A 72,089-nucleotide genomic window follows, 5' to 3' on the forward strand; every position below is an offset into this window, starting at 1 on the left:
GATAGAGGTTTTCAGCTTCAATATAACACCACAATTATTCAAGCTGTTCACTAAAGTTAATTGCAGCCATCTCTCTGCTCCAGAGTAACACCAAAAAGACTCTAATGACTACTTCATTAAAAGAAAAGTCCTAGTCTAAACAACTTATAAAGAGTATTCCTCTCATTTCAGGCACTTGGAAGAAATTCATTTGTATAATTTAATCTACAGAGTGAAAACAAATTGCATTCAACTGAGAGTGCCCATTGATTACTGAAAAAAAGATCATTATCAGCTTCCTTTTCAGCTGTACTCCTTCAATCTGAAGAACATGTCATTAGGAAAAGAGACCAAGACTCCAGCTGTCACTCGTACCCGCTCCTCCACCCAACCATGTGTCAATTGGAGACTCTGTGTGCGTGGGATGGAGTGGAGTGGGGTGGGGGGTGGGGGCGTGGTGGGAATGGTGGAGTCATGGAGGTGTTGCAGTAACCTTCTGTGGTTGCCTTTCCAGCTATACTTAACCCCCCCCCCCCTCAATTGGAGGCCATGAAGTGGCCATAAGGACTGCATGCAGCCTGGCATTGTTTTTTCTTTGGCCAATGGGAGGTCACTGTACGGGCCTTGAGGGAAAGGAACGGAATGGGGAATGTCTCCTTCATGGGCCCCTTTCTGATCAGAGGGTCCACCTATTGTTGCCCCCCACCGCCCCCCCCCCCCCCCACCACCCCCTCCCCCCAACCCCCACCCCCCACAGCCTTTCACCTTCCAGGTGTCTGTTCCCTCTTGGTTTGTGCAATCTGAACCTCACCTGACCACCAACTTTTCACCCCAGTGCCTCCTGTCCTGCCCCCATTAAATAACCCCCCATCTCCAATTTACCTACCACCTGGCTCTGGAGTCTTCTCCTTCAGGAACTGGATGCAACTCCAGCTGTGGCCAGCACTCCGAGTGGAGCTGCTGGGATCAGAGCTACCACCCATTCAGATTGACTGGCAGCTCTCAGAGGTGGTACTTCTTCACCAGATAAGGATGGAAGGTCAGTCTGCAACCAACTAACACCCCATCGGAACATTAAATGGCTGCAGGGAAACCTGTCAGAGAAGATGCTGATTTCAACATGACTTATTCAGTGGGACAGTATATAAATCCAGTCGCCTGTAAAAACCTGCCCAATAACTGCAGTTATTGCCCAGAAATGACGGTGAGTTGGAATTTCGGACAGAGTAACAAATGTGACAGAACAACCAGAAGGAATATAATACTGGACACTGCGATATGGTTAACCTTGTCTTCCACTGCATTGCCTCATCATTTATTATTTGCAGCCCATCCACTAATAGACTGAACTAATCTTTTTAGGCATAACCCCATAATGGAAAGGTTATGAAATCAAGGTGTTATCCTTTAATATTCATCATTCACCCATTTTAAAGTTGCAACCTCAGTAAAATCTATTGCATGGAAATTAAATTGTCTGATATTATCATACAAACACTTAACATATTTGCATTAAATCTCTTTTTTCGCCTATTCAACAGAGGTATTAACCTTTAAATTAAAAAAAATGAGGGCTTTGTTAAAATACCAGGCAAAGAAATTCTTACCAGCATTAGCACTATCGCAATTAGTAAAGATAGAACTCTGCGGAGAGAGACTTTTAACAAAGCTGCCATTTCATTAAAATGCTGACCTTTCTCTTAATTGGTGCGCTCGTTTTCAGTTCTATAATCCAGGCTAAACCGTGCAGATGAAATAAGAAGAGCTGGGAATTTGGAACTGTGATTAGTCCCACTTGCATATTGTATACATACTTTCCTTGTACTTACTTGAAAGTCTAAGTTAAAGACAAATCTAACCTTTGCCCGAACCTCCTAGTGTATTGCAAAATTAGCTGCAGTTGTTGTAGACAAACATATACCTCTGTCCTTTATAGTGCTGGCTATATTGAGAAAGCTTAACTGAAAGTGATTGTGTCCAACGTGATTCTTTTTTTAGTATATTTGATCTGTTTTACTCCAGGTTGGATTTGCAAGCTGTTGTCAACATCAAGAAAATTGTCTTCTGAGAAATTGGTCCTACTATAGGTCATTGCCAATTTTATTTTTGTAATGTCCTAACTATGTTGGGGGTTGTGGATTTTAAAAAGAAAAAGATGTGATTTGCACACACACATTCAAAATAACTACAGCAAGGTTTATTGAGGAGCTGCTGCATGTACAGAGTAGAAAATTAAACTAAGCAGGAGACTGTGAAACATCCCAATGACATCGCCATAAAATCATGTGACTGGCTCTTAAAGCAATCACGCAACCACTTAAATATATAACAATGTCCCCATAGTTTGAGAGTGTTCCATGCACTAGATGATTTGAACATTGAACTATATACTGATATTGTCAATCTGACTAATTTGGAAATGATTTCATTACAGACACTCACACCTCTCTGCTTTCTGTCATTGCAAGAGAAGGTAGCTCATAACTTGGCAAGAAGCAGAGGCCCAGCTGAGGACAGGAATGGCATCTTGACGCCACTGGCAATGCCTGTCCAACTACTCCACTGGAAGGAGGTTTTGGCTCAGGAATCTGTTAATGTCAGCAGCGACCTATTGCAAGATTCTGAGCCTCCTGAGGCACTGGTGCTCAGACATGTCAGAGATGATCCACTGGTTGTAGATACTTATTGAAGGACTCACATCCTTCCAGCTGGATATCTATCCCCTCTGCCCTGTTAAGGGACACGTGGTTGAGGAAAAAGTGCAGCTGGTGCTGCTGCCGACATTGCTCCTACTGTATCTAAAGCAACTGCCGGTCATGTGGCCTCAGTTACATTTGCTCCTTAAGTGTGACAGATATGGGAGTCACAGGAATACAAAGAATATGCATCAGATATGCTCTTTATTGTGACTTGAACTGGAACACAACACAAGTGCAGAAGCACATTTACATATCTTACTCTGTCAGTCTACACCCACAATTTTCGGGTATTTAAGAGGTCACTTTACTTCCTTCAATGACCCTCCATTTACAGATTCTTAAAGTGATACCACAAAAGCTTTTGCTTTTATTCCTCGTCAGAGATACAAGTAGAACTGCATAAGCCACTCCCACATAGTGTTGAAAGCTGAGCGCAGGGAAGTGTAGCTGACAATGAGAAAAGTGTCAGACCGGTGAAATGCCTTCCTCAAATTTGGCAATTGATTTTGAAGCAGTGAAAGCACACTCTGAAAGAAGAAGTGTTTTTAACCGCAGCCTCTCTATGATCATTGTCGTAGTTTGTCTTTATGTGAGTATGTCCACAGTCTGTATACACCATTGGAAAGGCTTAGTTGGCCAAGCAAGGCATACTAAGAGTTCTCCAGAAGTGCAAACTACTGCAAGCTTTGAATAAAGAACTCACAATATGGTATCCCAGTCCTATTTACATAGAAACTAAAAGCAGGCCATCGGCCCTTCGAGCCTGCTCCACCATTCATTATTTTCATGGCTGATCATCAAACTCAATGTCCTTTTCCCTCCTCTTCCCCCCATATCCCTTGATCCCTTTAGCCCCAAGCCCCATATCTAATTTCTTCTTGAAATCAGACAATGTTTTGGCCTCAACTATTTTCTGTGATAGTGAGTTCCAAACATACACCACCTCACTGGGTGAAGAAATTTCTCCTCACCTCGGTTCTAAAAGGTTTACCACTTATCCTCAAACTATGACCCTAGTTCTGGACTCCCCCACAATTGGAAATATTGGGGGCGATTCTCCCATTGCGACCCGCAACTTTTCTGACAGCTTGGGTTGGGAGGTGCGCGTCGTCGGCCTTTTTCCGGGATTTGCACATGCGCCGGGAACGCATGCGCATCTCCCAGAGCCGGAGGACAGTCGGAGTCCAGACCACGCTGGAAACCAGCAGGAAGACAGGTAAGTGATTTGAATCTTTTTTTAATGTAGTTTAAAAATATGTTTTGCATGCAATTATCAGGAACTTGCCGGACCCGATTGAATCTCCCACCCCGCCAGGAGTACTTCATTCCAGCGGGGTTTCGAGTAGCTCCCCACATTCGGGGAACTGGCGGGAGATCCCGCCGGAATGAAGGGGGGGGGGCAATCGGGGCCCCCCAGGGGGTCAGGTGGCAGGGGGCTGGTGCCCCCTGGGCATGGGTGCCCTGGCACTGTTAGCCTGTGCCCCCTAGCACTGCCCAAGGGGCAAAGTGCCCATGCCCAGGAGGCACATTGGCACTGCCCACTGAGCATCATGCAGTGCCAAGGGGGTGGGGCCTATTGTGAGCGGGGCCTAGGGGTGATCAGTAGGGGTGCAGGGGGTCCCGCTGCCACTCTGCATTGGGATCAGTCTGGGCTACAGCCAGTGATCAGGGCGGGCTGGGGGGGAGTCTACCGGGGTGAGGAGGGTGGGGGGATCACCACTCCTGGGGGGGGTGGGCTGGGCATCGGCACGCTCCGTTATGGGGAGGGGTCAGGGCTGGCCCGGGAATTGTTGTGGGGGCCACGAGCTGGCCAGCAAACGGGGACACTGACAGATAGGGACCACTGCACATGCCAGAGTTTCAGAACTGTCGAACTCCGGTGTGAATAAGCTCCCCCACCCCCGGGTTTTTAATATTATTCACAATTGTGACCTCTGCATTGCACAGAGTTCGGAGATTCGAGTGTGAAGTTGAACTGAGAAAACAGTCGTGATCTAGAACACGTTTCCCACCAATTCAGTACTTTTGGTAGAATCGCCCCATTATTTCTGAACCTACCCTGTCTCACCCTGTTAAAATTTTGTAAGTTTCTATGAGACCCCATCTCACTCTTCTAAACTCCAATTAATAGAATCGTAACCAACTTAGTCTCTCCTCATATGATGGACCTACCTGAGTGATTGGTGAGTTTGTGTTTGCAGGATATAAAGATACACATCAGGCATATAAAAGCAAATTACTGCAGGTGCTGGAAATCTGAAATAAAAGCAGAAAATGCGAGGTAAACTCAGCAGGTCCAGCAGCAACTGTGGAGAGAGAAGCAGAGTTAAGGTTCTGAGTCCATATGACCCTTCTACAGAGTGAAGAGGGGTAGAAATGTGATGAAACATATAGTTGGAGAGAGAGGTGAAGGGGGGGAGGTGGAGGAGGTGAGACAGAATGGAAGGTCTGGGATAAGTCAGAGCAAAGGAGAGATTAACAAATGTGTCATGGACAACAGCCATGACTGGTGCTCTTCAGTGTAACTGATCAAAGCCTTCCCTGCTTGTAGTTTCACTGAAGAAGTATTTCCCATTGTGTATTTGGCTCTGTAAGCTTGATACGTTTCTGACAGGTCAGCAACCAGGTTGCAGGGCTGGGGAATCCAGGAATCAGAGCAATTTACTGATTAGCGACCTCTTATTTACCGACCTGACTGATCCAGAGGCGTACCCTACTCACTTCCAACATTGCCCCAGGGAAAGTTGGAAGAGGGCAGGGTAACATTGGGATGCTGACCCAGTGGCAATTTCTGAGGCATTCCCACCTTGTTTGCCCTGAATCCCCCTCCAACAAACTGGGAAAATTCTGCCCAAAGCTTCCAATTGTGTCAACGTAAAAATTGCAATTGAGGCCTCACGGTTGTGTAAAACCTGGAGTTGCCTATTTTTCCAGTCTCCTGCCCAAAATAGATGGATTCTGCTTGCTTATTTACAAGGCTATCTGAAATCACAGAATTGTTACGGCGGAGAAGGAGGCCATTCGGCCCATCGCGTTTGCACCAGCTCTTCGAATGAGTATTATGACTTAGTGCCATTCTCCTGCTTTATCCCCGTACCCTTACACATTCCTCAATTGAATCTGCCTCCACCACACTTCTGGGAAGTACAATCCAGACCCAGATCACTGGTTGTGAGAAAAAGTTTTATTTCTCTGTGTGACAGGCAGGCCTTTGAACATTCGAGGCAAGTGCCCCACCCACCCCCTCAATCCTCAATTTTCAAATGGTGACCATCAGTTCCTCAGCGAGTAAAAAGACAGGTCAGCTCCAGGGACGAAACATCCTGTCCCCATTGCACTGGGTTCCGATGAAAACGCGTCTGCTTGCTAAATGAAAATTGATTGATGTTGCTGAAGTTCACTGTTGCAGCAGGGAATGAGCCAGATGATTAAAAGTTCAGGGCCATGGTAATCCTGACAGCCATGCGATCCGTGTGATGGAAGCTTGCTGGAGGTCAGGCTCCAGATTGTATAAGTTTGTCACAGTCTAGTGAAAAGGAACAGTTTTGATCTGACATTCATAGGTAGATGTGCCTCTACTGCTCGATGTGACTTTGATGCTGAAGATAGCTAAGGGCAGACTATCTCTGAAGACTTGCCTTGCAACCCTCCTTTTACAACCTTCCCCCATTTCCATGGGAGAAATCCTTAATCACCTCAATGTCCATTTTATAAAGTAGAATCACAGCAGCAAACAGCTTTCAACCCAGACCAGAGTGAAATATTAGAAAAAAATTATAAGCATACACTGACAAGCACTGAAAATGTTTACGTGTTGCACAGTTGATTCCTGTTCATAACTATTTGAGTGATCAAATAGGGGGAGGTGATGGCCGAGTGGTATTATTGCTGGACTTTTAATCCAGAAACTCAGCTAATGTCTGGGGACCCCGGTTCGAGTCCCACCATGGCAGACGGTGAAATTTGAATTCAGAAAAAAATATCTGGAATTAAGAATCTACTGATCACCATGAAACCATTGTCGATTGTCGGAAAAACCCATCTGGTTCACTAATGTCCTTTAGGGAAGAAAATCTGCTGTCCTTACCTGGACTGGACTACATGTGACTCCAGAGCCACAACAATGTGGTTGACTCTTAACTGCTCTTGGGCAACTAGGGATGGCCAATAAATGCCAGCCAGCCAATGATGCTCATGTCTCACAAATGAGTAAAAATAAATTAAGCTTTCCCAAATCTATGAAAATGTCCGACCATAATTGTAATCGTTAATGGGTTTTAAAATAATGAATGACAAGGATTAATGCAATAAGGTAAATTTCTTTGTGGTTGCTGCCAGTGTCATTTGAATGCAACAGGTTTTTCATAAAAGATTGTAAAGTAGCATTTATTTTTTCTTTTCTGCTGGGTACTCACTTTTCCAAACTTGGTTAATTCATAGAATCATAGAATCCTACAGTGCAGAAAGACGCCATTCGGCCCATCGAGTCTGCACCAACCACAATTCCACCCAGTCCCTATCCCCACATATTTAATCCACTAATCCCTCTAACCTATGCATCCCGGGACACTAAGCGGCAATTTAGAATGGCCAATCAACCTAGCCCGCACATCTTTGGACTGTGGGAGGAAACCGGAGCACCCGAAGGAAACCCACGCAGACACAGGGAGAATGTGCAAATTCCACACAGACAGTGACCCAAGTTGGGATTTGAACCCAGGTCCCTGGAGCTGTGAAGCAGCAGTGCTAACCACTGTGCTACCGTGCCGCCCATCATTCATGTGCTTCCTGCAACGAAGCCAGGAGTATGGCCAAATGCACCTGCCACTGATCTCCTGGGCTACCTGCAACCACATCAGTTCCCTTCCTTCTTTTCCTGGGAAGAATATCACTCTTAGACAGCTCACTGAAGGCAATGCATAGTGAGACCAAGATGCAAGTCTCGACCATCCTGAAGACAAGCTGGGAGTTCACCATTTCTTTCTTGAAAGTTCCAGCTTCTAATTCCATCTTTAGATTGGTCTATTAAATGCTTCAGTTGGATTTGCATCTTGTTTGTCTGCACCAACACTCGCTGCCACTTACTCAATCCAGAACCAGAAGGAATATAGTTGGGTGGCTGCATTAAGATGCCATAAATTGATGCACTGAAAGGTTTTCTGAGTCTCCCACCTGGTATCATTCTCCCCTGCTCTGAATGCAGTTAACATCAGGTCTATGGGTGGAATTATCCACCTCGCTCCACCCCGATACACCCTGACAGTGGAGGGGGTGATGGTGGGGGGGGTAACCTAAATCTGGGTGAGATAGTGTTGTGCCAATTGAGGTTCATAAATAGCCAATTAATAGTCACAGAATGACCACGTTCCACTGCTGCTGGTATTTTACCAGTGACGTTCGGGGGTGGTGGGGAGTGGAAGGAAGAGGGAAGCCCACGCCACATGGCAGCACCGAGAGGGTTTATTACCAGCTTGCGGTGAGGGTGTGGGCAAGGTACCTCATGTTTGCACTATGCTCAACAGTGAACCCCCGAAGGTACTTGCCATCCCACCTCAGCTGTTTCTTCGTCCACTCTCCGGAGTCCGATCCCCCACCCCGCTCACCGCTCATGATGGTGTTGTTGGGGCCAGAGATTTACAGAGAGAAGTCCTGTCCTCAGCTAATTAACACACTAACGACAGCAAATTGACTCTGGGGGCTTTTGGGCCAAGAGGAGCTTTTAAGCTGAATGGGGCAACCACCTCCATGTAAAATTCAGACCTATGTCTTTAAGGAGGTGGTTCAGTATATGTTTACCACTCTTGGATGAAGATTAGGTCAAGGCTCTTCCCCTTAGTTGAAGGTTCAGTCATGAGGGAACACAATTTCAAGCTGAGGGGCAGAGGACTTAGTGGGGATGTGAGGAAAAATGTTTTTACTCAGAGGGTGGTGACAGTCTGGAATGCACTACCTGGAAGGGTGGAGGAGGTGGATTGCCTCATACCCATTAAAACGTACCTGGATAAGCGCTTGGCACATTGTAACTTTCAAGGCTACAGGTCAAATGCTGGTAAATGGGATTAGGTAGGTAGGTCAGGTATTTCCCACCTAACCTTAGGTGTCGATGCAGACTCGATGGGCTGAAGGTCCTCTGTGATTCTGTGATTAAGACATTGCCATTTTAGACCACTCAACAGAGAATAAAAGAGCTGTTTAGATTACGCCCACGTATAAAAATAGATTGCAAAAGAAGCAAAGCATTTTCAATCACAGTTTTCAAGTGTATGGGAGAATTGAAAGTCTGGAATGTCAAGGTGCTTATCTCTTTCTGTAAAGTTTAAAGGAAAGCAGAAAGACCTGCTTGAATTTACACTTCATAAACTGGTGCCTGTACTAATTTTCTAAAGCATTAAGGTCGCTCGAATTTACAGTCATGTCAATGATGAAAAGTGCATTGGGTACATTCCAGTGATGGATGGAAGCCATACTGATGAATGCGATAGATTACATTGCTTTGTTTAATCAGAGTTGGGATGCACACTTCACCCACATTATAAACACACGAATCTTGGGTGACTAGGGCAAGGTGCATCGTGAAGATGAGACCATTTATCCTTTATTAGTTGAGTGCTGTAGCTTGGATTCGGTGTGAGCTTTATCTCAGTTGGGGGCAGAGGGTTGCTTTGCTGAAGGGTGGGAAGCAATTGTACAGGATAGGGATGAGGGAGGATTGCAGAAACCTAACCATGACAACTGCAGTAGTTGTCTAGCCCAAGGGCAAAGAGGTAGACCTGAGTGTTTCTTGTAATAGCTGGCTATTGTCACACACTTATCCAAAGCTATCATTGCTTAACTGATTTTCATTCTAATTGAAGGCAAAACACACATGACCACATATTCCAAAGTTGAATGAGACCCTGAAGGATAGATTTTACAAGTTGTTGCGCATTACCAACAAGTTTTCCTGATCCAATTGTTCTTGCTTATCACACCTGACAATTCATATCCACAGTAAGAAGTCTCACAACACCAGGTTAAAGTCCAACAGGTTTATTTGGTAGCAAATACCATAAGCTTTCGGAGCGCTGCCCCTTCGTCAGATGGAGTGGAGCTGTGAGTCAAGATGTATCATGTAATGGTGGAGCACCCTGGCGTGTACCTGCATGTGCAACAGTTCTAAAAAAATACCGTAACAGAGCTTGATCCCCTATGTTTGATTTTACATTGTGTGATTTAGAGCCACGTACAAAGGCACATGCAATCTCATATTAATATGCATAAGCAAGTGGTTGTAATGAAACTGGATCCATTGGTTGTAATCTTCCAAAATCACCTAGATTCTGGTGATCAGTTTTACACCCATTTTTCCACCTCCCCTGATCGTCCCGCATTGTTTTGCCGGCTAAATTGGCTCCACATCCAGAAAGGGTGTGAAGCCAATTTAAATATTAATGACATGCTCTGCATGCTTTACATGTCATTAATGAGTCCCAGATATTATCTTACTTTTACCACGTCGTCGCCCAAGATTCTCCCCGGTGAGAATCACGTACGGTCCCCACCAATGGGTCGAGACATGATGGCCTTGCTGGGGAGAGATGGAGGCCATTGAAGCCCCCGGGTGTTCAGGGGCAGGGCAGGGCAGTGCCAGGGTGCCTGGCAGTGTTTGCCTGGCACCCTGGTAGTATCTGCCTGGCATCCTTGCAGTGCAGACTTGGCACCCTGGCAGTGTCCACCTGGCACCCTGCCACTGTCCACCAGACACCATAACTATGCCAGCGGTAGTGCCAAGACGCGGAGCCAGAGTGGGGGCAGAGTCAGAGTGGGGTGGAGACAAGGTGGGGGCTCTGCAGGGAAGGAACTCGGCCAGGATGGGAGAGAATGGGAACTCTGCCAATCGTCCTACACTGACTCACAGCTGTGCACTGTGCACAAGGGAGAGCTCAATGACAGATTGGGTGGCAGCCTGGGCTTCATTATAGGGTGTCTCCACCTTGGTCTCAGGCTCTGCTGTCATCAGTCATGACATTAGCAAGTGGATCTTGCCCCCATGATAATCCCGGCAGCCTCGGGTGGTCCTCGAAGACCCTGGGGATATTTGAGCGTCCCAGGATGAAGCTGTCATGCTATCATACTCGATGCACCTCGGAGTCAGTGCATGAACTGTGACTTGTAGCCTGACAGGGAGTCAGATGTTAGCCTCCTCCCCCACCCTCAGGGTGTTCTTCCTGACTTCTCTCTCTGAATGACAGTTCCTGGCACGTTTCAGTCATGTGACTCCCTCCTGCCCAGATACAGGAACCTTGGCCATTGACAGCAACATGTGGCAGTGTGGCTGAGCTCTGTGGTGCTCATGTATACAACCAGGGTGGATCTGAGAAGGCCCTCATTGGGGAACGCTTGCAGCATGATTTCTGGGTGTAGCCACCTGGACATCTGGTGCAAACTAGCCTCCAGGAATGGCATGCCGTTCGGACAGAAGAAAGAACCTTCCTAATTTCCATGCAATTAGATATTATGGTGTTCATTGTAGGAAGCACTTCAGTGTTTATGCAGTGTGAAGAGCTGTGCTGACAAGCTCCATTGATTGAGGCAACAGCTGCCAGATCAGGGCGGCACGGTGGCACAGTGGTTAGCACTGTTGCCTCACAGCGCCACGGACCTGGGTTCAATTCCAGCCTTGGATCACGATCTGTGAGGAGTTTGCATGTTCTTCCCATGTCTGCATGGATTTCCTCCGGGTGCTCTGATTTCTTCCCACACTCCAAAGATGTGCGGGTTAGGTTGATTGGCCATGGTAAATTGCCCCTTAGTATCAGGGGGGTTAGCAGGGTAAATAAGTAGGGTTGTGGGTGGAATTGTGGCTGGTGCAGATGGGCCAAATGGCCTCCTTCTGTACTGTAGTGTTTCTGTTTCTAAGAGTTTGTAACTCTTAATGGGGCCTGGGATGGAATGTCAAAAATAAATCAGTCTTTCAAGCAGGGAAACCAGTGCAATATTAGTGGACTTTGCAGTTGGCATCGTAGGCAGTCCTCCAAGAGATTCTCAGCAGCCAGTGCGAATACAACCCACACGAGCCCCAACCCAGCTGTGGGTCCCGACCTGTGGACCTCCAACCCGTTAAACCCCCTCAAGCCCCTGCATTCTTGAAGGCCTCCCATCCTGCCCTGCATCATATCAGCGACTGACTTACCCTTTTGCACCCTGGAAGTTAATACTAAATGATACTCAGTCCTCGTTCGCCCTCACAATCCATGGAACCTGGACCACACTTCAAGGGACCAGTAGTGAATTGTGCCCATGTTGGGAGGGGGTGGAATATTCCAGGAGGAGGCATGATTATATGCCAAATTTGCTAATGAGATTGAAATCAAGTTAATCTCATGCTAATAAGCCTCACGCCCTTTTTTGAGCGATTTGCTGTTTGCATCAGCAGAAAGGGACCAGGAAGAATGCAACCATTTGGCCCCAGTCGCAAAACCAGTCTTTGGGCCCACGTGCAATGTTCCTGGATCTGCGCCAAGCGCAACACAGCCAGAAAATCACTGCTAGGACCCATAGTGTTGGGGGTCATATATTTGCATGGATAGAGGATTTGCTAATAAACAGGTTGCAGAAAGTTAGGTTAAATGGGTCATTATCAGGTTGGCAAACTGCAACTGAAGGAGTGTCATAGAGATCAGTTTCAGGTCTCAACTATTTACTATTTATATTAATGAGTTGGACCAAGGGACAGACTGGGAACCAGATTTGCTGATGATATAAATAAAAACACAGAAGCAAACTGTGTGGAAGATACAAAGAATCTGCAAAGAGATACGGATAAGTTAAGTAAGCGAGCAAACATTTGGCAGATGGCGCATAATGTGGGAAAATGTAAGATATCTATTTTGGCAAGAAGAATAGAAAAACAGAATGTTAATAAAATGCAAGGAGATTGTAGAATGCTGCAGGACAAAGGGATCTGGGTACCTTTGTACATGCATTACGTAAAGGTTAGCATGCTGGTGCAGTGAGTAATTAGGACGGCAAATGGAATGTTGGCCTTTATTGCAAGCAGGGTGGAATATAACAGTAGGGACACCATGCTGTAGCTGTCCAGGTCATTACTGAGACCATACCTGGACTACTATGTACAGCTTTAGTCTCCTTACTTAAGGAGAGACATAAATCTACTGAAAGTATTTCAGAGAAGGTTTACTGGCCTAATCGTTGGGGTGAAAGAGTTGTCTTATGAGGAATAGCTGAACAGATTGGGCCTACACTCAAACTGAGTTTAGAAGAATGAAAAGTGATCTTATTGACATAAAATAGGTTCTAAGGGAACTTGACAGGGTAAATGCTGAGAGAATGTTTCCTCTTGCGGAGGCATCTAAATCTAAGGGCCACTGTTTAAAAATAGGGGGGGGTCACCCATTTAAGGTGGAAATGAAAAGGAACTTCTTCTCAAAGGGTTGTTAGTCTTTGGAATTCTGTTCCACAGAGAGTCATTGAGGCTGGGTCATTGATTATATTCAAATTGCATTAGACAGATTTTTGGTCGACACGGGAGCTAAGGATTAAGAGGGACAGGCAAGAAAGTGAAATCAAGGCCACAATCAGATCAGCCCTGATCTTGACAAATGGTGGAGCAGGCTCAATGAGTTAAATGGCCTACTCCAGCACCTATTTCCTCTGATAACTCTTTGATATTCTATTTGCAACCATCTTCTGGGTCTCGGATGTATGTCTTATTGCTTCAATTCATTATTTTGTCATATTATTATCATTTCTGTCACTCAACCATATCTGGTCCTCTATCTAATCACAAGCTATTTATTCTTTCTCCCTCTTTCTCTTTCCCTGGCTCTACATATTAAAATTAATGTTGCTCCCTTTTTAAAAAAAAACACCTTGCTCTGAGTTGTAATTAGCACACAGATTGCTAATTAATGTTTCTAGTTGTGTTGCAAATTGTGTTGGATACTGTTCGATTTGTTTGTGGTTTATATTGTGATCCTGGCTGCCAACCTGCTTCCAAATGAGCTGACCTCCTGTGATAATAACAGGCCAGCTTCTTATAATATTAAAATGTGGCTGCAGCACACAGTGTGTAAGAAGCTAAGGTGTGGGGCGGCATGGTGGCACTGCTGCCTCACAGCAAAACAGAGAGTATCCTTCTGATAATATTTTTAATGCATCTTGAGTAAAGGGGCGGCTGGTGGCACAGTGATTAGCACTGCTGCCTCACAGCTCCAGGGACCTGGGTTCGATTCCCGGCTTTGGTCACTGTCTGTGTGAAGTTTGCACATTCTCCCTGTGTCTGCGTGGGTTTCCTCCGGGTGCTCCAGTTTCCTCCCACAGTCCAAAGATGTGCTGTTTAGGTTGGTTGGTCATGCTAAATTGCCCCTTAGTGTCCTGGGATGCCTAGGTTAGAGGGATTAGTGGGGTAAATACATGGGGTTATGGGGATAGGGGCTGGGTGGGATTGTTGTCACTGCAGACTCGATGGGCTGAATGGCCTCCTTCTGCACTGTAGGGTTTCTATGATTCTATGATTCTAAGCATTGCATAACATAACTTAGACCTTTCTGAAATTTGGGCCCGCAATCTGTATTATATACTGGGTGAGATTTTCCAGACCTTCCAGTCTCCCATGTACTGACTCCGTCTACACTTCCCTCAGAAAAACAGCTAGCATAATCGAGGATGCCACACATCCCGGATGCACTCTTTTCCACCTGCTTCCATCAGGAAAAAGATACAAATGTCTAAGATCACGTACCAATCGATTCAAGAACAGCTTCTTCCCTGCTGCCATCAGACTTTTGAATGGACCTACCATATATTTAACTGATCTTTCTCTGCACCCTAACTATGACTGTAACACTATATTCTGCACCCTCTCCTTTCCTTCTCCCTATGTACTCTATGAACAGTATGTTTTGTCTGTATAGTGCACAAGAAACAATACTTTCACTGTATACCAATACATGTGACAATAATAAATCAAATCAAAGGCGACCCCTCCTGCGGTGGGATAGGCGAGCCACGGAAAACACCCTGGACTTCTGTGTGACTGGAAGATCCCACCAGTGGCCAATGGTGAGCCACCTCTTCCACTGGAAAACACACCTCGAGGGGGACCAAAAAGACTCCGCCCACTGCTTCTGCACAAAGTCTAATGTTCCATCAGTGCTTCCAACTCACAATGGAACAAAGGTGGCAGGGCACATTAGGATATAGTGAGAAATTTTAGGCTCAGTGCCCAATACGAGAATGCCGACACTTCAGTGCAATGAATGGCTGTCAGTGCACTATCAGGCTCTGTGTGTTAATTATTCATCAGAGCTCTCCATCAATACAAGTTGCATACTACATTCTTAGCATATTCTCTGAGCCTTTTTAATTTTTTCTGAGACATGTCACCCAGCGTTCAGATAGTGTTGGCATAAACACAGATTTTACCATTTGTAAATTAACTGTTTGAAGTGCAAGAGATGTTTGAACTCAATCTAGCTGAACAAACAAAGCCCTCTGTGAATGGTGTTTTTGGGCTGGCGTGTTGTCAAATGCAGCTGGGACAGAAGCTTCAAAAGGAAATAGGATATGTAAACCAACAGTTTTCTCTATGAGAGAAAGCTACCACAAGCTCCAAATACAATTCAGGTTTTTCAGCAGGAGAAAAGGAGTTGTTTTCTAAGATTGAAAATGAAAACTAATCTTTTCACTCCACATCACAGGTTATTTGCGCATGCCTCTATTTTCATATCCTTCATAGAATTTTGCTAATATCTAAACCAATGTTAATACTAAACTGCAGGGCTATGCAGCAATTTGAAAATGCGCAGTGCAATAAACAGGTCACAAGCATCAAAGACAAATTAGAAGTATCATTGATCTCTACTTCTGTCATTTACATGTGAATGAACTGGTAATTTCAGTCTGCACTCAGGACATAGGTCCTGATCATAGTTTTCATGGGCTATTCTTGGGATGATCCTACAAAAGTCATTCGCTGAATGAATTGTGTCCAAGGCTACTGTGGAGATAAGGGAGGAGATTGCAGGAGTTCTGATCCAAATTTTTAATTCCTCTCTGGCTATGGGGGGGAGGTGCCAGAGACACCTGGAGAACAGCTAAAGTGGTTCTGCTATTTATGAAGCGTTGTAGAAATAGGCCAAGGAACTTCCAGCGAGACCAGTGAGTCTCACATCATTGCTAGGGAAACCAATGGAGAAAATTCTGAAGGAGGGCATCTATCTCCAGTTGGAGACACAGGGCTTGATTCAGGATAGTCAGCATGGCTTCATCAGAGGGAGGTCATGCCTTACAAATTTGATTTTTTTTTGAGGAGATATAGATAAGGGTAGTGCAGTTGATGTAGTTTATATGGATTTCAGCAAAGCCTTTGACAAAGTCCCACATGGCAGACTTATAAAGTAGGTAAATGCACATGGGATACAGGATAATTTGATAAAGTGGATTCAAAATTAGCTCAGTTGTAGGAGACAAAGGATGATGACAGAAGGCTGCTTTAGTGACTGGAAACCAATGTCCAGTGGTATACCACAAGGAACTGTGCTTGGTCCCCTATTATTCATCATTTATATAAATGACATAGATGACTATGTGAGGAGGTAGGATTAGTAAGTTTGTGAATGACGCAAAAAATGGTCAGGTAATTAGCAGTGAGGCTGAGTGTCTTAGGCTACAAGAAGATATAGATGGGATGCTCAGATGGGCAAATAAGTGGCAGATGGACTTTAACCCTGAAAAGCGTGATGTGATACGCTTTGGAAGGAATAATTTGACAACAAAGTATTCAATGCATGGCATGGGACTAGGAAGTTCTGTGGAACAAAGGGGCTCTGGCATGTTTGCCACAGATCTCTGAAAGCAGAAGGGCATGTTAGTAGGGTGGTGAAAAAGATATATGGGATATTTGCCGAGATCAATTGAGGCATGGATTACAAGAGCTGGGAGGTCATGTTGAAGTTGTACAGAACTTTGGTGAGACCACAGCTAGAGTACTGTGTGCAGTTCTGGTTGCCACATTATTGGAAAGATGTAATTGTACTGGAAGCGGTGCAAAGGAGATTCACCAGGATGTTGCCTGGGATGGAACATTTCATTTATGAAGAGACGTTGGATAAACTTGGGTTGTTTCCTTTGGAGTAGAGAAGATTGAGGGGCATCCTAACTGAGGTGAACAAGATTATGAGGGACATGGACAGAGTAGATAAGGAGCAGCTGTGCTCCTTAGTTGAAGGGTCAGTCACGAGGGGACATAGGTTCAAGGTCAGGGGCAGGAGATTTAGGGTGCATGTGAGGAAAAGCTTTTTTACCCAGAGAATAGTGACGGTCTGGAATATGCTGCCTGCGAGGGTAGTGGGGGCAGGTTGCTTCACATCTTTTGTAAATTACCTGGATGCGAACTTGGCATGTGATGACATTCAAGGCTATGGGCCAAGAGGTGGTAAATGGGATTAGGTGGGAGGTCAAAAGAGAAAATGTTGGAAAATCTCAGCAGGTCTGGCAGCATCTGTAAGGAGAGAAAAGATCTGATATTTTGAGTCCAGATGCTTTGACAAAGGGTCATCTGGACTCGCAACATCAGCTCTTTTCTCTCCTTACAGATGCTGCCAGACCTGCTGAGATTTTCCAGCATTTTCTCTTTTGGTTTCAGATTCCAGCATCCGCAATAATTTGCTTTTATTAGGTGGGAGGTCAGGTGTTTCTCATGTGCCCATGCATGCTCAATAGGTCATAGGGCCTATTCTGCACTGAATAATTCTATGATTTTATGAGCTGTCCACAATCCAGACCAGCTCAACAGAGTAATCTAATGATTGCAATTTTCTAATTGAGCTTAATGTGCACATAGATTGTCTTTTCATATTTTGTGAGAGAGCCTTATTTTAACTTGTGAGAATAGATAGCCTCATCACAAAACCATTTCGCTCATTGTTCAAATCCTACATGAATTCCAACCTATACTGGATTAGCCAATCTGAGACATATAAATATATGTCTTACACTCTCGCATATTCTTAAATGCACATTCAATAGACTCCTGATGCAAGTAAGGTATTTTGTAGCAACTGCCCTTCTTTTGTATTGCATTGTTATCCACTGATGGGAGCAATTTTGCACAGATTGCTACTCAGGGGTGGACTAGTTATCGCAAAATTTCCCAAAATGTACAGCCTGATTCAGCTGAATTTGGAATACTCGAAAGGGAATGCTTTCCAGTCCCACCCACCATGGGAACTATCGCGAGTGGGAAGTAAAGTTTGACAGACCATTTAAAGGCCCATTGACCTAGGGCAGGAATTTCCAGTTTTGGGGCTGACACGACCAGATAATCTCACACTAACTCTCGGAAACCAATCTTTCCTGTGGTCCTGAGGCATCTTCCATGTACTTTGTCTCACGGATTGTCACATGCTGCTGTTATCTGTGAGCCACCCCACCAACACCACTAGCCCCCCCTCCAACCACCACTCCCCCCAAACCCCCACACCCCTCCCCCCAGCTTACATGCCTAGACTCTCCAATCAGAGCTTTGGTGTCTGGCAGCATGGGGACACAGTAGTAAGTACTGTTGCCTCACAGCGCCAGTGATCTGGGTTCGATTCCCGGCTTGGGTCACTGGCTGCGTGGCGTCTGCACATTCTTCCCGTGTCTGCATGGGTTTCCTTCGGGTTCTTCGATTTCCTCCCACAGTCCAAAAGACATGCTGGTTAGGTGCATTGGCCATGCTAAATTCTCCCTCAGTGTACCCGAACAGGCGCCGGAGTGTGGCAACTAGGGGATTTTCACAGTAATTTCATTGCAGTGTTAATATAAGCTTACTTGTGACACTAATAAATAAACTTAAAACTTAAACTTGTGTACATTTCTCTCCAGCTATTTATAGATTTTCTGTTGGGTTTGAGTGTCCATCTCTTGCCCAATCGTCACAGTTTGACTCGGAATTCAATCCTGCACGGACACCATCACACTCCAAAGCCCTGCATGCCTCTGCTCTGTAATTAATTAAAATCAAATGGCATGTATCTAATAATATTTTTCAGTTGTGCCCGATGGGCACCGCGGGGACAGGAGTGAATTATTGACCCTTTTAATCACGTTTTGGATTAACGTGTTGAGCTTCATTTGTGATTTATTGTTTGTTTAATGCAATATCCCATTTATGGGACTTCCTGTTTACTTTGTCCCTCAGTTCATTTGATTCAGCTTAATTGGTTAATCATTTATGTTAAAGCAGGAGTATATGTCAGGTTGGGATAAGTGGATTCCACCAGTTGAAACTAGAGCATGTGCTGTGTAGCAGTCGAAAAGCTGAAGGGTTTGGAGATACCCATGGTCTGAGAAATCTAAGAAGAGGAAAGAGAAAGTAAGCAAGTCAAGGAGCGTTAACATGGAGATGCAGAGGCTGGGGTTCACATTAAACAGAGAAAAAGCAGTGTCAGAAATAACTCTTAACCCTGTTGAGTGAAGAAGGCTCAGTGATAAATGGATCCAACCAGACGGTGAATTCCAAAATAAAACACGAGTTTTTTTGTTCGTAGGGTGCACAGGATGCAGCATTGTGGATCTTTGCCTCCTGCTACCCCAGTGACTCAGCTGATTCTCTTCATATGTGATCTTAGTCCTTAACATGAACATCACCCATGTATCTTTAACTACATAATCAACCAACCATTATTGGGGCAAACCACAAAACCAAAGCGTAAATGTAAAATGGAGGGGAAGAGACAAAAATATATATGAAAAGCCATGAGCTTGCAAAATGAAAATGAAGAATACGTGGATGAATCCTGGAACAAAATTGATTCAAACCCCAAGTCAGCCATTCCATCATATGGTGATGCAGAACATGGGAAACAGCAACAGAAAGTCAAAGCCAAATGAAAACCAGTCCCTCTTAAGAGAAACATGTGATGGATTGGGCAACATTCACGGCCTTTTGTAGTTTCTTGTGTGAAAGACATGAGACATGAGTTTGCATGAATTTCAAAGAAATGCATTGGGAAGAGGAAGGACAAAGAAGACGCTAAAAAATTCATGCCTTCGCTGCACTTGGGTTGACAAAGTGCATTTGATTACAATCCAAAAAATGCAATAATTTAAGTGCCTGCACAATGGAGTGATTTAAACACTGGTTGAAGAGATTAAATTAGTGAAAATGCAAAAAAACATTCAGCAGATGAGGAAGATTTAATTTGATTTGATTTGATTTATTATTGTCACATGTATTAACATACAGTGAAAAGTATTGTTTCGTGCGAGCTATATAGACAAAGCATACCGTTCATAGAGAAGGAAACAAGAGAGTGCAGAATGTAGTTTTACAGTCATAGCTAGGGTGTAGAGAAGGATCAACTTAATGCAAGGGAAGTCCATTCAAAAGTCTGACAGCAGCAAGGAAGAAGCTTATTCTTGAGTCAGCTGGTACGTGACCTCAAACTTTTGTATATTTTTCCCGACAGAGGAAGGTAGAAAAGAGAATGTCCTGGCTGTGTGAGGTCCTTAATTATGCTGGCTGCTTTGCTGAGGTAGTGGGAAGTGTAGACAGAGTCAATGGATGGGAGGTTGGTTTGTGTGATGGATTGGGCTACATTCACGACATTTTGTAGTTTCTTGTGTGAAAAGTGAGGAAAGCAAGCTTTCTTTCTGAACCACTGAGCTCAATTATACTGAGAATTAGAAAATAGAAATCAGGGTGGCATGGTGGCGCAGTGGTTAGCACTGTTGCCTCACAGTGCCAACGACGCGGGTTCAATTCCAGCATGGGTGGCTGTCTGTGTTGAGTTTGCACATTCTCCCCATGTCTGCATGAGTTTCCTTGGTACTCTGGTTTCCTCCCGCAGTCCAAAGATGAGCAGGTTAGATGGATTGGTTATGCTAAATTGCCCCTTAGCGTCCCAAGATGATTGACCTGAGCCACCACAACATTTGGATCCACCTGTCCTGTACCAAAAGTCTAATGGACCTATTTCCCTTGTGAGGTGTGAAAGAAGTGAGTAATTAGGGCTCAGGGCAGAAGAAGATGCCTTGAACAACAATCCATGAGCCCGTTTTGTAGCTTAAATTACTGGTATAGAAAGAAAAAACCGACAGTCAGCCAAAGAAACCTTGACAAAAGGCAGAAGGGAATTACTTTATTTGAACAGGACAGAGTGAGCATGAAGATTGCCAGGGGAAGGAAAGGTTTCGCTACTCCTCTCTTGCAGCTTAACTCCCCACTGTGGAAGACCTAAAGAATGGGCCAGATCTTCCTACATCAGGAGGGCAATTCTCTGAACTTACATGATAATGCATGTTGGGATCCTAAAGAAATCAGTGAGTGGGATCAGACATTGGGGGAGTAGAGCGTTTAGATATTAGGGTTAAGAAGATAGGACATGGGGGGGTGTGTCAAACATTGGGGGCGTTGGACACTGGTTATGAGGATCGGGTCAGGTGGTGGGAGTCAGGCTGGGAGTCAGATAATGGGGTAATGCTGGGGGCCTGTTTGGGTGGTGGTGGGGGTCAGTTCTGATTGGGTAGGGAGTGCGGGTCGGATGGTGGGGTTGGAGTTGTGTTGAGAGGGTGGTGGTTGGGGCAGCAGGTTAGGGGTGCGGGTCATGGGGGTTGAGGGTCCAGGGCTGTGGTTGGGGCAGGGGGCTTGGGGGTATTGTCCAGCTGGGTGAGGAGAGCAGGTTGAGGGGGGCTGGGTAATCCTATGTGATTCAGTGGTCAGGGCGGGGTATACTGTGGGTTGGGGGTTGCTTTTTTTAGGGGTAGTGCAGATTCCCAAGTGTATCTTTGGGGTGTCCCCCCAAAGTCAGAAGCCAGGAAGCTATAGACCTATTGTGTTTGATACCTTTGTGTTAAAGGTCAATAGCACACCAGTTACCAGTTGTGATTGTATAACAGATTAGGAGAACAGAGAAGTCAAACAATGCAACTGCGTTCCTGAACAGAATGGTATCACTCAGTCTCAGACCTATTCTGACTTTGTGACCTTTCTATTAAGCCTCATTCTTTTCATACTCAGTATAGTTTATGAATAGCTGGAAGCAAATGTTTAGAGTAGTTGGAAGGTCAAGAAAGAGGGGATATAGATACATGATTAAATTGAACAAGGAGCAAACACATTTCTTTACACTGAGTTGTAAGGCTGTGGAACTCAGATTTCAGATTAACACCTGAGGCAGCAAGATCTGCAGTGACAAGTGACCCTCATGACTTTATCCAAGAGAAAGCTCAGCTCCCCACTCAAATGGGATGAAAGTCAAAAGTAACCTTCAGTTATTCAGAGCTTTGACCAAATCCAATCTGGAGTATTGTGTTCTGCATTGGACAGCAAACCCCAGGGGAAATATTATCCTTGGAGGCCATCTACCAAAGATTCACCAAAATGATGAGGGCTTAAAGGGATCAACTTTGAAAACACATATCATTAACTTTTGTCTCCACTCCTTCCTGTTCCCTAGCTACTGACTCCATCCCTCTCATTGGTAACAGCCTGAGATTAAGTCAGTCTGTTTGCAATCTTGGTGTTACATTAGATTCCGAGGTGAGCTTCCAACTTTATATTTGCTGCACCACCTATTTCTACCTTCATAACATTGCTCGACTTTCCCCAATCCAGTTCACACTGAAACCTTATCCATGCCATTGCTTCCTTTAGACTCATCTATTCTTACATCTCCCACATTCTACTCTCTCCTGGCCATGTCTTAATTCTCAGCAAATCCTGTTTCCTTCGCACCGCTAATCCACATGGCTCCCAATAAAGATTTGATTTTAAAATTCTCATCCTAGTTTTCATAGCCTTCTCCCTCCCGATCATAATGTCCTCTAACCCCTCAACCCTCCAAAATATCTGCGCTCTTCTAATTCTGGTCTTTTGTGCATTACAGGTTATATTTGCTCACCATTGTTGGCTGTACCTTCAGTTGCCTGGTGTCCCAAGCCTCCCAATACCTCACTGATTTGTTGGGCAGAATTCTCCCAATGGTGAGAAATCTGGAGTGATCCACGCCAGTCCGTCAGGCATGCTCCACATCACAATCGTCCCACACTCAGTCACTTTTTGAGAAAGTGTGAGTTACGTGCCGGTACTAGAGGGGCAGGGCCTAAACACACCTGTGATCCTGGCTGCAGAGACCTCGGGCGTCATTTCACAAGGGCACTGGGTGGCCCTCTCCCCCTCTCTCTCTCCACGGACCTCTGGACTCGCCCTCCGCATTGGCTGCATGTTACCCCACACCTGCCCCAACACAGGTCATTGGCATCAGGGCATCGAAGCCATCTCAATAGACTCCGCCTGCCTGACCCTGACGTGCCCCCCATCCTAATCCTAAAATGACTTCCCTGCCTGACCGCTGACATCGCCGCACTGTCCCAACTGCCCCCCCCACCCCCATCTTAGACCCCACAGGCCCCACCTCCACTCAGGCCCCACCCACATTAAGGACCCACCTCCTTGACACTGCCCCTGGCACACTGACAGTGCTAGGGTATCCAGTGGGCACTGCCAGGATGTTCAGTGGGCATGAACTGATGGGCACTGCCTGGCCATGCCCCCGACCACCCAAAGGCTTCAATGACCTCTGAGCACGGCCATCGCATCTGGCCTCCGCTAGTGGAGACCAGTCGTGATTCACGCCAGTGTGACATCCCGCTGGAGAGGTGCGAACATTCTGGGAGGGGGGACAATTGTGTGCCGAGTGCGTTAATGAGATTGAGATTCAGTCAATCTCATGCCAATCAACCTCACACCCAGGTCCAGTTTACGCCAATAGAAAGTGACCGGGACAATTGCAAACTATTTGGTGCTGGGTGCGGAAGCAATTTTTAGGCCCACATGCTATTTTCTGGGATCGACATGATCTGCCTCAGGAGTGGCGAGGCTGGAAAATCACCCCCATTATCTAACTTTCCTGCTCTGAGACATTAGGGGTAGGATTCTCCAGCCTTTCACACCAGTAGGATTCTCTTGTCCCGCTACGGTGAATGGAGATTTGGCTGAGCGCCAAATTCCACTTCTTCACTGGCAGTAGCGGCCTACCTCTTTAACCAGGCTTTTAGTCATCTGACCTAATGGGGCGAAGTTTACTGTCCCACCCGCCATGGGAATCGGAGCGGGCAAGGGGCGGACCATGGAATGGCCCATTGATTTCAGGCGGGATTTTCCAGTCTCGGGGCGAGTGCGACTAGAAACTCCCACCAATGTCTCCTTATAGTGGTTTGGTGTCATACTTTGTTGAATAAAGCTTCTGTGAAGCACCGTAGGATGTTTCATGACCTTAAACGTGCTGTTTAGATACAACGCTGCTGTTATACATCTTGGAGAATTGAAAGGTAATCTGACTGATAAAAATGATCAATGTTTTCCAGAGGGGGAAAGCATCCTTGCTCCTAGTGCATTGCAAAATTAAAACCAATTCTTTTAACTCTGACTCTTTCTCTGCAGATGCTACCTGACCTGTTAAATATTTCAGCTTGCTATTAGAAAAGCCTCAACTGTATTCCCTCGGCACCATGCAGCATATTATACCACCTGGGATCAGGAATCTGGGCAGCAATTAGCTCACCAGCATTCCACAAGAGTCAATCTGCAATAAATTCTTCCTTATCGCTACCAGCCCTTACTACGCTGCATCTGGTCACAGATGATAGCCACTTGCTGTCCAACTAATGGGATAGTGAGACAGTAATATTTGGATAAAGAAAATAGTTCTCTGTTCAATACTACTCTTCCCTGAGGTTTGAATAGTTTGTAGGAACCAAATTAACATTCCAAGCACAGGGCTCAGCAGGAAATCCACAATTTTTACCTGCGGGCAATCTACTAACAGCATAATAGTATGGATAATTTAACAAAATATCAATACAAGTTGCTTCTTTTCCATTAGTACAAGGAGCGAGGCCTCTGAAGCATCTGAAACCCGTACCGCCAAAGTGCAGCTCCAACCTTTCTTTCTTATGGTGCTACATATCTCCCTCAAAATACTTGACTCCACATCACACATATCTATAGTAACCGTTAGTCTGGCTGCGGTTAAGATTGTTTTTTATGGCAGGTGCATCCTTCTCCACAGATCTTTGGAGTGAATCATCAAGTACACCACCCACTAATGTACACAGAAACGCCAGACTTCAGTGAAGATTCAGTGCTAACTATCACAGTCACAGGATAATTAAGCAAAATCATTCCTCGGAGACAGCACAGATAGGCATTCTACAATTAGAGTTCTTGTTCACATTCACAATTGCAAATGAGGAGACTTAAAAAGTCACTTTGAAGCCTTTACAGCTTCATTGCACATTATAAAGATTAATGTGGCCTTCTCCGCCGTATAGCTTATTTTACTTTCCTTTTTTATTAGCAGTCTTTTTTTTAACTCCCAAGTAGACACCTTTATTCGCAGCACCAGAACTTAAGAGATTCTGTTGGCATTATTAATGCTTCAATGTTTAGCTGACAAAACTAACAGATTAATGCTCAACTTGCTCATGTGCGACTTCACTGTTGGCTCGATGAATGTAGGTATGAAACCTTCTGAGTTAACACCTCTGTTAAAATAGCAAGCAAGGGTTTAAGTGTTTGGCTGCTGAAATCACCAGCAGTAATCTTTTATGCTTAAGGTGTTTATTACCTCACTGCCCAGTTTTTATTTTGCCGGTAATACCACATAAAAGGAAAGATTGCATTCATATTGTGTTGCATCCAAAGGCACTTTACAGTCAATGTATTATCTTTGAAGCTCTGCTGTAGGAAAAAGTGTCAGTCAGTGTGCACCCAGTAGATCCGACAGGCAACAAATGAATGAATAACTGAATAATCCTTTTTTGGCTGGAGAATGAAGGCTGGCCAGGATCCTGGGAAGACACGTTGGCCTCCCTTTGAATTATGCCATTCGAACAAGACGGCCCTCAGTTTATCATCTCAGCACTGAAAATGCAAAGCTCTCTCAGTATTGCACTCAAGTGACTGTCTGGATCACATTTAGAAAAGATGCAAAAAACCTACAAGCATGATACCAGATCTGAGAGGTATTGACGATCAGGAAAGGTTGGGGCTCTTTTCTCTAGAAAGCAAAAGGCTGAGGATAACTTACTATAAATCTATTAAATGATTTTTTAAAAAATGTTTGACAGAGGAAATTGAGAGAGGATGCTTCCATTTGTGGGGAGTCCAAAACTAGTTGTCATAAATATGAGATAGACTCATTTGAAAACATGGAACCTGGTTTCTCTGACCCTTCCTTATATCTTAACTTAACTAGGACCTGTTTCTGTCCCCTGTCTTTGTCCCTGCCTGGAAGATTGCTGGCTGACTAAAAAAGCTGACTGTATCAGTTCTGCTGTTCACTGATCCCTGAACTGATCTGGTGACCTATCACAACACTCCAAGAGGATCCTGCCCTTGTTACTACGCATTAACAAATGCAGCAAGCAGCGGAACATCCTCTAAATTTGAATTTGAAAATTCACTTTTTTCTGTGCCCCTGTATGCTAAGTTAGCAATCTGTGAAAGTTGTAAAAATTAAGGTAGAGGATGTTCCGCTGCTTGCTGCATTTGTTAATGCGTAGTAACAAGGGCAGGATCCTCTTGGAGTGTTGTGATAGGTCACCAGATCAGTTCAGGGATCAGTGAACAGCAGAACTGATGCAGTCAGCTTTTTTAGTCAGCCAGCAATCTTCCAGGCAGGGACAAAGACAGGGGACAGAAACAGGTCCTAGTTAAGATATAAGGAAGGGTCAGAGAAACCAGGTTCCATGTTAGGGAAAGGGCTGGGCGGGGCAGACTTTAGTTAAAGGCATTGTTTTGGAGCAGTTGCATTCTACTTGGCATGATAAAAGAACTGAAATGGTGCTTATGAGGTAGTGTTTGCGTGTTCTAGGAAATCCAGGGGAATGAAATCTCAGAAGGTGCGATTGAAATCTTGTAAGATTGGCCATCATTATAACCATCTAAGTTGGAGAGACTTTGGAGAAAATTCCAAGATGAGATCTACTAAGTTGAAGATTGGAAACCCTCATGAGAAAGACAGAGCTTCAGTGAGATTTGTTGATTAACAGTGTGACTAATATCTGGGTAGGTTGTTGCAAAATCCATGGAATTCATTTTGTTACATCTGTCATTTATTTTGTTGTGTGGTGTGTTCGACCACACTTGCCTTGTTAATTCACGTGTACATCACGCTTGCCTTTATTGTTACATTATAAGATAAACATCATAAATTGTTTAATGGCAAAATATTGCAGATGCTGACATCTGAAGCAAAACCAAAAATTGCTGGAAAGTCTCATCAGGTCTGACCGCATTTGTGGAGAGAGAATAGAGCTAATGTTTTGAGTTTGAATGACCCTTCATCAGAGCTGTTTTTTAAGAACAGTGACTTGACCTTTGGTCGTGGGGTCATGGTCCGGGGGAGGCAGGAGAAATCACCTGAGAGTTGGCGCTCAGTATGTCAGACAACAACCACACCGCCCTTGTCGGTGGGTTTGATGACAAAGTCAGGGTTGGACTTGATAGTGCGAAGTGCAGCAAGTTCAGAAGGAGACAGGTTAGAGTGGGTGAGAGGAACAGTGACATTGAGATGGCCGATGTCATGCTGACAGTTCTCAATGAAAAAACCAAGAGCAGGTAAGACGGAGGGGTGCAGGTGGAGCGAGAATGCTGGAGATGGATGAAATGATCTGCTGAGCAGGGGAAGACTTCTGCCCAAAGAGGTGAGCACAGAGATGAAAGCGTGGGGAGAAGAGTTCAGCATCACTTCGAGCCCGGAATTCGTTTAGGTGAGGACATATGGGTGTGAAACTATAACTAGAAGCTGCAGTAGGCCATTTGGCCCTTTGAGCCTACTTGCCTTTCATTATGATCATGGCTGATCATCAAATTCAACATCCTGTTCCTTCCTTCCCCCATATCCCTTGATCCCTTTAACCCCAACTACAGAGGAATTTCCTGCTGTTGGCTACGGGAAGGTCATCGCAAGAGTCCTATCACCTTCTCCCTGTGGCTCAAGAGTTCCTCCCAGAGTCGCAACATAGATTCTGCTCGCAAAAGGTAAAGGACATGATCCTCACCACGTTGTAACTACAAGAGAAATGCAGGGAACACCATTAACCCTTGTACATGCCCTTCTATGACATCAGAAAGGTCTTAAACTTGGTCAATCATGAGGGGTTATGGAGAATCCTCCACCATTTTGGCTCCCCCCAAAAGTTTGCCACCATCCTCCAGGTGTTCGACAATGACATACAAGCCATGATCCTGAGAAATGGATCCACATCAGATCCAATTCACGCTTGGACTGAGGTCAAACAAAGCTGTGTTACCACACCAATGTTCATCTCAATCTTCCTTGCTGCGATTCCAGATTTCACCTTCAGCAAGCTGCCTGCTGAAGTGGAGCCAAACTACATAACAAATGGGAATCTGTTCAATCTCCACCATCTGCAAGCCGGATCCAAGGCCATGCCATTCTCTGTTATCTACAGTATATAGACTATGCTTGTGCCCATGCACACTCGGAGGCCGAGATCCAAACCATCATCTACACCTTAACCATACGAGAGCATGGACCTTATGCTTACAACTGAAAAACAAAGGTCCTCTGCACAGCACTACAGTCACCCCCACCACACCCCAATCACCACCAGCCCCACCCAGTTATCAAAATCCATGATGAGCCCTTAGACAATGTAGATCTCTTTCCTAATGCCTGATGTCAACAAGGGCAGGTATCGACCATAAGGTTCAACACTGCCTTCAGTGTACCAATGAAGACCAGGATCATAATCCCAGCACCAAGTTCATGGCCTACAGAGCAGTAGGCCCACCCACCTATAAAGCTCAGAGGCATGGACATCAGACACCTTAAAACCTTGGAGAAGTGCCACCAGTGCTGTCTCCACAAGATCCTGCAAATCTATTGGCAGGATAGGTGTACTAAGGTCAATATTCTCACTCAAGCCAACATCCCCAGCATCAAAGCATTGTGCACAATTGATCAGTTCTGCTGGGTGGACCACATTGTTCACAAACGTGACACAAGACTTCTGAAAGCAGTGCTCTACTTGGAACTTAAACACAGCAAGTGAGGGCTTCAAGGACACCTTCAAAGCTTTCTTGAAAAAAAATTCCCACTTACATCTGGGAATCTCTGGCCCAAATCCATCCCAAATGGAGAAAAAGCATCCAAGAAGGAGCTTCCTTGAAAAAAGATTCCCACTGATGTCTGGGAATCCCTTGCCCAAAACCATCTGAAGTGGAGAAAAAGCACCCAAGAAGGAGCTGATTCTCTCTTCCACCTTCTTCCATTGGGAAAAAGATAAAAAAGTCTGAAGTCACATACCAACCGACTCAAGAACAGCTTCTTCCCTGCTGCTGTCAGACTTTTGAATGGACTTACCTTGCATTAAGTTGAGCTTTCTCTACACCCTAGCTATGACTGTAACACTACATTCTGCACTCTCTCCTTTCCTTCTCTATGAACGGTATGCTTTGTCTGTATAGCACGCAAGAAATAATACTTTTCACTGGATGTTAATACATATGACAATAATAAATCAAATCAAATAATAAATCAAATCAAATCAAATCAAAATGAACACCTCGCTTTTCATTACCGAGAGCAAGTTTAAGCCAGATATCGACAGGGAAAGGAGTGTGTGGCAATCCTGAAACCCCACCCACCCATTCCTCCAGCCACTGTCTGCCCCATCTGTAACAGAGACTTTGGGTGGGATTTTATGGCCTCGCTCATCCTGAAACCGTAAAATCCCACCCAAGGTCAATGGACTTTTCCATGTTCCACCCCTCACCCGCTCTGATTCCTGTGGCGGGAGGACAGTAAAATTCCGGCCTAAAGGTCACACATTGGATTCCTCGGTCATCTGAGAACCCATTGTTAGTGTGGAAACAAGTCATCTTCGAGCCTGAGGGACTACCTAGAAGAAAAAGACTCAACTAAAATTGATGCATGGCACCGTCTAAAAATGTGCAGTTTTTGGATCACACTGATTTTTGGATAGCCAGACTTAAGACGCTACTGAGGTTGAGGTGAATGGGGTAGATGCCTTAAAGGGGAAGCTAGATAAGCATAAATAAAAAAGTAAAATTTGAGGAAGAAAATAATAGAAGGTTGTGCCATTAGATAAGATGAAGTGGGTTTGGGGTAGGTTTGCGTTGAGCAGAAACACTGGCACAGACCAGTTTGACCAAAGCACTGTTTCTAAGGTCTAAATTCAATGTTATTCCATATGCTGATATTTAACAGGTGGCTTGAAATCACAACCTTTTAACTCAATTATCAATAGAGCCACCAATTGAACCAAGCTGGCACTTTCCACTTTCTTTTCATTACAATTCTTTGATTGCCTGTTTTAATGTTGGGATTGTAATTGGAGATTTGCCCTCATTGGACAATTAATTCCTATTTACATTAACTCAGTTGTGCACATCACTCCCTTCCCACTCTACATTTTCAAGTCCAATCTATCATATTACTTCTGACACCCACTTCCCTTGCAAGCATATATATCAAATTCTTCCTATGTACCACTTCAAATGTCTATCAATCCATTTACCAGTTCCACTCACAGTGATACTTTATGCAATTTTATGCCTCTGTCTAATATTTGAATTTGGAGAAAAATGTGTGTGTTGGTATATACCTGGTGGTCATATTTTATTCATAAGCCTTGGTAAGAATGCTTGCAAGCCACTTGAAAATAGAAAGCAACAAATCCAACCCACTTGGTCCATATCAAACACACAAATACGTCACTCACACCCACGCACCTACACTCACAACGCATACACAAATGTAAACCACATGCATGCACAAAAACACCCATACACAAGCACGCAACACACCTAAATCAATGCACCAACACACAAACACAGCCAGACCAACACACACACACAAAATCACACCAGCACAGACACACATCACATATACACACACACATACACACTGACACACATATGTGCACGCACCAAATGCAAACACACATGCGCACCCAAACCCAGACTCACATCCACAGGCCTCTGAGCAGATCAACATCCACATATCCCCAGACAAGCATGGGTGGCACAGTGGGTAGCACTATTGCCTCACAGCACCATACTGTCTGTACAGAGTCTGTACATTCTCCCCGTGTCTCCGTGGGTTCCTTCGGGTGCTCCCACATTCTGAAAGACGTGCTGGTTAGATGCACTGGCCATGCTAAATTCTCCCTCAATGAACAAATGCTGGAGTGTGGCGACTAGGGGATTTTCACAGTAACTTCATTGCAGTGTTAATGTAAGCCTACTTGTGACAATAATAAATAAAGTTACATATGCACACAACCAAATACACAAAAACACACACATGCATGTGCACACATACACACTACCAGCAGAAGCTTGTCCATGTCTTGCCCCCCATGGAATGCTGGGACACTCCCAGTCCTGAGGCACTCCCAATCCTGCCTCAGCTGAGATCAACGCACCAAAGAGGTGTGGTGAACCATCGTTGGTTCCCACTGGATAGTACTGAGCCAGGGTCTGGCCAGTACTACAAGGATGTACATATGTTACTGTTGGGTTGTGCTACTTGTTGCTGTTGGGGTTAGGGTGGGGTTGTTACACCTTTGTACTGCAGTGTTGTGGTACATCCCAGTCGGGCTCCGCCTCCTGGGAGAGGTATAAAGGTCCCTGCTCTGGCTGGGACCCCTCAGTCTGGGATCGTGTATATAATTATTGGCTGCTTCATTACAGTAAATAAAAGCCTTTATTTCCCGAGCATCTAGCCTCGTGTTTGATAACGCGCATCAAGAGGTAAGGAGTGAAACCTTATGGCATTTCATGATGGCTCAGATACACACTTCCTATCCAGGAACCATGCATTCTCGAGCAATGTCATCCAGATCACAAGATGTCTATTGTTTATCACCCAGCTGTTGGTAGTACATATATTGCACAAACTGTTTTACTACATTATCGGCATTTTTTTCAAAAAGAATAATTTTCAAAGCTGCTATCATTTTAGAGAACAGGTTGTTGATGACCAAAAGTCCTGAGTAATTGCTCCAGCTCCAATGTAAAGATCATTTCACTGTGTAGTATCAGTGCTACAATTAGAGGATCTCCTTTCATCAATTTCCATTATACTACTTAAGATAGAAGTGTCTCAGACGTCAGGATTTTTCATGTAGATTCATGTCAGATATTATATGGATAATGATTCCATTGAAACATCGACACCATGGGAAGGATTTTATGGCCTCACTTGAGTGAGACCGGAAATTCCTGCCCAAGGTCAACGGACATTTCTGTTGTCAGCCCCTTGTCTGCTCCGATTCTGTGGCAGGCGAGGCGGTAGAATTCCAGTGCATTTCTTGGACGGCACAGTGGCACAGTGGTTAGCACTGCTGCCTCACAGCGCCAGGGATCTGGGTTCAATTCCGGCCTTGGGTCACTGTCTGTGCGGAGTCTGCACACTCTCCCCGTGTCTGTGTGCGTTTCCTCCGGGTGCTCCTGTTTCCTCCCACAGTCCAAAGATGTATGGGTTAGGTTGATTGGCCATTCTAAATTGACCCTCGTGTCAGGGGATTAGCAGGATAAATGTGTGGGGGTGCGGGAATAGGGCCTGGGTGGAATTGAGGTTGGTGCAGGCTCGATATGCTGAATGGCCTCCTTCTGCCCTGTAGGGATTCTATGATTCTATGAGTTAAATAGTCACCCACTGGACCCTCCACCTGCTATCAGTGTGGAAGCAAAAGCCAAGGTCCATTATACTCAGGTAACAGAACTTTCACACCACAGGTGGTTCTGAAATACCCTATCTATCATGTCTATCATCTCAAGTTGTGCAATTACTCAGTGCGCTGATATGTTTAGTCATATTCGGTCAGGGAATTTATGTGAAGTCCTTACAATAACTGCAAGAATAAAATTTGCTCATGGCCCACAGTTTAATATGCAAATAAAGTTATATTTTATTGTTTTTTTTTGTCTTTGGTTTATTGAATAGATACCCTGGGAAAGCATTGTTTAGGCTTGAGGCTTTTCAAAGAACGTGACTGGAGCAGATTTGTTTCTTCATGGATAGGCTGCTGACTGCATCCGACAGCACCTTTAGTTGGAATATTAAGAGGTTCAATCTCAACTCATCTGCCTGCAGTAAGATTTGATTTATTCATCTAGTTTTTTACAGGTTCTGAAGAATAGTAAAAGAATAGAAATGAACAATTTATTCCATAAAAATGTGAGTGCTCAGCTATGATTCTCAGCTATGTAAATGAACTGAAACTCTGCGGGCATCACCAGATTGATCTCGGTAACTCTGTGTGGCATACCCCGGGTAAAAGGTATCAAAAGAAACATCTGGTGTTGAACTCATTCATTACAACCATTCTGCCCACCATGCCTGTGCCAGCTATTTGAAAGGGCTAGCCAATCAATTCCACTCCCTTGCCATTTGCCCATTTTATGACTTTCCTTTCTCCCTTTCAAATATTTATCCAATTCCCTTTTGAAAGTTATGATTGCATTTGCTTTCATCAGCCTTTCAGGCACACTGTGTTATAAGCTTCATCTGCATCTCCCCATCTGTCTCTTTTGGTAAAAATGTATTGGAAAGTATTTGGAAAGAAAGTATTACTGGTTTAAGGGAGCAGTTTAAATGTATATGAATCCAGCCATTTTGTTCTTCTGTGCAGAAGAGATCCAACATAGTGAGGGTGAAGGAGCAGGAAACTAGATCAGAGCATGGTCCAAGGAGATCCCCAGCTCCTTTCTGTGCTACCACAAAACCTCATTTGAAAGAAGACATGTGAGATTTCCCCTGCTCATTCCCCCTCCTCACCCTCCCAAAGTTATTTTTGGATAAGTGACTAGCATGTTCTTGGACCCCTCTGGGAGTATACTGCACTGCTATCAGGCTAAAGGAAGTTACACAAATAGGGAGGGCAAGGAAATGGAGAGATCTGAACACAAAGTGGGGGGGCGGGGGGGGGGGCAGTGAGGGTTGGGGGAGCACAGTTCTTCCCAAAAAATTCTAAGTGCATGAAAACTGGAGTAACTCCCGCCGACTTTTTAAACTTGATTTTCAAAATGAATCACCCACACTCTGAGCACTGCAAAGTGCCCTAGCGGGATTCACTCTGAAAATCAGGGGGCGTGGCCTATTCCCACCGGAGAGGCCGGCAGCATAGTGCTGAGTGCGCCACTACGCATGTGCTGATCTGTCAGAGCAGAGATCGGCGCATGCGCAATGGCCCCGCACCTCCATCCTCCCGATTGCTGGCCAGTCCCACAACCCTGCATCGCTGCCACACTGACCTCCCCCCCACCCCCGACCCACTGATCACTGGCCTCTCCAGGCAAACCACGACTTCCACCCCCACTCCCCCGGCAGTCCCGACTCCCCCCCACTCCACAGCTCCGAGCACTCCCTACCTGGATGGCCAACCCCCTTCCCTTCCTCTGCCACTGATCCCAAATACAGAGTGGCAGCGGGTTCCCCATCCCCACTGATCGGCCCCCCCAAAAGGCTCCCCTAATGGCCCCTTCACCCTCTGGCACCACCCCCTTGGCACTGCCCAATGCCTGGTGGGAAGTGCCAAGGTGCCCCTTGAGTATTGTCAGTTTGCCCTTTGGGCAGTGCCAGGGGGCCAGGGGTCGACCGCCTGTTCTCCGTTTGTGGGGAGCTATTGTAAACCCTGCTGGGACCACACCTCACTGGGAATGGGGTGGGGGGGGGGGCGGGGTGTGGAGAGATGCTAGCAGGCCCAGACACTTCAGTCCCAGGTCTTGAAATTCAAATTTAAATATTCCACATTTATGGCAACTCCAAAAATCTTGGAGCCGGAGACGTGCTAGAGCAGCACAGTGGGCTGGAAGAATTGCCCCCCAAGGTTGAGAATGTTAAATTCATCAATCAAACAGTTAATCCATTGATTGTTGATCTGCGTGACTTGCAACTGATAAATTACAAAAAAATTACAGATGAATAATTTCTAAAACTGAACGATATTAAAATATGTTAAATTGTGAAATAAACTACGAGTACTTCAGTACCCCACAGAATAATCTGCTAAAATGTTCCTGAATGCACCAAGCTCTTGCACGATATTAGCATCAACAACTATTAAGAGAATAACTGAAGCAATTAAATTCAAGCCATAAGCTGTCTGTTCGTGATTGTTGGTAGCTTTTTACTATGTTAATATGTGAAAATCTGGGTTTGTATAAATTGGTTTGAATTAAACATAAAGACACTGCTAATTTTTTACTTGGTTCATCATTTCAGCTTTGTGAGCCTGTAGAACGCAATTTGTTTATTGCATTTTGGGGCAGCACGGTGGTTAGCACCACGGTGGCTGCCTCTCAGCGCCAGGGGCCCAGATTCGATTCCCAGCTTGGACCACATGTCTGTATGGAGTTTGCACATTCTCCTTGTGTCTGCGTGTGTACCTCCGGGTGCTCCACTTTCCTCCCACAGTCCAAAGATAGGTTGATTGGCTATGATAAATTGCCTCTTGGTGTCAGGGGAATTAGCAGGGTAAACACATAGGGGTTTACGGGGATAGAGCCTGGGTGGATTGTTGTTGGTGCAGGCTCGATGGACTGAATTGCCTCCTTCTGTACTGTAGGGATTCAATGATTTTAAAGAATCCATGAGAAAAGGTTGATAAGGCTGTGTGTGGTCCTCCAGTAAAGTCTGACTAGAAAGCTATGACTAATCAGTCCAGTCCCAATTTTAATGTTAAAAACTCTGACCCTGTTTTTAGATAAAACTTCAATGTTATTTCATTACTTATGGTTAAATACATAACATTTTAGGAAAGAGAATAGAGTTGGATGAAATACTGACATTTTTCTGCAGTACAGGCTTTGGAGAAGAAAGTAATTAAATTGAGGTAATTCATCATATCACCCTTAGGAAGTTGTAGTTACATCTTGACAAGCTTACAGAGGCACTATCCCTTAGAAATATGAATACATATATTTATCATGGTAAAGTTGGTGCTAAAAAGTGACAAAAAGAAGTAACATCCAAATTAGCATGAGCCACTCCATGATGAACATCCAGCCGAGAGAACTAGAGTAAATAAAGCTCTTAGAACAATTAATACCACAGTTGAACTATCCACTGCTATTTTAGCATTATCTTTGCTCTTATACCAATTAACATATATTTGTTGCGGCACAGTTGTTTTAACACCCTAATGGATGTCTGGGCTCTCAGTCAAGTGTCATTAGGCATTCTTGGCTGAGAACCCAGACATCCATTAGAGTATTAAAACAGCCCCAGGGAAAAGACTACCTGATTGATAGCTCCACCTTGCTGATCTCTCGTGTAAATAAACGATGTGAAATTGACAGATGATAAAGGAGTTTCAATTGCTTGCAGTTGCAGTTATTGATACTTTATAGGGTCTGGCTGATTGACACCTTTATTGGGCTGTTTTGAAAGCAAATTATATGAATTCATGGTTTTTTAAAGCTTTTTTAGCACATTCTATTTATATAATTGGATTAGTTGGATTTATACAGGGTGTATATTGGGTGAGTGGGCATGTAAGTGCATAACATTGCAAGGAACATATGAATGGCATGGGGTGAGAGAAGGGAAATAGTTTGGCATTAAGGGCATGAGGGGTCATTGGAGATGGGTAAAGGGCATGAGATTGAATGAGTGAGACATGGGCAGTGTAATGTGTGAGGGGCTATGGGGGCAAAGGATTGTGAAGGATGAGGGTCTTACTCTTTTTATTATAACTAATACATGAAAATGGTGATCAGTGTCTATTTCAGCTGAACAATCTTATTGAGGCAGTTCCCTCAGTATTGCACTGGGGTTCCAGCTTAGATTTAATGCTGGATTTTCATCCTTGAGGCTGTTCGTGGTAGTTGAGAAATTTCCTGTCTCAACGTGCCCACCTCAGGAGGAAATCACCCTCAAAGTTGGAATTTGCATTCGCAGCAGTGTGAGTGATTGCTGGAGTTGGCCCCAAGCACGGTAGCATAGTGGTTAGCACTGCTGCTTCACAGCTCCAGGGACCTGGGTTCGATTCCCGGCTTGGGTCACTGTCTGTGTGGAGTTTGCACATTCTCCTCATGTCTGCGTGGGTTTCCTCCGGGTGCTCCGGTTTCCTCCCACAGTCCAAAGATAACTGGACAAAGTCATAAAGCAGTGAGCGGGGGTGGGAGGGGGTTCACCTATCCAGCTTACCTTCGTACCTGGTTGTCCCTGTGGCTGCACCTGAACTCATTCTGCATAGAATCATAGAAACCCTACAGTACAGAAAGAGGCCATTCGGCCCATCGAGTCTGCACCGACCACAATCCTACTCAGGCCCTACCCCCATATCCCTACAGATTTACCCACTAATCCCTCTAACCTACGCATCCCAGGACTCTTAGGGGCAATTTTTAGCATGACCAATCAACCTAACCCGCACAACTTTGGACTGTGGGAGGAAACCGGAGCACCCGGAGGAAACCCACGCAGACGTGAGGAGAATGTGCAAACTCCACACAGACAGTGACCCAAGCCGGGAATTGAACCCAGGTCCCTGGAGCTGTGAAACAGCAGTTCTAACCACTATGCTACCATGCTTGGGGCCAACTCCAGCAATCACTCACACCGCTGCGAATGCAAATTCCAACATTGAGGGTGATTTCCTCCTGAGGTGGGCACGTTGAGACAGGAAATTTCTCAACTACCACGAACAGCCTCAAGGATGAAAATCCAGCATTAAATCTAAGCTGGAACCCCAGTGCAATACTGAGGGAACTGCCTCAATAAGATTGTTCAGCTGAAATAGACACTGATCACCATTTTCATGTATTAGTAACTTGTCTCCGCCAGGTGGGAGGGCTGAATCCACAGTGACTTCACTGTGGGTTTTTTTATTGAAATAGTCTGGACTGCAAACCCATTGAAATTAATGGGACATCCTTCTCAAAATAGGTCTGTATATCTAGCTTTAGAACTGTGATAAACTGAAAGGTGTTTTAAATGTTTATCTGTAAAACCAATACTTTACAGGTATAGTTGCTGAGGATCTTGACTTGCCTGCCAACCTTGTATATCAGAAGGTTGGGCATGCACAGTTCAAAGTTTTCAGGTGATAGGAAGTCATGGGCTATTCACACCTCACTATAATCAATCTATCATTGTGCCCAGGAGGCAACAGAATTACAGTGGTGCAGAAGAGTTATCACAGCATGCCGACCGTTCGGGATTAACATCAATTAATCTGCACTACGAGCTGTAAAAAATAGTTCAATAAACAGTGCCAATATTTTTGGTTCATCAGCGCAGCTTTCAGCTTTTGGAAATCCTGCCCCCTGGTAAAGGCGCTGGCCCCTCAATAGTTTCTGATGAATTTTTCCTCAATGGAAACGTTTCTCTAAACAAACCAGGCAGTGCACCAGCAATAGGCTGTGCAAAAATCAAAACATGAGCAAGGTGAGTTTGAAATGAACTAATTTGCGGAGCAAGGTGACCCAGTAATGTGGAAGAACACACTATTTTTTATTATTTTTGTATTGCTAGCAAATCTATGGTGCCAGTTCAATCATGTCTAATTTTAATCTGATCATAACTCTTAGACGCTGTTCACTTACTATGAATGGCTCAACAATTTGTCTCAAATCTAGTCACATTAAATTTATCATGATTGTACAACACAATTTCACCACATGTCTATATAAATGTTTGTTCAGTCTGTCTTTGGAGACATTGAAGAATTACAAGTGTGAAAGGCAAAGGTGTTCAATCCAGAAAAGCACGGAGATATTATTGTCACACTCTTACTATCACACAAATAAATATAAGGCAGCGAGGAATGAATACCCTCAAAAGTAAGATGTTCCAACTCTGTCCGAGTGCCATAATGCCACAGAACCCAAGCTTTTAACACCAAAAGCATGATAAAGGTTTGGATCCTGGGATAAAGCTGGATAGGATTCGAATGCTTGAGATGCAGCCATACCTTCCTTCACTTGCATTCCTCAAAATTCATCAGTCAATAGAATACTCAGTGGAATTTTAATGTTGAAAACCATGGTTGCTGCTCATAATACAGGCTGTGGGTGAACAAATGTGTCACAGTGCATGACTACCAGAGGTTAGAACCCATAGGTAATGCAGATACAGCAAACCAGAAAGTACCAAAATGTTAGTTTAAACAGTGGAAAGTTTTCCATTTAAATTGCAAATTTCTAAAAGGGAGTTCCAGCAGCATTTGCTTGAGATTGGATAGCAGAGCTGAAAGATAAAGGCGATTACTAATTTGAATACGGAAACAATTATTACACGATTGGTTACAATTATTAATGGGGCTTCTTGTTTATGATTTAATCACTGATTATGCTGCTTGCACCTACTAGCTTGCTTTAAGGCAGGGTCTGTAGATGTGTGGGTGTACGCACACCGAAACATCACTTAATTGTCCCTGCATTACTCCATGCATAAGGGTTGCTGGATCATGCATGAAGCCTGGGAAGGCTCAGAGCTTAACTGACAGTTTCCCAGCAGAAACCTTCAAGGTTTTTCTGTGCTCCTGGCAGTCACTGGGGTTAATTTCGTAAGAATTCTGCAGCGCTGCAATTGCCTCTGGCAGCATCCTACTGTGAGTCTATTCAAGATATGCAGAGAAACAACCAAGTATTGCCTTTTCTCAATTACAGCTGGCACTCTTGAAGTGTCTACCTGTCAGGCATCTTGGTACACTTTCAGATTTTACTTTGTAACATTGAAGTTAGTGCTAATTGGACAGGAATAGTGCAATCATTTCTAAGTTTTTTAAAAATAGATTCCTGTTGGCTGCTGCGCATCTTTCGGATGTGATGTTAAACCGAGATCCCATCTGTCCTTCCAGCAAGTGACTTGATGTTAAAATTTCAAAAAATCTAATTTAATTGGCTTTAATTCACTTTGAGACATCCTGAGGTGAAGAAAAGTACAAGCTAAATTCAAGGAGTGGAATTTTCCAAAATAATGGCTAAGTGTCAGGTTCTGACTGAAAACCAATGTGTTCCTTTCCGGGAGAAACAATCCAGTTTTCTCACCAGATCTTCTCACTCTTTTATCCTCACCAAGATAAAAGAGCGCGAGGAGAGCAGTGGAGACACAGGATAAAAGAGTATGAGGAGAGCGGCGGTTAGACAGGATAAAAGAACATGAACATTTTATAGTTAAAAGCTAAAAACCAATTGAAAATATTTTTTTTAATTAAAAACTAATTAAATACAATAGGGATGGAGGGCCAGGTGATGTGTTGTACCTGCATGATGTGGGAGCTGGTGCACCCCATTGTGGCTCCCAATGACCACGTCTACAGTAAGTGTTGGTTGCTCGAGGAAATGCGGCTCAGAGTTAATGAGCTGGAGTCTGAGCTTCAGACACTGTGGCACATCACGGAGGGGGAGAGATAGCTGGACGCTGTGTTTCAGGAGGCTGTCAAACCCTTTAGATTAACTAGCCTGAATTCAGCCAGTGGTCAAGGACAGGAGGGTGTGACTGTGAGTAAGGCAGGTAGAGGGATCCAAGGGATAGCATTGCAGGAGAGTCACCCTTTGTCCTTGCCCAACAGGTACAAGATTCCTGTGGATGAGAGAGGGGACCGTAGGTAGGATGAGCAAACTGATCACAGCACCATGCTTCAGGGAGTTATTGAAGTTGGGGGGGTGGGGGGGGGGGGGGGGGGTGGGGGTGGTGCGGGGATGGGGGGGGAGACAAATGTAGTTGTAATTGGTGATAGTATAGTCTCTGTAGCCAGCGTCAAAAGTCTTGAAGGCTGTGTTGCCTGCCCAGTGCCAGGGTTCTGGAATCTTCTCTGGGCTGGAGAGGAATTTGCGGTGCGAGAAGGAGGATCCAGTGATCGTTGCCCATGTAGGTACCAGTGACATAGTAGAATGAGGAAGGAGGTTCTCTGTATGCAGTTTCAGGAGTTAGGCACTAAATTAAAGAACACAGCTTCCAAGGTTATAATCTCTGGATTATTACCTGAGCTGCGTGCAAATTGGCAATAAAATTAGAGTGATGAATATATGGGTCAAAGACTGGTGTGGGAGAGCTGTGTATTGGTTCGTAAGACACTGGCTTCAGTACTGGGGAAAGTGGGGGCTATATCATTGGGACAGCCGACATCTGAACAATGCTGGGACTGGTGTTCTTACAGACTGAATAACTACAGAAGCAGAGAGGGCTTTGAACTAAAGAGTGGGGTGAGGGTTCAATTGCTTGGAAAATTAGGAAGTCAAAGTTGAAGGGAGGAGTGCAGGTTAGTGGTTAATCTGAATTCAACAGCAAACTACAGGTAGGAACAGATCATATGAACATTATGAACTTAATGAGTTAAATTATCACCTTCTTGGGCTATGGATATATCATTAATCATACCATAAATATATGAATATTGTTGAGAGTGTTATAATCAGGTTTCTTTTGACAACATTCTCTTGTGCAAGGACTCATACAAGAGCCTTAATTGAAGGGGGGAGGGTTCCAAGAACGGAAGATTTAAAATATCACTGGTAGATGAGGGAGCGGTAGCACAGGATACAAGGGGAAACTTGACTGTCATAATATGACAGGCTGGGGCAGGAAACGTAAACTAAAGTATGCAACACAGAGCAAATCCAGAGTTGTGAGCAATTGTAAAAAATCAAGTTTAAATGTTCTTTATCTGAATGTACAAAACATTTGCAACAAGATAAATGAATTGATAGCACAGATTGCAACATGTGAGTATGATGTACAAGATAATACAGAAACGTGGTTGGAAGGTGACCAGGATTGGGTGCTCAGCATTTCAAGGAGTGCAATGATCCAAAAGACCAGGCCAAAGGGGAAAATAGGTGAGGTAGCATTGTTAATCAAGGAAGGTTTCAGAGCAGTGCTGAATACTAAAATATAGGCAGTGGACAATGATATAGAATCAGTTTGGGTTGAAATCATGAAAAGCAGAGCAAGGAAGAGTAATCTATAGACCACCCAAAACTATAGATGCGGTGTATTAGCAAGACTCTTGTTACAATTTTTCAAAGAGGATGAGGAGGAAAGGGATTATTAAAGAAGCCAGAAGTGCCCGAAAGATATTTTAAATACAGACTCTAGCTGTGTGCAAGATCTCAATTCTCGGCCATCTCCCTCCAATATAGTTGCAAGGTCACACGACACCAGGTTATATTCCAACATGTTTATTTGAGTGTTTTCAAATAAACCTGTTGGACTATAACCTGATGTCGTGTGACCTCGCACCTTGTCCAACCCAATCCAACACCGGCATCTCCACATCATGTCCAACATAGTCAGTAGCAGGACTTCCACTGCTGCACTGGAATGTCCACTGGTGAATAACACTTGAGATAATAAGAAAATCAGTCGGTTACTTTTCCCCAGCATCTTGCTGCCATTTAAATGCAAGGGGGTGGGCAAAGCTGTATCCTGGCAAGGGTGGGTATCCAAGAGTATGCCTTCCTGTCCCATTTTCTGGCCAAATACCCCCTGATTTCAGCAAAGGATAAAACAATCCAAAATGTGAACTGTTGGTTGTACAAGTTGTTCACATCAGGTTAGAATTTTTTGAATACTCCCACAACACTTTCCACAATGTTGCCAATTATGCCTTAATTATATGCTGACAGTTATTGTGTAAATGTTTTACAGCGAATACATGCCACATATCCCACAGAAACATCATGCAGTTTGCACACATTAACGTCAGTGTTGTTTCATTAAGGGACTCTTTCATGAATGTTAATTAATTACAATGAGATAACGCTTTATTTTCAATGAGTTAAATTATCACCTTCTCAGGCTATGGATATATCATTAATCATACCATAAATATATGAATATTGTTGAGAGTGTTATAATCAGGTTTATTTTGACAACATTCTCTTGTGCAAGTATCCTGTTGTTGGTTTTTGTAAGTAGGCCCTCAGTGAAATATTAATGGTGGGTTAGTGTACACTTAAAGCTTTCAATTTCTGCAAACATTTTTATTTAATACCTTTTATTTTGTATTGTGGTTCACTTAGGGCCCTATTTTACCATTGCCTCACATGGTAAAGTCGGGTGAGAGGCCATTATCGCGATCCGCACCCGCATCCGCGCAGATTGCCACCGGGAATGGCGGCGATTCAATTTGCGCCCAAAATTTGCGCCCAAAATGCCTGCCCAACTTTATCAGCATTTCTCCCTTTACCACTGCATTCACCAATCCGGAACCGCGCTGTAATGGACCTGCTAAATAAAAGTCTGAAACGAGCACTCCAGCTTCTGAAGGGCGCGTTCAGTGTTTCCAATGGCTCTCTGACTCAGATCAGTGGTGGTGGTGGTGGGGGGGGGGGAAGGAGGGAGGCGGGTCAGATCATTCTCTGGTTGGGGGGAGGAGGGGAGTGAGGCCAGATCGTGGTCTGGTTGGGGGGGGAGGAGGGAGAGGCGGGTCAGATGTATCTCGGGGGGGGCCGGGGGGGGGGGGGGGGGCGAGAGGGCCGACTGTTGTCTGGTGGTGGGGTGGAGGGCTGATGATTGTATGGTGGGGGGGTGGTGAGGCCAGACCATTTTCTGTGGGGGGGGGAGTGAGTGAGGCCAGATCGTTGTGTGGGGGGGGGGGGGGGGAGGGGAGAGGGAGGTGGGTAAGATGTATCTCGGGGGGGGGGGGTAGATGGATCTCTGGTGGGGGGGGCAGGTGGATCTCTGGTGGGGGGAGGGTGGATGGATCTCTGGTGGGGGGGCAGATGGATCTCTGGTGGGGGGCAGGGGGGTCTGCTGCCACTCTGCGGGTGATCGGTGGGAGGGGGGCAGGGTTGGTGATCGGTCTGGGTAGTGGAGGGGTGGATAAGGGGGACAGTGATGTGTGTGGGTAGTGGGGGGGTGGATAAGGGGGACAGTAATGTGTGTGAGTAGTGGGGGGGTGGATAAGGGGGACAGTGATGTGTGTGGGTAGTGGGGGGGTGGATAAGGGGTTCAGTGATGTGTGTGGGTAGTGGGGGGGTGTGGATAAGGGGGACAGTGATGTGTGTGGGTAGTGGGGGGGCATAAGGGGGACAGTGATGTGTGTGGGTAGTGGGGGGGTGGATAAGGGGGACAGTGATGTGTGTGGGTAGTGGGGGGGTGGATAAGGGGGACAGTGATGTGTGTGTGCGCCATCGCTCCCGCTTTTCGCTCCCGGGCCGCTTTCTCCACTTTCAGCGGCTCGGGAGCGATCTGAAACGGGCGCGCTTTTTCAAATTTTTTTCAAACTGCGCATGCGCAGTTCAAAGCTCCGATCGTTTCGGCCGCACTAAGCCCCGCCCACAGCGCGAATGGGACTGGAGTTGGCTGAGAGTGTATGGGGGCGCCTGAAAGCAGATTTCTAAGTCGGATCTGCATTAAGTCCAGATTCGGCACTTAGAATGAAAATGGTAAAATCAGGCCCTTAGTCCGATTTACTCTGGTGAGATCTGACTACACTCCTCCAGGGACATCCACCTTGATGCCCACGGGTAGTGCATGTCCACCTGCTCTACTGGGAAAGAGGTCTTGTTCCAGGAAGCTGCAAATAGCAGCATCAATCTGCCATGAATACCTGAGCCTTTTGACGCGCTGCTGCTCAGACTTGTTGAGAAAGCTGATCTTCGGCCGTAAGATTCTGTGTTGAGAAGGAGGGGGTGGAGTGGGGGAGGATGGCGGTTGATGGGGTTATGTGTCTCACCTCCTTTGAGCTGTGGCCATACCAACTGGTGCTGCTGATGGTGTCAGTGTTGTTTCTCCTCTTGTTCCTCATTCAAGGTGTAGTGTTAGGATGTGTAAGCTGAGGAGTTCTACAATTATTAATGATATGTCCGTAGCTGAGGAAGGTAATAATTCACCTAGCTAAAAATTAAGTATTCCATTGCAATTAATCAACATTCATGTGTGAACTCTTCAATGAAACATCACTTGTAAGAGAAAGGAGAGACAGATACAGATGGCCATCGATTCTGCACCGTCCACAGTCCCACCCAGGCCCTATATTAACCCCACATTTTTACCCTACTAATCTCCCTGACACATATGTATAAGCTGTTCCTTTGCTGTAGCGAAGGCTAACAACAGAAAAGTGCAGCTTAAGTGCAAGACAGGCAAAGTGTCCTCCAAGAAGCAAGCAATCAGCTGTGAGCAGTGAAAGCATTCTCTCAATAGAAGCAATGTCAATAATCGTCTCCCAGTTGACCACGGCCGGAGTTCTTCAGTTTCACTGTTGAAAGCCTTCTTGGTCTGTCAGTTTCACTGAAGAAGTGTTCTCCATTGACCTTAGTGAGTACCAACCATTCCTCAGGAAATAGATGTGATGGATGTTAATGGCCCAACTGAATATTTTACTTACTTACTCAACTGCTTCAAGGAGGTTTCCCAATCACCTGTAGCACAGTGGCACAGTGGTTAGCACTGCTGCCTCACAGCGCCAGGGACCTGGCTTCAATTCCAGTCTTGGGTCACTGTCTGTGTGGAGTTTGCACTTTCCCCCCTGTGTCTACGTGGGTTTCCTCCGGGTGCTCCGGTCTCCTCCCACAGTCCAAAGGTGTACTGGGTTAGGTTGATTGGTCATGCTAAATTGACCCCAGTGTCAGGAAGATTAGTAGGATAAATATGTGGGGTTAATATAGGGCCTGGGTGGGACTGTGGTTGGTGCAGAATCGATGGCCAAATGGCCTCCTTCTGCAGTATAGGGATTCTATGATTCTATGAAATGCACCTGGGTACAAGCCAGAAATAATGGAATTATGTTGAGTTTTTGATCCAACGCCTCATAGAAGGAATTTAGCTCCCAGCATCCATCTGTATCTGCCTCTCCTTTCTCTTACAAGTGATGTTTCATTGAAGAGTTCACACATGAATGTTGATTAATTGCAATGGAATACTTAATTTTTAGCTAGGTGAATTATTACCTTCCTCAGCTACGGACATATCATTAATAATTGTAGAACTCCTCAGTGAATTTGTATTCATACATCTGTCTTCTAGTTATTCCTGATCACTCCATTTGACATGTTTATCTTGTTGAGATCATTAATTTCTCCTATCTACTTTCTCATCTTAGTAGTTAACAATTTAAAGTTCTTATCATTACTCAGTTCTATCCATCTTAGTTTTATTTTGTCTTTCCTTTTGCTCCATCCACCTTTCCTCTCGCTGATGCATTATTGTTTATCATCCCTAAATCCACATTCTTAGTAGACCTAACCTCACTTTGCACTAAAACTTCTGGGAGTTTGATCAACCTATGGAGGTGTAGTAAGTGTAACTGTGTAGCCATGCATGGTGTAATCCCCATTCCATAGCCTGGAAATGTGCTTATTTGCATGGCCCTTACGCAGCAGTTGGACATTGTTAGAGTGGCATCCAGCCAACAAACATCAGGCCTCTGGCTTTCATTTCTTAATTTTTGTATCCTTTCCTCTTCAGCTCTTAACTATTACATTCTTCTGTTCGATGTAAACGTACCAACTATACGCCAAAGATTGGTGAAATACTAACGTGGGATTTGTTTTGGATGAAGATAAGACAATATACAGATTATATTAAGTAAGAGGCTAAGTATAATACATCTGAATCCTACTCCACTGCAATAGGCTGAACACAAGTCATAGGACTAGTACATCACATCCTGTTGAATTGTTAGTGAATGATAGCTGTTGGAGAAATGCCTCTTTCAAGGTCTATATACGTTATATCACAACATCCCCCTTTTTCTAAGCTAATAGATTACCTTTAAAGAAGAAATCCTTCTACAAGACAGCAGAAGAAGATAACATTTGTGACTGAATAAGCCATTATACAAAGCAATAAATGTACAAGTCTCCGAAACATATTGGCAGTTTGTTATCCATTTAGACTTGTCAGTATGTCTCTCCCCGGAAGGCTGTCCCTTCAATGCCTCTATCTAAAATTAGCTTCTCTCTTCTGCATGTGTGTGAGAAATGGATGACGTGGAGAGGGGGGAAACAATATCAACTTGGATGGTGACTATGAAATATCAATAAGAGGGTGAGTGTAAATTATTAATGAGGGTGAGTGTGAGTTGTCAATGAGGCTCAGTGTGGGATGTCAATGAGGGTGAGTGTGAGGTGTACTTCCACCACCCTCTCAGGAAGTTTGTTCACTCTCTGGGTGAAAACAATTTTTCTCACATCACTTTTACTCCTTTTGCCAAATATTTGGAATCTGTGCCGTCTAGTTCATGATGTATTCCTGAACAGGAAATATTTGCCCTGCCCATACCCCTCAGGATCTTGAATATTTCTGTCAAATCTCCTGTCAGCCTTCTTGTCTACAAGAAAAACAGTCCCAACATCTCCACTTTATCCTCAGAGCTACAGTTCTTGTGAATCTCCACTGCACTTCAATGACTTAACGTCATTTTATTATTATAATTATCTTTTAAGTTACATAAAACCTCTGCCCATATCATCCAGTCAATGCAGGTAGTTCACAATCCTTTCAATGAAAATGACTATTTATTCCAGTCAATAACAATAACTTGCTTCAATATATCGCCTTTACTGTGGTAAATTGTTGCTTATCTCTTGCTCCCCCAATGCTTCCTGCTAAATTCTTGAAAGAGAGCACAATGAACCTATGAAGAAACTGACAGTCTATGTAGTTGGCCTGGTTTTGTTGCATACCTTCGAAAGAGAGCAAAACTTGTCCCTGATGGCAGAAACTTTAGCATACAAAAGGTAGCTGGAATACAAACTAATGCCAGTTATACTCATATTGGTCTCCTGAATTGCCTTTGGTCACCTAAAGGAGGAATGTTCCAGAACTATTTCCACTAAATTGGAATTTTTTTTAAAGCCTTTATTGTCCCTCTCAGGAGATTACAATAACAAGAACAGCTGGTATTTATATTGCTTCTCCAACATAGTCAAATATCCTGTAGTGCTCCACAAGAGCTTTATTAAAGACAACGCACAATATGAGATGTCAGAGCTGATGACCTGAAGCTTATTCAAAGAAGGTTTCACAAAGCTGAAGGGAGGAAAGAAGAGAAGAGAGCAGAGATTTAGGAAAATAATTCCTGGGCAGGGATGTTGGCACCTGAAAGCACACTACCTGTGGTGAGGCGATTAAAATCGGAGATGCTCAAGACAGCATGCTGGTGTTGTGGGGTGGGGTGAGGTGTTTTAATGTGTGCCATTTGGATGTTTGTCGAGGGCTACCTTAGTTTGCACGTGCAAAACTCTCTTACGGGAGGTAGGTTTTCAATTAATGGCTGAATCAACATTGTGTTTTGCAATTTAACATTGGATGCACAGGTTTCTCAGGCCCTCAAGCCAGAGAGTCTATAAGCCCACCAAATGTGTCAAGGGACAGGCCATCAGCATAATGAAGATACATTTCACATGTTGAGACAGATCTGGAAGCACCTTTCTCCAAGTTCCCAAAATGGTCTTTGTGTGTTTCACTCTGTAACATTGTACAGTGGAGAGGTTTGGACCAACAGGAAGAACAATTCAAGGAGTCCAGAGGATTTCAGATGATTCTGAAGAGGAAGATGAGGAGGAGGAGGAGAAAGGAGGGTAGGGTAGGAGAGGAGGAGGAAGAGGTGAAAGCTGCCTTGGACAATTAATGCACCAGCAGTGACACCCATTGCTGCCTGGAATGCCCAGGACTGCATTCTTCTGAGGTTCACTTAGATTCCCCCTGTGCCCATCTAATCATTTTTAAAATTTATTATTGTCACTACTAGGCTTGCATTAACACTGCAATGAAGTTACTGTGAAAATTCCCGAGTCGCCACACTCTGGCGCCTGTATGGGTACACTGAGGGAGAATTTTTTAGCATGGCCAATGCACCTAACCAAATTCAAAAGCCATTTTTGCTCATCCCATGACCCAATGCCTGCAACATAAAGCAATTGTGTAACCAAGAAGCAAACCTTTCACAGGCCCAACATTGCTAGGCCTCCTGGGAGGAACCTAATGCCCTTGTTTTGAAGAGTTCAGTGCTGGAGGGATGTAATCTGGTGAGAGTGGTGGCTGGGTTTCCTGCTTTCCATCTCAATTAAATCTGAGATGGCAAGGTCCAATGATAGATTTCATGTCTTGGTGCCAACTGATGTCCTTAAATTGGAAATTAATGCCCACTTCAGGGCCTCATCCTGCCACAGCTGGACACACAAACCCATGCTTAGTTGCTTGGGGGAAGGGGTTCTGCTTGTTCAAAGGTCCTTACCTGACGAAGGAGCAGCGCTCCAAAAGCTAGTGGATTTTGCTACCAAATAAACCTGTTGGACTTTAACCTGGTGTTATGAGACTTCTTACTGTGTTCAAAGGTACTCAGTGCCTTACCGAGGGATCAGGAAAGGGAGCCTGAGTAGAGTCACCCCCTGCCCTTTCTGTTGACCCCTTCTTCCTCCTTCCCCTTGACCCCTGTTGTGCATTGTGAAGTTGACACTAGGAAGCACGAAGAGTTAAAAACTAACAGAGCTTTATTTATAACGTGTGCTCACTACAGCTGCTTCTTCACTCTGGCAGTTTCCCAAGCAAGCGACCTGTGACGTCACTTCCGATGATGAATTGACAGTGCTTACTGCAGCTACTGAGACTCAGTATAAATACGTAACCTCCCCCATCACATAAAGACCCTCCCAAAAATCACTCACTGATGACCTGGAATCCAGTAACCATCCTGGACGCTGGCAGCAGACACCACCTCCCAGAGGCTCTGCTATTCAATTAGCCAATGGCCTCTGATTGGTTGGCAGTTCTAGGTGGGCAAGATCTCCTAATTGGGGTACTTAATCCCAGAGAAGATCCACCACTTTGTCCAGTTAATTGCCTGAGTGAATCTTATCTATAAATTTGACAGGCTTTCCCTGGAAGCGGCAACATGGATTTCCCAGCTTCCGGTGAGAACCCCACAGCCTTCATTAAACCCAGTCTCACGTCTTTGGATTCATCATCTTGCAGCAGCAAAGGAGATTTTCCAGCCAGAGGCTATTACTGGGCAAGGCAGGAAAGGGAAGCAAAATAATGACGTGGGTCATTAATAAAACAAAAACGTAACATTCTAACAATGTGTTTATATCCCTAAGGGGTAAAACGAAAAACAGTCACGAAGCTAAGAGATAACACAAAAAATATACTTATAAAAATAAAACAAAAGTATGAATCCTGGTGAACAAAAGAAATGCAAATAGCAACTGAATAGGATGAGCTACACAAAGGGAGTATGAAATGAAATTTGAAATGAATATCCAAAAAGAACACAAACCTTTTTATGTATATATTTGGGAAAGTAGGGTGGAGTGAAGAAATGTGGGTCCCTGGAAATGTGATGATGTTGATATTGTTATTGAACAAAGTCAATTTAGGACATGTTGGATAATTACTTTATGCCCGTATTTACAGTAGAAGAGGGAGGGAAGCATCCCAGACATCCCAAGGAAACTAATACTGAGTCAAGGATAGCGACCCACCAAAATTAGCATAAGCAAAATAACAGTAATTAAGAAAATAATGGTACTGATGGCCGACAAACTCCCAGGACAAGATAGTTTCCATCCAAGGAATTGAAACAAGTAGCTGAGAACATTGTATACTTCTTAACTATAAAGTTCCAAAGTTCTATCATATTTCTGCTAGACTTTATAACACTTTAAAAAAGAACTATTTCCTTTCATTCAAGGTAACTGTTTGGAGAGACGGATGGGGCCTCCTCAGGGATCTGCTTGGAGGCAAATGCCATGTGACCTGCTCATTATGCAGGCAGAAACTTCAATTGAAACTTATTCTAAGCAAAGTGCAAGCTTTTACAGGTGCACACAAAGGAAGGAGCAGCGAGCCTTCCTCCAGACTCAGGTTAGAGGCAGTCAGAGCGAGAGTTTAGAGGGAGAAGACTCACAGGAGGTGCAACTATGCCAGACAGAAGAAAAGGACTGCTTTTAGGGTAACCACCAAGCAGAGGGCTGATGAGGACAGAAGCCATGTTCAGGCAAACAACGATTGTGAAGAATTAAGGACCCATGAAATCATCAGAATTACCTTGCAATGGGAAATCCATTTGATTATGTTTATAGAAGAATTTATTTAAAAGGACAATGGAAGATTCACTCTAGTGAAGAAGAGAGATAAAATCCTATTAGAGCTGGGAGAAGCTTTGAAATTTAAACCCGGGTCTATAGAGAGTGCAGTACAATATGTAAACCCAATTGTGTTAAGTTACTCACGCATGCCTTTTCTGTAGTTTAGTGTATTAGTTGCCTACCAAGTAGTGTTTGATCTATGTTGATTTTAGTTCATTTGTTGCAATAAAAGTCTTAAAACATTAAGGCCTGGATTCTCCAATCTCGTCCATGGCTGGGATTCTCCAGTCCCGTTGCTGTGAACGTAGATTTGGCTGAATGCCAAATTCTCCATTCTTGCTTGCGATGGTAGCGGGATGTGTAAGAACAAAGAATTCCAGCCTGAATCTTTCAACCAAACATTTGAGTCCATCACTGGGAAATTCAGATTTAAAAAAAATTATCTGTCTCTATGGGGTTCATTATGCTATCATCATGAGAGCTCTTTCTTTAGATTGGAAAATTGTACATGTTAATATACTAGCAAAGAAAGATACAAGAAGGAAATCAGGGAATTCTAGCCTAGTTGGGAAATTATTAGTCTATAATTAGTGATAAGACAGCTGAACACTTTGAAAATATTTAGCTGATCAGAAAGAGTCAGAACGCATTTGTAAAGAATTGATCATGCCTAATAGATATAGCTGAATTTTTTGAAGAGGTGACAAAATTAATGGATAGAGAAATGTTTATGGACATTATTCGGATGGATTTCCAGAATGCATTTCACAAAATCCCTCCGAAGAAACTATTAACTGAAGTTGAAGCCTGTGGAAACAAAGGCAAATTAGTGACCTGGTTAGAATATTGATTAAGTGTCAAGTGACAAAAGTAGGGATAGTGGACAGGTATTCTAATTGTCAGGATGTGATAAATGATGTACCTCAAGGGTCTGTGCCAGGCCTCAACTATTCACTGTACTTATTATCAATGTTGATCACGAGGTCGAAAGCTACATATCCACGTTTTCCAAGGACACATGGTCAGGTGGCATTATAAACAGTGTAGATGAAAGCATAAAATTACAAAAGTGCATGAATAGATTGAGGAATAGGCAAAACGGTGGCAATTTGATTTCAATGTAGGCAGATTTGAGGTTACTCTACTTTGTCCCTAAAACAGATAGACCAGGGTAATTTCTTCAAGGTGAAAGGTTAGAAACATTGGAAGACTAAACAGTCATAGGGGTCCAGGTCTTAAAATCAATCATTAAAATGTCATGAACTAGTGCAGAAAATAATTTAAAAGCTTGTGGAATGCTGCACTTTATATCTAGAGGATTTAGATACAAGGGAGTAGAGTTATGTTACAGTTTTGCAGTGCACAGATTATACCACACCTGGAGTACTGCGAACAAGTTTGGCTACCACACCTTAGGATAGATATATTGGCCTTGGAGTGAGTATAACATAAGTTTACCAGAATGATATCTGGATTACAGGGGTTAAACTATGAGGAGAAACTATACAAACTAGAGTTGAATTTCTCAGAGTTTAGAAGATTAAAGGAAGACTTGATCAAAGTTGTCTGAGATATTAAGGGGAAATACATAGGCTAGCAAAATAAAAACTATTTCTGGTGCTTGGAAAATCTAGGATTATGGGCATTGTCTAAAAATAAGAGTAAGACCCTTCAGGAAGTAAATTACAAATCATTTCTACATACAAAGGATGCTAAAGTTTGGAACTCTATTCCATAAATGGCAAGTAATGCTGTTATTAATTTTAAAGCTGAAATTGAAATGTTTTTGTTATCCTGTGGTATTAAGGAATATATGGCAAAGGTGGGTATATGGAGTTAAATCACTGATCAGGCATGATCACATTAAATGGCGGAACAGGTTTGAGGGATTAAATGGCCAACTCATGTTCCTATGTAAACACTTTCATACTTACTGAGGTTTTGAGACTTTATAAGGCTCCGGTCAGACCACATTTGGAATATTGTGAGCAATTTTGGGCCCCGTATCTAAGGAAGGATGGCCCTAGAGGGGGTCCAGAGAAGGTTCACGAGAATGATCCCAGGAATGAAAAGATTGAAGTATGAGGAGCGTTTGAGGACTCTGGGTCGATACTCGATGGAGTTTAGAAGGATGAGGGGGGATCACATTGAAACTTATAGAATACTGAAAGGCCTGGATAAGTCATTGAGTAATTTAAGACAGAGATACATAGGTTTTTGATTGGTAAGGGGATCAAAGGTTATGGGGAAAAGGTGGGAGAATGGGTTTGAGAAACTTATCAGCCATGATTGAATGACAGAGATGACTCGATGGGCTGAATGGCCTAATTCTGCTCCTATATCTTCTGGTCCTATAGTCTAATGGTAACTACAAATTGTCCAGGGGCGGCATGGTGGCACAGTGGTGTGGCACGGTGGCATAGTGGGGTGGCACAGTGGCACAGTGGTTAGCACTGCTGCCTCACAGTGCCAGGGACCGGGTTCGATTCCCAGCTTGGGTCACTGTTTGTGCCGAGTCTGCACGCTCTCCTCGTGTCTACGTGGGTTTCCTCCGGGTACTCCAGTTTAAAAGTCTAAAAGTTTTCCACAGTCTAAAAGATGAGCTGTTTGTAGGTGCATTGGCCATGCTAAATTGACCCTCAGTGTACCCGAACAGGCGCCAGAGTGTGGCGACTTGAGGATTTTCACAGTAACTTCATTGCAGTGTAAATGTAAGCCTAATTGTGACATTAATAGATACCTTTTTCTGGCACTTCAATGTAATGCAATCACTATCAATTCAGTGGAGATAGATGAAGACAACTCAGATCTCTGTTCTGGCTATTGAGATGTTTTGGACCCACGTTCTCTGGGTCTATAAGCACCTCAACAAAGAGTGTGCTGCCTGCACCTATGCAGATTCGGCCATCAGGATGCACTATATGGGGGTAGTGACTGAGGTGGGCACAACAGGTGAGGATTGGAAATACTTTAAGCTGAGTCCTACTTGCATATTCTCTTTCACCATCATCCATCTCATGGCTTGGCTGCATTTTTCCTTAGCAATGTACTAGTGAACTGTTTACTGTAGCCCAGTGGGAAAATTAATGGCCATTCATCCTTTTAAGATGCCATTCACAGTGTGCAAGACATTGGTAAAGGCCTGCATGCTTTCAAGTGATCACCATGTAATAGGTACCATCCAAATTGTCGCTCATTCCTTGGACAACAAAGTCATTATAAAGGCCTGTAACATCATGCATGTTGTGGATTCCTCCAAGCTCTCTGGAAGCATGATTAGTATAGCTGGAATGTTTGTTATTATGTGGCACATTCTCTGGTGTTGTATCAGAAATATCCTTTTCATCATTGGTGCCTGACTAACAGCATCTGCTTCCAGCTGAGCAGAGCTTGGAGCATTCTGTTCCCTCAGATACATTTTCTCTCCACTGCTGTCCAAGTCTCCACCATCTGCTCTTGCTCAGTTGTGGGCCAAGATCCAAGAGTTCACACTGAGCCAAGGTTCCTGCCACCAACAACCCACTCGACCACGTACCATGAATATTGGGGGTGAGACCACCTTGCTTTGCTGGCTTACGCCACTGTCATTTAATGGCTATTGTGGTCTTAATTGGCTTGAGACGAGACTTCCACCCCATCTAGGGAGGAAGTCCTGCCTTTGTGAGCTGGTAGCTCCATAATCTCAGCATTACCACTGGGACAGGGCAGGGGAAGAGGGAGGTGCAGTGGGGCAAGACCTTAGGAGAGTCTTTGATGGGCCCACCAAAGCCCATAAAGGAGAAAGCCCACCCTCTTGCTCAGTGGGGTTGAGGGTGAGGAGGGTGAAGGGGAGTGGAAAGAAGCTTTTCTGAGCAGGGCAGTTGAAGTTGGAAGGTCAGGTGATGAACTCCAGGAATACATCCACCCATGGTTGGCAAGCCTACATCAAGGGACCATGTTCCTACTACTGACCATTTGTGCCATCTTAAATCACTCAATATTGGTTTTCCTGGCCAGGGTTGTTCGTCCTGTTGCGAGATAACAGTAGATTTGTCCTTATAGCTGCCAGCAGCACAACCTGAGGCTGGCCATAACCACTGACCTTCTAACTTCCATTGCAATACTTCTTTCCTTTTCCTACTTCCTACTGCTTCAAGTTGCATGTTAACTTTGATAATAAAGCTCTAAAGATGTAGTTATTTAGCTTTGGATGACAGTCAGTGGGGAGTTTGCTCATTCTCCCCATGTCTGCGTGGGTTTCCTCCGGTTGTTTCGGTTTCCTCCCACAGTCCAAAGATATGCAGGTTCGGTGGATTAGCCATGGTAAATTGTCTCTTAGTGTCCCAAGATGTGCAGATTAGGGGGATTGGCAGGGTAAATGCGTGGGGATAGGGTAGGGGTTGGGCTTGAGCAAGATGCTCTGTCGCAGAGTCGGTGCAGACTCAATGGACCGAATGGCCTCCTTCTGCACTGTAGGAATTCTATTCTATTTTATATGCCAATATTTTATGCTCAGTGGGTCAAAAATACAACTGCAGAGATTTTTTTGTTAACTGTCAACTTTGAGAAACTTACAGATCATGTACACTTAGTGACATTTTAGTCAATGTCTTGACACATGGCTGCATCAATTCCAGAAAATCATAACACAATGAACCTATTTTAGGAGTTCAAACCAAAATGTGGCAGTAGTTGTAAAATACAGCCCTCTCTAAGGAGCCATTAGTGAACATGCACATTATAATGTTAATCACTTCCCATTAAAGAAAACATTTATCTTAAATAATATTTAATCATGTATCCTGGGACTCTAAGGGAGACAAAATGCTACCACGTAGCCATGTTAATTTTCAACAAAAGGCCTGCTGGGTTTCAGGATAACCATATCTACATGCAGCCTAACTAATGGTATTTAAAGCAACCACCACAAAATGGTATGTTTTTATAAAAATATTACCAGAAAATAAAGCTGGGAACAGACTGTTGGCTTCACTCCCTCCTGATTGGCCTTCTGCCCCTCCCTGGGGCGGCACGGTAGCACAGTGGTTAGCACTGCTGCTTCACAGCTCCAGGGTCCCGGGTTCAATTCCCGGCTCAGGTCACTGTCTGTGTAGAGTTTGCACATTCTCCTCGTGTCTGCGTGGGTTTCCTCCGGGTGCTCCGGTTTCCTCCCACAGTCCAAAGATGTGCGGGTTAGGTTGATTGGCCAGGTTAAAAATTGCCCCTTAGAGTCCTGGGATGCGTAGGTTAGAGGGATTAGCGGGTAAAATATGTGGGGGTAGAGCCTGGGTGGGATTGTGGTCGGTGCAGACTCGATGGGCCGAATGGCCTCCTTCTGCACTGTAGGGTTTCTATGATTTCTATGATCCTCATTGTTCTCTTCTTCCAATTATTCCTCGCCTCCTCCTGATTTCCCCCTGTCCTCTCTCCTTCCTCATCAATTGGTGCCTGCAGGTCACTGGCAATATGTAGCTGAGGCCTGAGCCCCAGTGTATATATGTCTCTTCGCCTAGAATGTGTCAAGCCTGAAAATAGCTCTGGTAAAATTCAGTCCCCTCAACTATAGCTTGAAACACAGGCTATTGAACAATTTTACGTTTGTCTCCAATGGAATATCTGTTTTAGGAGAACAATTTCAAAGTTTAATTAAAGTAAGAATAACAGCATGTGAGGGGGCACTTATTGGAGGTGATGGGAGTCTTTCCTATTAGCTGGAGAGCCAGCAAAACCTCCACATCACCTCTGTTAAGAAATCTCCAGCAAATTAAGTGTTCCTCAGACACTTAACAAGCTAGCCTCAGGCCTTCCCTGGGATCAAGGACCTCAGGGTAGAAGTCCTGCCCACTGGGTGCTGTTATCCCATCTGAGACTGGCAGCTGTATTGAATATCAGCACCAGCTGGGAGGCAGTGGCTTCAGTTGGTTTGATACCCATCTGAACCTCAGATTATGGATGGACCCAGGCACACAGGTGAGTGATGGTAGGAAAGAGTTCATGGGGTGTGGGAGCAGGGGAACAAGAGAGTGGGGAAGGGGGATATTGCTGGGGTCAACAGAAAGGGCAGGGGATGGTTCTCGGCATGCCCCTACCTACACGTTCCCAATGCCAGGTCCCTCCATCAGGCACTTAGTGCCTTGGAACAAGCGTTCCCCCAATCAGTCCACAAGCAACACTGACCTGATTTGCTTGTCAAGCTCTCCCTACAGCGAGCCCCCTGCATGCTGCTGGTTTAGTACTAGCGGCAGCAGTGTGAGATCCTTAATTGTCCACTTATGGGTCTCAATTGGCAATGGAGAGGAGCGGGCATCCACACCACAGACTTGATTGAGGTGGACGCAGGAAGGCAGTGGGGTCCTCGTTCACTATCCTCCAGCTTGATTAAATATCCCCTGCCACTATACTCACCACAGGGGAGGCATTGCATTCAATACAATTTTCCATCCCACCCACTGTGAAAATCGTAGTGGGCGGGACAAAAATTTGGCGCTCCATTTAAAGGTCCGTTGACTTCGGGCGGGAACTTCCAATCTTGGATTGCATGTCGCTGAAAAATCCCACCCAATGCTCCTAACAGTTATAACAGTATTAATAAAGGAAGAAGGAAACTGATTGAAAATTTGTGTTTGTATGAGTGTTCTGACAAAATAGGAAATTTATGGCATAAAATAGATTCATTTAAAGAATTATGTTCATGTCTGGAAAAGTTTCACTAATAGTCTTGAAGTTTGACAAACTGTGGTTCACTATGAGGAAAATAAATCTTAAAGATACAAAATGCAACAGCAACCAGCAAAGATGGAGTTGAAGCAGTGTGTTCATCATGAGGTTTATTACATAAGTGTCTATTTTAGCACTCAGATCAGTCTTCCACTGACACCATGTCACATGAACCACAGGCTTCTTGCTCATTATTGCTTCAATGTGGCTCATTATCTAGAATTTTTCAAGTAAGAAATACCCTCATGTCCCAACTGGTTCCTCTCCTGAAGTTTCTGCTTGACCTAAAATTCTCTCAATTTCTCTCTGCCCTCTTCTCTTGTGGCCTGTCCCCAGGCCAAACATCAACTCACTCAATAGCCCACTCTCATTGTCAGGAAACATGTGAATCTTACTTCTGGATGATTATCCTTTGGTTTATAGATCATAGAATCCTACAGTGCAGAAGGAGACCATTCAGCCCATCGAGTCTGCACCAACCACATGCCCTATTCCTATAACCCCATACATTTACCCTAGCTAGTCCTCCTGACACTAAGTGGCAGATTTAGCATGCCAATTCACCTAACCCTCACATCTTTGGACTGTGAGAGGAAACCGGAGCACCTGGAGGAAACCCATGCAGACACGGGGAGAATGTCCAGACTCCGCACAGACCGTGACCCAAGCCGGGAATCAAACCCGGGCGCTGTGAGGCAGCAGTGCTAACCACTGTGCACCATGCCGCCCTTGCTTTATCCTGCCTTGCTTCAGGGGAACTGCCTCTGCCTCCTCACACTGGACCACAGCTGAGATTAAGAACATAGATTTTGGGGACAGCAAACTGAACTTGTGTCCCATTTGCAGCTCCAGATATTAATGACCGTGCTCAGGAGTTTGGAGATTTCCAGCATGGAAGAGATTTCACTATTTTGTCAATAAAATTATGTCTGGCTAAAACATGTTCCCAGGTGATTCTTAATCAACAGACTAATCATTACATTGCCTGGGGGAATGATTTCTTGTCTTCATTCTTGTAGCAAAAATTGTAAACGTGAGTGTAGTGATCACGTTTCTGATTTCCCTACAAATACTGAACTGAGAAAAAAAACCTTTGCCTTCTCCTTCATACTCCCTCTGGCTCAGTTTTCAAATTCAATGTTTAACTTAATACTTAACAGTATCTGGGTGGCCTTAATTATTACTTAACTGCATATCAAATAACCTTGTAACTGCACCAATGCAGTCCAGCTCCACAGTAATTCTACAGCATTGCTTATCAAATTCTGAAATTGTACAAGAACAGAGCAATTGCATATGCATATCAGTCATTGAAATTCTAGTCAAAGCAATGACATACAAAGTTATTTTAGATTAATTACAGACAGCACCTGCGTCCTATATCCTGGCTAATTTCATACTGTGCTGCATGCATAGCACAGTTTTTGCAAGTTTAATTAAGAACAGGGCAGCTCACTGACAACATCAATTCTGTGTTCGCCAAAGATACAATTTGTTTTACATTTGTAAAATTTTATTTACTGCCTGTTCCCCTTTATCATTCCACCTTCATTGATCCCTTACGCCACAAATAAATAATATTTAATCCCCCAGTAATTGGTTCAATTAGTGATAACGACTGGTCGAGCTGCGTGTACATGAATTTGCTCCATTCAGTATAATACATTTTTGGAATGGGAGTTCGGGGTGTGTTCAACAGAAAGCAGGTAATCCTTGCTGGTCTCACGTTTCTGATGTGTATTTCACAACAATGGAATTTTTGTTTTGCTTTCCAATTTTCTCTATCAATCTTTCCCTCCTCCTTTCGAGCCTTGAAGGAATTGAATGCTTGGAAATAATGTGACTTTATGGATCAGACTTTCTCTCTGATAGCTTGCTGAATTGTCATAGGATTATAGAATCACTACAGTGCAGAGGGAGGCCATTCAGCCCATCGAGCCTGCGCCAACAACAATCCCACCCAGGCCATATCCCCGCAACACGTGTTTACCATGCTAATTCCCCTGACACTGAGAGGCAATTTATCATTGCCAATCATTTAACCCGCACATCTTTGGACTGTGGGAAGAACCCAGAGCACCCAGAGGAAGCCCATGCAGGCATGGGGAGAACGTGCAAATTCCATACAGTCACCCGAGGCTGGATTTGAACCCTGGAGTTGTGAGGAAGCAGTGCTAACCACTTTGCCACCGTGCTGCTTGTCATTATAGTCAGTGTGGGAAAGTTATTAAGGGCTGTCAGCTAGTAATCCCAATTGGGAACTAGGGCTGACTTTTCCCCTTGTTAACCCAAGGGATATTGAGGCAACTTTCTTGCTGCCCTTTAGTGTGATCACCGAACTCACTGCTATAAATTAGAAATTGAAACTGGAAATTTCCTAATCTGTATTCTCAGCTGCTCATGAATAAGCTTGCTCAGCCAACACTGGAGCCTTAGCTGCAGAGTTCAAAGCTAAGCCTAGCTCTAGAATGTATGAAAAGAACTAAGCTGAAGGGGCTTTGTCAAAATACTAATTAAAGACTTTCTTTCTCAAGGTGGGACGTTAAGTGTCCTTTAAACTCTGCTGAGATCTCATTTTTTATAATGAGAACTACTCTCAACCAGAAGGCATTAATTTACCTGTTGATGGATGCTTAAAAGTTTTCATTCAAAGTTGAAGAATAGAAGACACTTTCATACAACATTTGTGCTAGATGCATATTTGCTGTAATGTATCACAATATAAATCTAAGAAGAGGAAATGTGACTGCTACAATATTCAATTGGAATTAATAGCTCTCTGCAAGTTATATTGAGCCTATTACTGGCTTGAAAATTGACAATTGAACGTCTGCAAATAGCTGTAAAGAGTAAGTGGAAAATAGCTTTTTCGCTAAGTGCGGACAGGCATCCAAAAATTTGCCAAGTACCTAAACTATTTATATTAACAATCAGATGCCACTTTGTGGATTCAATGTCTCCCATCACATTTTCTATTGAAATACTTATGTTCATTCACAATTTCACAGAGCGATCAAACATTTTCAGCATTGATCTTGTCTGTCCTCAAATTATTGTAACCCGTTTCATTCCATTTTGCACCTAGTTGAGATGAGCTACCAAAGTACACTCGACATCTGTGGAAGCAGTGTTGTTCCCCTAAAGCGGATCAATTCAGATGAACTATAATAAATGTCTCTCAACTTCCAGGTATATGTGTCTCGAGTATATACTTTCATATATTCCATCTGTTCTCTCAGGTGAATGCAAAAAATCCCACAGAACGCATTTCAAATTGTAGTTATCCCCGATGTCTTGGCCAATATTTATCCCTCAATTAACAGCACTAAAAACCTGGTCAGTATTGCATTGTATTTTGGTGCACTAATTGACTGCTGTGTTTCATATATTACATCAATGACTACAATGATTCAAAAGTGCCATTGATTGTAGGGTGCAAGTCAACTTTTAAAGCTTTGAAAAATCATAGAATCCTTACAGTGCAGAAGAAGACCATTTGGCCCATCAAGCCTGCACCAATAACAATCCCACCCACACCCGATTCCAGTAACCCCACATATATAGCCTACTAATCCCCCTGACATTTATGGGCAATTTAATATGGCTAATCCACCTAACCTGCATATCTTTGGAGTGTGGGAGGAAACTGGAGCACCCAGAGGAAACCCACACAGACACGGGGAGAACATGCAAACTCCGCACACACGGTTACATGATGCTGGAACTGAACCCGGGTCCCTGGCACTGTGAGGTAGAAGTGCTAATCACTGTGCCAATGTGCCAACATGAAATCATTTCAAACATGGGGGTCAACTTCTATGCCAACTATAAAATGTGAACCGTTAGTGTTGGCACGGGAGGGCCCATTTCTGTTCATCAGTCGCCATGCATGATCTAATTTTTGAGAGCATGCCTTAAACTCTCATATCTTCTTGGTAACATGACCCGTATTGTCCAAACTTACAAGACAAGGTAACCCTCATTGGGCCCCATATGATATTTTTTAAAATGCAGAACTTCATTATTTTGTCATTTTTAAAAAGTTTACTTTCTGCTGAACCAAAGAAAGATGGCTACTCCAAGGCACATGACCTCAGGTTTTGTCCTATGTTCTGGAAGCTACCACTGGGAGTTACAAGGGAAAAAAATCCTCACTCAGCCTGAGGAATCTCACCCCTCACTGTAGAGACTTCTTATAACCAACAAAAGCAGAAGGAGTTCAGAAACTGGCTCCCCAACCTCAACTATCTCAAAAGAGTAGAGATTGAATCCAGTTATATCTTAAGAGATGTTAATAACCATCTTGCCCCTCTCCTAAGGAGGAACAATGTAATTCTGGCCAGAAGCGTAGAAACTGATAGTTAAGCAGCAATTAACCATTAATGGATCATGTCACATGACCCAAACCTCTGATCTTTTCAGACAGTTTTAACATTACAGCCAGAATTTTACCGTCCCGCCCACCACGGGGATTGTAGCAGGCGAGGGACGGGCCATGGAAAGGTCTGTTGACCTTAGGCGGGATTTTATAGTTTTGGGACATCCAACAATCCCACGCAACATCTTTAGCCTAATTAGCAGTCTGCTGTTTAATATCCAGCTGGTGAACCACCTGAAAGCAGCCCTCCAGGCAGAACAACAGCCGACTCAATGAAGCCTGTCTCTGCAGTAAGATTTCTTATCGTTACCTGCAGTACTGAGCTGGTCTCTGTGCACCAACCTCATCTCGCGGTATCAGTACCAAATGTAAAGTCACTTCTACAGCTCCTGTCTTCAGCCAGCTAAACTCCTTTATGAAAGAATTCCTCATTGGAATTTGACTCTGGAAATCACATTAACTAATATTAATTTCTGCGGTTCTTGTACTATTACTATTCATAGTTGTAAAACTAATTTTGTGTGTGTGTAGTACAGTGGGTAGTTGTGAAGACTCCTCCCCTGGGTTTTGAATATGAAATAAACTAACCTTCTGAGTTAATCATAACACGACTCAGTAAATTGGATCACCCAAACTGAGGTTTTAAGAAAACACCCCCCACCTCACCCTCCACACCCCGCCACACATTTAAAAAATAAATTAAAACACTTACTGTTTACAGACGGGTGGTGAGAGGGAATAAGTCCAGTTTGCCTGTTTCCCTCCTCTCCCTAACAACCTAAATATGTATCTCAAAGCTAAGAAATTGAGAGCAAATTCTAATGCAAGTACAGCCCTAAATATGAAATTACAATGGGGAAGGGGGTTGACTTATACACTGAGCATCGCCTTAAGTATGTATTTTGGTGCTGATAAAATTTATTTTATAATGCTTACATGCTGTGATCTATGGTTTTCCGCTGGATGTGTGATGTCCCAAAGTTGTGTGCCACTTTCTTTTAAGGAGCAATTTGGATCACTCTAATGAAATAACTGATTGCTCAGTAAGTGACATTTGGAATAGCTTACAATCCTGATTACAAAAGAATCCTGATATAAATACCATTCAACTGGTAGTCGAGGCCAGGGTATATTTTTGTTTCCTGAGGCTGGGATCAATTTTCTTATTATAAGACAGTTCCCAGGACTACCAGATTTAATGCTCCAAAATCAGTAAATTTAAATAATTCCCCATAGCACTCATCGGAATTTCAATCCATAAAATTCGCTGGTGCTATGAAAGTAAATGGCTTGCTTCTGATATTTCTGGCAGCAATTGAAAGAAGGATTTATTTTCCTGTCCTGGAAATTAAATAGTGCTCATGCAAAAAAAAAACATTCAGTAGCATTTCAGGTAATTAGGGAACAAAAAATTTTAAAAAGATCTCCAAGATTAAACTTCAAAATGAAGAAAATCGCTTTTTCCAGTACTTTGGCAATGCCAGCAATAAAAGCACAAAGGTTGGCAGAGAAATTGTTCGAAAATCCACACATGCCTGTCACAGTTGTTAAATCTAGTTCCTCGTGTTTGTGCTTTAACAAAGAGACATGCTTTCTTTTAAATTTTCCCCTCCAGGTCTGAGCTACTGTCTTCTGTTTTTTCAACTGTTCTATGATGATACAAACACTTCTATTCCATTTGTAAAGCTTCTAAACCCAGTATCCTAAACACTGGTGGCTTAAGCCGCATTAGAACTTCCCTGTGAAGATGGGAAAGACTGCAGTCTACGGTGCCTTTTGCCAGTTCTCACAGTGGATCTAAATCACTTGCTTCACTTGGCATCCATCAGGTCTAACAGCTACCAACCAACACAAGTCAACAATTGGCACAGATCACAATATGAAGATAAGAATTAAGGGTATTAATGATTTTTAAAAATCTACAAAGGTTGAATACTTAATCACTCTGCCGCAGTTCTATTCTCTGCACACAGATTGACTCCAAGAGCCAATTTTTAGGAAGGTATAAAAGTCATTAACAAATCATTACCTGGATGTATAAGAAGAGAATAATTCACTGTTCCTTGCTCAGTTATGCTCAGTTAAAGACAAAGTGCTTGGTGATGCATCAGAGAGATTTTTAAACCTTCCTATACAGATATTAAAAATCAGCAAATGGGATCTTATCGGCTTGCCACGGCGGTTGATTGGTGTGGCAAGAGGTAAGATAGGGCGAGAGGCAGAAAATCTTACATGTCATTAACGAGCCCTGGACACAATTGTCCGAGCTCATTTACTTTAGTCCCCTCGCCGGTCGAGGTACTCACTGGCGAGGATCACAGATGGTCCCCACTAAAGGGGACCAGATGTGATGGCACCGGAGGCATTGAAGCCCCTTGGGTGGTCGGGTGTAGGGCAATGGCAGTGCCAATGGGGTGAGGCCTGAGGCGGTGGGGCCTTAAATGGGAGGAACCTGAGGGGTGGAGCCTGATGGGGGCAGAGCCTGATGGCCAGAGGCAAGGGGGTAGTGGAAAGGGGGGAGCTCTGCAGAATGGGGCATTGATCAGTGGAGGCGGCGGTCAGCAGGTGTGGGCGATGATCGGGGGGGGTTGGGGTGGCAGTCAGGCAGTGGGGGCAGTGATCAGGGGTAGGGGCAAGTGGATGGAATCAATCAGCCGGGGCAATCGGTTGGGGAGGGAGGGCCGTTGTGAAGGGGCGCATTGTGTGTGGGGGGGAAGGGTGATGTGCAGGGTGGCGATTGTGAGGCGGGGTGATATCCATAGGGAGGGTGTGGAGGTAGGGGTTGTATGCTGTGTAAACAGCATACTGGGAGATCGGGGCACCTGTGCAATGGCAACCGAAGCAATCTGCAGTTGGCTTTCCCTGTGAGCATAGGCTCTGTGCACTCCTCTGATTGCCAGAATGACCTGACAGAGTGCCATAAATTCATGTACCTTCGCTCGCTGAAAAAGCCGGCAAAAAACCTACCGTTTTCGCATCCGTTCAACACTTGGACTTTTTTTTAGAAAATTCTGCCCATTAGGTTTGATTCACATTCCGATATCCCCTCACTAAAATACAACAAATAAAATCTAAAAAATAACATGAGTATGAGAGGCAGCAGCTTTATCATACTATCTGGTGGTGACACATTTCTTACCTACACCCACACCATCAAATCTAATGGTATGGATTTACACTGGAATGAGGAAAGGCCATCTAATTTACTGTAGGAGTTAGGTTCCTTTCTGGGCCTACACTGTTTATATTTCTTAATGCTGCATGTTTCAGACACTTGGAAACTGTTCCAACTTCTTTTGAATACTTCAGCTGACCAGCATTTGCTGTGCCTCTGTACTGTATAGCTAGCACAGTGACCATTTACAATGCGATATCACTTAGTGATAGAAGTAATTCTGGCCAGAATTCTCCGACTTCGCCCACGGCTGGGGTTCTCTCCCCGCTGCTGGCAATGGATATTTGGCAGAGTGCCAAATTCTCCCTTCTCTCTAGGAGAGGTAGCAGGGCATGTGAGACCAGAGAATCCCAGCCTCTATCTTCTGTGGGTACTGCAAGCGCTTAAAATTTGTATACTGCTATATAGGTTTGTTAATGAACTGGCTGGAATGTACCTCTTTATTCAACACATCTTCACTCTATCCTTTTGCCAGTCATGTTATTAAATTGTTACTGGAAATAAAGGCAATTAACTTCAAGCATTTATTTGCTACTCGTTGACCTATTATTGCTTATGTTATTGAGTGTGAATTTCCATTGGGTTCTCCTGCTTGTTTGCTGTAAGTTCAGTTGGTGAGTGGATGAATCCACCTGGACATTCATCTGTTCAATTGCACTGAAGCCATTAGATTTATTTCCCTTATAATAAAGTCCAACCATTGCTCTCACAATAAAGGTCAACTTAATATGTCCATAAGTCACAGGATTATGATTCTAATTTTCTTTTAAGACTGCAGTAACATTGGCAGTTTTGCAATCTCCAGCTGCCATCTCTGGGCCCAAAGAGTTGCCAAGCGCCTTTTCATCTTCCAAATTTCTCCTCTCCTCAAGCCAGTGATCCATGTAATTTTACAATCATGGAAACACAGCATGTTGCAATGCAGAAGCAGACTATTCATCGTATTATGTCTATCTTTAGAAAATGGTGACCTGGCCATTCATCATATGGCAGCTTAAATGGTGAATGTTGATGTTTATGAATCTGTATTATGATGATTGGTATTGCAGGATTGGTAACTAAAAACTAGTTACCCGTCACTGACTGCTGAGGTCCTGTACGAGCTGAAATGTTACTGAATGGGGAGGGCTGCACCCTTTAATAACCATGTTGCCCTCTGTACTCAACAGGTTCACCATGAATTCCCAACTCGTCAGGTCTGACTGTCTCCTGTTCTGCTATCCTGTCTATCACCATCGCTGCCAGCTCTATTAAGGTTGCAGAAGTAGAACCCTCACTCCTCCTCTTGGGCCCTCACTCAAATATCATGAGCTTGGTTTTTTTCCCTGCAAGGACAAAAGAGAACAAGATAAGGCACTGTTGTCCTTTGTGTCCAGTGTCATCTGCCCCTATCCATGTGAGCTGCATGAGGTGGTGGCAGCATTCACCTCAGCAGAATCAATATGCTACTTGAAATCTTTCAGTCACTAAATCCAAGTTCTTCTCATCTGCAACCAGACCATTTTGGTTTTGGCTCGTGGTGTCTTCCTGTCACCCTCTTGGGATGAGAACCTCCACTCCCGCAAATACTTCAACGTTAGATCCAGGTCAGCATTGAAGACACAGGGAGCAGTACTGGCCTTGATGCCAGGGCTTCACATCTCCTTGGACATCTCGCTTTCCTCTGATGCTCTGGAAGGCTTTGGCACCATGAGATTTCTATGTCAGGACAGCCAGCAGCCTCAGTGATGGCTGCCATGGGGAGTCAAAATCAGTCCCACACTTTATTTTAACGCGCCTTCGCTCCAGCCCCCATTGGCTCCAACCGGACATGTACCTGTATCCATATCAATTAAGAGCTGACCCTGAGAAAATTGGAAATTGAATCTGATTCCCTCCTGAGGCAGGTTTCTGAAAACCCAAAAACAATTCCCGGCAAAAATTCAGTCCATGGACTTTATTTACCACTGCCATTTTGTCTGTGTGTGTGTGTGTGTGTGTATGTGTGTGTGAGCATGTGCATGTACACACATACAAATGTGTATATGTCCATGTCAGCAATCTTCAAAAATAAGAGGATATGAAACCCACTTGGTCATATACCCAAGGACAACGATGGATGACTTTTTTTTACTTTGTGTTTCCAGTTCATTCTTAATCTAATTTAAAGGAAAACAAACAAACATCCTTCCCTATGCTAATGACTAAAATCCTGATTTACCTGTGATGGCACTGCTTCGGGTTTCTCAGATTGTATCAAGTGACATTGTGGCTCAGTTGGCCCTACCACTGGACCAAAAGCTCCAGATTTGAATCCAATGCCAGGACCTTTTTAGCCATAGAAGAAACATTCAACTTGGTTCGACAACAACAACTGGTCATAATTCCAGCATGAGAATTTTATAAATGGTACAGTGTACACATCCAATTAAGTCATTAATTGACTCATATATTAAACTGCAGAATGCACAGCATGCACATTGGAATCGTAAGAAGTAGGAGCAGGAGTAGGCCATTCAGCCCCTCAAGCCAACATTGGCATTCAACTAGATCATGGCCAATCGTCTACCTCAACACCATTTTCCTGCACTATCTCCTTATCCCTTGATGCTTCTATGTGATGCTGTCGCACCATTTATCACCATGATAACACATTAAGAGAAACATCCTCTATAATACTCACATCATTCCACGTGCTCTCATGATGCACATTAAGAGAATGTGGGTGTAGGAGTTCATCTGATAAAAAGATCGAGAGGAAGAAGACGGGTGCAATGGACTTTCTACTTCCCACACGTCACCAACACATCTTCCACTTTATAGGTTAAAAATATAGAAAAAAGGTTCACTCAAAGAAAACTAATGCTGAGAAGCTGTCATAGCTGGATTTTTTAAAGATCATCAGAAAGCAGTAGACTAGCTGCTCAGAAGTTTCTCCTAACATGCCTGAGGAGATGAATCTCTTGGCAAACACTTTGAAGAGAACGTACAGGGCAATATATATATATGTCCATTTTACAGGAACAATGAAGTACGATTAGTCCAGTCAACCCCTTGATCTTGATCCACTTTTCAATTAGATCATGATTGATCTATACTTCAAGTGGATTTACCCACCTTTGTTCCAAATCCCTTGATATCCTTACCCAAAATAAATCTGATAAATTAATTTAGCCCATTCACCTGATTGCTTTTATTGGTATAATACCCGTAAAAATCCTCTTATGCCTTTTAAATCAAATGTTCCTCGGCATGGCAGCATCAGAATTCTGAACAGGTAGATATCAATGCACAATAGGCACCGCTGCTACTAATTGAAATATAAGGCGGCATATGCTTTTTCTGGATATTGCTCATTATGTAAAGATGGAGGGAGCAGCAATTCAGCATTCAAACAATAGAGCAGTTTAACATTGCTGAAGATAAAATGACAGTAAATCATCTGTCGTACAAGGGAGGCCATTCACTCAATGGAAGACAGCCCATTTGGCAATAGTTGTGTGGTAAAATCCTTTAATTGGAACTTAATTAAATAGGGTGATAGACTAATGGCAGAATGTTTTCCCTATTAAAGGCGATATTCACAAGGCAGAAAACTAGTTATATAACTCATCTGCCCCAACTGATGTTGCCTTCCCTATTATCTCACTCTTTTGCCCATGTTTAACCCCTTCTCTCAGTGCCACTAGTGCAAAGCATAACTCCAGATTTCAATCATTTTACTGCATGGCCGAAATCTTTCTCAGTTTTAATTACTCTTGATTGCTGATGAGTTATGCTAATGGAAGAAAAACACAGTCAAGTGAAAAGTCTTGAGTTAATAGTGCCACAAATCACTCCAATTTTTTTTATTCATTCATAGGACATGGACATCGTTGGCTGGCCAGCATTTATTGCCCATCGGAGGGCAGTTGAGAGTCAACCACATTGCTGTGGTTCTGGAGTCACGTGGGCCAGACCAAGTAAGGACAGCAGATTTCCTTCCTTAAAGGACATTAGTGAACCAGATGGGTTTTTCCGATTCTTAATTCCAGATTTTTTAATTGAACTTAAATTCCACAATCTGCCGTGGCGGGATTTGAACCCGAGTCCCAAGCACATTAGCTGGGTTTCTGGATTGATAGTCTAGCAATAATACCACTAGACTACCACCTCCCCAGTGATAAAAGTAATTAATTACTTGTTTCATTCAATTGTGTGTCAAATTAATTTGACTTTGTATCGTGAGTAACATTTTTGAGGAAGTAATATGCTAAATGGATATTGGAAAGTGCCCTGTTGTTGTACATAACTGGGGGGCAATTCTCCCATCCCGCTGCGCTTTTTTTTAGCGTAGTGGGCCGGGAGGGGCCGGGAGACTCGAGTGGCAGCATATTTGCGTGATACGGGCTGGGCGTCCAGGCCACTATGCATCTCCCAGCCTAAGATTTTTGGACGGAACCACTCTGAAAACCAGCATAACGGACATTACGATGCATTTACATACCTTAGTATGTTATTAGCTGGTGTGCGGCTAGAATCTCCGCCCCCGCAAGCGTCTCCCCCCCACTCTGGTATGATGTCATGCTGATGGAGTTTACAACTGCTGTATAACAGTCGGGAACTGGCGTGGCAGCGTTGAACAGGAGTGAGGTAAGCTTTATGGGGCTGCTGCCCCCCGGATTGCAGGGGAGGTTGGAGGCTGGAAACTTTCTGTTGGCTGTGGGACACTTCCTGGAGAGCTGGAAGTGCTGTCCCCAGGCCCAGGGATTGTAGCCTCTGTGGGGTGGGGTGTTGTCCTTCACCAACTGCGGGTGATGCTGCTGTCTGCAGCCCCTGGGCTGTTCCTTTAGGGTGGGATCCTTTACTGAGTGCTGGTCAGGCTGCTGTTTGCAGTCACTGGGCTGTTCCATTTTCTGGCTGTGGGGTGTGGTGAGGAACTGGACTGAGTGTTGGGTTTTAGCGGGGTGGGGGGGGAGGGTGGGGGGAGTGCACTATGTGCTGCTTGGGGGCTCTTCAGTTTAGGCAGCTGGTGCTCCAAGCAGGAGTGCTCTGGTTAACATAGACACACACACTGTATGTACTCTACAGTGAATGGGAACCCAGCTTGTGATACTTAGGAGTCCGTCTCTGCCCATGATGCTGGCCTACAACACATGCCTGAAAGGGAGTGCTGTAGTTGCACTCATGGCAATGGCTCAAGGTACACACCCACACACCAACCTGCATACTCTTCCTGCTTGCCGTGCTAACAATGCCAGTGGCAGGTAACCTAATCAGGTGACGCATGGCACCCCAGATTGTGTTGTATTACCAGCATCCACAAATTGGAGTACTGGTCCCAGTGAGGGATTGCGGGGGAGTGGTGCTGGGTCGATGCAAGCAATGACATGTATCTCTCAATCTCTCTCTCTCTCTAACCCCCACTGTGCAGAATGGATCTCAGTCTTATTGATCTAGAGCTGGCCATCATGGTGGTGGCTGAGGAGGAGCAGGCGGCTCAGGAGGTGGAGTGCGTAGGGAGGCCACACCAGGAGCAGCCAGTGGCAGGCTCTCAGGAAGGAAGGCAGGGGGCTGCCACTGTTGGCCATGAGATGGGAGAGCAGCCTCCTAAAAGGGTGGCTCGGAGAAGGAGGGTGTGGAGGCCGAGACATTACCAGACCAGGATTTCTTTTGAGGGGCTGTCGGAGGTCATGTGCCATTGCCGGCTACGCCTATCTAAGGACACAGTCTGGCAGCTGTATGAGGTGCTCACAAACCTGGCACCTGGGCGCAGGGGCAGCCATCCACTGCTAGTAAAAGTTAAGGTCACAACGACACTGAATTTCTATGTAACAAGCACATCGTGGTGACCTTTGTGGAATCTCTCAGGCCTCCATCCACAGATGTGTTCGCCAGGTGACAGTTGCCTTGTTCACCCGGGCAGGCCAATCCACACACTTTGGTGTTGGGCAGGCTCAGCAGGAGACCCAGATTGCAGGCTTCGCTGCCATTGCTGGGATGCACTATGTCCAGGGGGCAGTGAATGGGACACACAGCATCCTGCAGTCCTCACGAGGTGAGGGGCAACCATTCATCAACCAAAAGGGGTTCCACTCCCTCAATGTACAAATTATTTGTGGCCACGGGATGAACATCATACAGGTCTGTGCACGCCACCCAGGGAGTGTCCACGACAGCTATGTCCTGAGGCAGTCAGACATCCACGGGCTCTTTGAAGACCAGCCCACGCTGGCGGGATGGCTTGTGGAGGACAAGGGCTACCCGTTGAGGTCATGGCTGATGACACCAGTGCGGAGGCCTGAGACCGAGGCAGAGGCCTGCTACAATGAGGCCCACACTGCCACCCGGTCTGTAGTAGAGCGTTGCATAGGCCTGCTAAAGATGAGATTTCGCTGCCTGGACCGCTCTGGGGATGCCCTCCAGTAAGACCCTGAGCATATCTCCCACATTATCATAGTCTGCTGCATTCTGCTCAGCATGGTGCAGCAGCAGGGAAACCAGCTTGAAGAGGAGGAGAGGAGTATGGTCATCAGGCAGAACTGGAGGACCGGCCATATGAGGAGCTGGAGGATGGAGGACAGGCGGCGATGGCAGATGCCCGGCAGGGCAGAACAGCAAGGGAGGCCATGAAAACAGCCCGCTTTACCTAGCTGGTGGTGTCCAGTGTGGGGGCTGCTCCAAAAATCCTTCCACCACATCCCAGGAGTCATAGCCACCACCTCCCCACAACTCAAAGCTGGCCACTCAACCTACATGACCCTTCCCCTTCCCCACCCTCTCTCAGCCCACCCCCTATCCTTCACCACCCTCTCTCAGCCCACCCCCCCACCCTCTCTCAGCCCACCCCCCACCCTTCCCCACCCTCTCTCAGCCCACCCCCCCACAAAAAACTCGAGAAACATCACAACCGGTTAATGGGCCTGGGCTGGCACTGGTAGCGAGTCTTTGGTGAAGGCTGGTGGATGATGATGCCTCGCTGTAAGGCACACTGACATCCTGCCCCTGGTGTCACTCAAGTCTGACTCCTACCTATTCTCCAAATGCACACTGCCACCTGGGCCCACATACCAGTGATGGCTGGGAACACAAGTGTGTGGCAATGGGTCCGGGGTGAAAGCAGAGGGGGGAGAGGGTGGGAGGGTGCGTGACTGGGGGTGGTGTGTGACT

Source organism: Mustelus asterias, chromosome 20, assembly GCF_964213995.1.
Source record: "Mustelus asterias chromosome 20, sMusAst1.hap1.1, whole genome shotgun sequence".
Classification (NCBI taxonomy): Eukaryota; Metazoa; Chordata; class Chondrichthyes; order Carcharhiniformes; family Triakidae; genus Mustelus; species Mustelus asterias.